Here is a 72,089-nt window from a genome sequence, read left to right as displayed (position 1 = left end):
GTGGGCTAGACTTTCAATTGATATGAAAATTAAACTATTGAACCAGAGAAGCCAAATACACACTAATGGACGAGAGTGATTTGAGTCAAACGACGGTCCACAGGGACTAAAACCGTATCTAACTCTTTAAATTAATGTGTTGAAATTGCCACGTCTACCCATCTAATTTTGTGATGCTATATTCAGGTATTCCATGGATATGGTTTGCAAAAGAAGACTTTGCAACAAGCAGGTCAACCATCAGGTATTTTTGTTGACTTTATGAGGATTGTTATAATTATAAATTATTATATTGCTATTCAATATTCACCCAACAATGCACAGATTTTTAGTATTTTGGATTTACTAGTGTTAAATTATAAGTCAAGTTATTTTGTTTTTTTCATTTTTGTGGTAGACATAGGCGTGCCACATAATCAACCATTCTTAAATAACAAAAGAGGACCCACCGATAGTGGAAATTCAAACCTTTTACAACCGTCTTTATCGATAGGAGTGCTGCAAGAAATTGGACAAAGATGTGGTTTTAAGGTATATGATAATATATTCCAGTATAAATACAAGCTCTTATTTCTGGTTATTCTTATTATGCTTCATTACATATTTGTGTTCATTAATATATAGGTTGAGTATAGATCCATTCTGAGCTCCAACAGGGACTGGCAGTTTTCTTATGAGGTGAGCAGAGTACACCATTACTATTAGTTGGTAGCCTAACTTGGTGGAAAACTGTAAAATGACAAAAAGTACCTTTGAATCTACTTGGATATGTTTTTAACATTTTTTCTAAATTTGTTTCTTTGATTAGATTCAGGTACATTTTTGTCATTTCTACAACTCTAGAAGTGACAAAAGCTTTAAATTTAGATAGGCGTGTAAGCCTACCGAATGTTCAGTGTATTGTTTGACGGGAAGTTCTATTATATAATAAACAAACGAGCATGAACAAGTTTTTCTGTTCATTTAGTTAATTGAACCACATGAACATTGTTTGTTTACGTTTGTTCATTTATGTCCGTTTATATGGTCACTTAATTTTTTAGGCCTCTTATATCTTATAGTTTATGAAATTAAGATGTCACCCATTACAACTTAGTGAAGTTTTTTTTTTATCTTTTAGGCCTGATATCTTGATGTTTAGTTTACTTTAGTTGGTGTTCACTCAGTTATGTTTGTTTGTTTACGTTCATGAACTGTTCGTTTAGACTATTAATGAACGAACACGAACATGCTCATTTTCTTAATGAATGAACACGAACAAGAAAAGTAAAAACCTCGTTCGTATAATTGTTTGTGCCCAACTTTTTGTTTGGTTAAAATTAAACGAACAGACACAAACACCCCTCATTCGTGGTTTTTTGGGTCAATGCTGCAGGTTCTGTTCACGGGTGAGAAAATAGGTTTTGGGATGGGCAAAACCCGAAAAGATGCACAACAGCAGGCAGCTGAAAACGCCCTTCGAAGCCTAGCTGGCAAGAATTTTAAATACTCAAATTTGTTTTATTAAATTGTTTTCTTTGATTATGACATATGATTATATCATTGCAGATAAATATGTTGCAAGCATTGTCTCCCGATCACAAACCATAAACGAAAATCTTGATAGCCAAACTAGTGAAACGGAAAATGGATTCTTATGGGAATCTGACTCAGATGAAGAAGTTGTCAAAGATGCAGAAACGAGGCCTACCTCTGGTTCGACGGGTCAGCCAGTTCAGAACTGAGTCGACTCACTAAGGTAAAGAATGTGATTTAAGGATTGGAAAGTTAACTGTTAGCACCTAATTGCTTTAAGTTGTGTTTGCAAAAAGAGTATCGATGCACAATTATATTATTTATTATGCTAATTTGAATTTTGAAAGAGTTAAGTACACAAATCACATATTGCATGAATGTAGCACCGTTGGTTTCAAATGGATGGAGGTTAATTATTTTCTGTTTTTAAAGTTGACAAAACGTCTCATGGAATAATTAAAAGTTAAAAAACGTGTTGGCCAAGAAAATATTTATTATTTATTATTTATTATCTATCTAATGTAAGGATATTTTTGTCATTTCGCACGCACTTAAAGGAAAAAGGTTAACCTCCGACCATTTCAGTGACCAACGATGTTACATTAGTGCAAACAGTTGGTCTGAAGTTGTAGTTTTTGAAACATGGGGGGCTAAAGTTGCAATATGGGCAAACCACAATAGCCATCCGTGATCCGTGTAATTAATTCTTATATAAATACAATGATTTAGGAGGTTTGACCTTCAAGTGATGATTGACTTGTTAGAGATAAACCCGTTCATTTAGTCTTTAGAACATAATATATTCTTGATTTATAGGTTACAAGAATCAGTTGACAATTCTTCAAATTCATCATCCGCGCGACAGCAATTAACAAAACGGAATAGAGTCATGTGAATTGGCAGAGACAAAAATAATATGTAGAAGGTGTAGGGTTTGTAATTACTGTCAGCTTGGAGAAAGGTACTTTTTGGAGGGTTTAATTTGTAAATTACTTCTTTATACAGTATATGTAAGAACAGGGAAAAGGAATATTATTAGTCTTGAGTAAAATGGCAATTAGAGACTATTTTTTCCGGCTAGTATGTGTGTGTGTGTATATAGTTACAAACACATGTATGCATGCATGGTATATGAATGCTGAAATAGGTGATGGGTTTTTTTAATCCCTACTTTTTTATAAATAGATGGCCTGGTTTTAACTTTAGAAATGTCAAAAACATACCTTTTTCGAAACCTTTATGGACGAACTTGGTACCATACCATTACCGATCCCGATTTTCTTAAAAACTTGGTACTGGTACTGAAAATGTTTGGTTTGGTACCGGTACCATTGGCAAAAATTCGTGAAGTACTGATGCTAGTGTCGAATACTAGTACTGCTGTTGAAATGCTCGTTTCGATTCTGGTTTGATACCTGGTACAATTTGTCCATCCCTATTTTAAAGTATTGCAGTATTTTTCCAAAACATAGCATATTAAGTATATGTCAATCAACATATGAGTAATGGTAAGTAGATTACATGTTATAAAATTTGACCTAAGGACCAAGTCTGTTTGAGCATTTGTTTTAGTCCTACTAGAGAGACGCTTGGCGAGTTGGCTGGAAACGTATACACCGTTATAAGGCATTGTGGGAAACGTCAAACTAAATAGATCAAATGTTTGTTTTTATGCTGTATTTTTGTAAAATAAAATATAGGGTTTGGATTAAATACAAATGAAATGAACATGCTAAACATGAGAATCAAGTAGAGTAATTATATATACAAGTAGAGTAATTATCATAGAGTAATTATGTAATTACTCTATGATAATTACTCTACTTGTATATATAATTAATCTACTTGATTCTCACGTTTAACACGTTAATTTTATTTGTACGTTAACCTTCCCCATAAAATATAAACATATGAAAAAGTGTCGTTTATAAATCGTAAGGGGAGTTGGTTTGAAAGTAAACAATATGTTTAAAATTATTGTACCATATATTTTAAAAACTGTAGTTATTTAAACTCTTTTACTTTTTGCTGTCATACGTCCTATAATTAGTATATATATACGTTGTTTTGGGTTATACGTATATTTATCAAAAACAAATTTGACGGTCTAGATTGGCAAAAAAGACAAATAAGAGAAGGTGAGAATTGGCCAAAAAGAACCGGCAACAAAAACACATTTGATTACAAATTAAAATTCAATTTCAGGAAAATGCAACCCCTATGGGTTTTCGGTTAAATGATTCATCCAAACCTCTTTAGCTAGATAGATCCCACATAAATGGTTTTATTTAAGTGATAATAAAAAACAAACTGTTAACACCACTCGTACAATCTAATTAACAAATCATAATTGCTAAAGAGCTCCCTTAATTACCAAATCGCTCACAATGCAAGAAAACATAATGTGAGTGATAAGAGACGGATAATTGCAACACTTGTTTAAATTAAACCACAAACATTCTTCAGACAATCTAAATAAAGATAATTTAAGTTTCACCTAAATGAATGGCGAAATGCACCGGGGAAAGGTATAAAATATCAAGCGTTGCGTATAACTCATGAAGCATAATCTGAAATGAACAGTGAAGCGTACGTACATACAAACCTATTTAATATACGTGTGTGTGTATGCAGGTATTATCAAATAGGTTTTGTATGTACGTAATAGATTAATAGTTAAACTAATGGTATCAAGTTTGGTATATAATGGTGTTCCTTCTCAAGTGGTAAGAGTTCTAGTCTAATAGTGAACAAATGTGTACATTTAGAAGTATAATTAGAGAGTCCATGACGTTTTGAATATATATATATGTGTGTGTGTGTGTGTATTTATAATATATATAAACGAAGACATAAAAATTCTACGTGTCGCGATGTGGTCGCTCCCCATTTTTTTGGAGTCGCCAGATTTGCTTGATTTTAAAATAGAGGTTTCTCATGCATTTGACCCGAATTCATAGGTATGGGTCTTACCAAACCCAGATATTCCTTAAACGGGTTATAACTGTAACACCCCGACCAAAGGCGGATTATACATCGGGGCGCCACATATTGTTTCATTACTCGTGACACTATTGGGTGTCAATATTTAATAAATACATTCATTCGCGCAGGCGCAGGGTAAACACAAGATATAAATAAACCAACATAAATTAATATATTATAAATCATAATATTCGAACAGCAATAACTTGTCTTGATACATTTTAATCTAGGTCCAAAAGTAAAAACGTCCTACGCGTCCACAAGCTCCAAAAGTAGCTACAGCAAACCTGAACATGTGTTAAAATAAACGTCAAACACTTGCGTGTTGGTGAGAAATCAAGTTTAATACAATACATAGATAACAATAAATCTGCGCGCAACATGTGTATGTCTGGTTTTCAACAAGGGTGTAATCTGATCGGGACCAACTCTAAGATTCATAAGACTGCCAGTGCTCACAATTGAGCTCACAAACAAGACAAACTGTGCATGTGTATACAAAAGAGAAAATCATAAACGATAGTTCTCCCGTGTTCATCTAATGGTACCATGAAAACTGCGGAATAGACCGACAAGACGGTTAATGATCCACACATACAAATAAACAGCCAAGTCTACGTCCTCAACCCATGGGATACTGCGCGACTAAAGTTCATAAACAAGTTTAAGACTCTAAGTTTGTATGAACACATGAACATCCCAAAACATTAAAAGCAAAAAGGGATTAGGTACGAGATTACTCACTTGATAAACGATGCGGTGTAAGATAAAGCAAGAACCAACTTTAAACAAGCACAAGTTAACCTATAAATAAGATTATTGTTTTAATGATTGGTTTAAGTCTTGATTATAAGTTAGCATAATTAATAAGTAAATTATTATATATAACATATATATTACCGAAAATCAGGGCAGAGGAGAGGAGAAAACGGAGGCAAGAGAAGAAGACGGCAGAGAGAGCAAGGGGCAAGAGAACAGGAGAGATTAAGTGTTTTGTGTGTGTAGTGTTATGAAAATATTGTTATTATTTATAGGAAAACCCTAGGAGACATAATCCCTAGAAAAGGGGAAAGGATCTTTAACAGGATCAAGCAAAAGATATCAAAAAGCATAAGAAAACAAAAGCAAAAGATATGGAAAGATATGGCAGCTGCAGAGGCAAGATAAAGCTGTCAGGGAACAGTAAAAAGGCATGGGCAGATCAGATAAAGGTACTGGTCAAGCATGGAAAAAGCAGATCTCAAAAGATTATGTCAGTCACTTTATCTGCCAACCAATGGGGTTGGCGCGCATGCTGCGCCGAAAGTAACTTTTCAGACATAAAGCAGATTAGGTCAACAGCACAAAAGATAAGACAACACAAAAGCAAACGGCTAGATTAAACAGAAGAAAACTCAAAGGGTTCAGCGCGAGAAGGCTAAGGCGCGAAGGCAGACACAGAAGGTCAAGAGAGCGCGAGCGCGAAGGCAGACAGAAACAACCTTAACGCGTCGCGGAAAGAACTACATTTCTAAGCGCGTCGCGGGAAGAATCACATTTCTTAGCGCGCCGCGGGAGGAACTAGAATTCCTAGCGCGCCGCGGGAAGAACTATAATTCTTCGCGCGTCGAGGGATGAATTACAATTCTCAGCGCGCTGCGAGAACTACAATCCTTAGCGCGTCGCGGGAAGAACGGTATCCATAGCGCGCCGCGGGAAGAACTAAAATCCTTAGCGCGCTGCGGGGACAGTTCGTCTCGCGTATCGCAGAAACAGGTGGTCTTCACGCAGGCTTCCTTGCAAGGGGTCTGCGCAGACAACCTTAGGCGGGAAGGAACAAAAGAGTTAGAAGAAAAAGAGGAAAACAAGGCTTAAGGGCGGGACGGCGACAAGAGGGAAAAGAAGGCGGAAAGAGAGGAGAGGGACGGGACGGCGGAAAGAAAGAGAGAGAAAGAGGCGGGAAGGAAAATATATTATTATTATTAAAAATAAAGTATAAGTATAAATAAATATCACATCATAAAAGAAAGAGTTCGGGTCAGAGAAACGGGTACCTGGGTCGGGTCGGATCGGGGCAGATGTCACAGTCTCCCCTACTTTAAGAAATTTCGTCCCGAAATTTATCTCGAAGTAGGTTGCGCAGAGAACAGGTGCGGGTACTTGATCTTCATTTGATCTTCCCTTTCCCATGTAAACTCGGCTCCGCGCTTGGACTCCCAGCGAACTTTCACGATAGGGATGCGACTGCGCTTGGTTTGCTTAACCTCGCGATCCATAATTTCAACAGGCTTCTCAACGAAGTGCATAGTTTCATCAACTTGAACTTCATCAAGTGGAATGTGAAGGTTCTCATCAGCTAAACACTTCTTGAGATTGGATACATGGAACGTTGGATGCACATTACTGAGCGCGGGCGGCAGGTCAAGTCTGTAGGCAACTTTTCCCACACGCGCGATGATCTTGAATGGTCCAACATATCGAGGAGCAAGCTTACCTTTCTTCCCAAAGCGGACAACACCTTTCCAGGGCGACACTTTGAGGAGAACAAGATCACCAACTTGAAATTCGAGAGGCTTCCGCCTACGATCTGCGTAACTCTTCTGTCGGCTTCTGGCAGTTAGCAGATGATCACGGATCTTGGCGATTTTATCGGTTGTCTCTTGAACAAGTTCGGGTCCTGTGATTTGAGTTTCACCCACTTCGCTCCAACAAATCGGGGAGCGGCACTTACGACCGTAAAGTGCTTCAAATGGGGCCATACCGATACTGGAATGATAGCTGTTATTATAAGAGAACTCAATCAAAGGCAGGTGTGAATCCCAATTACCTCCAAAATCAAGAACACAAGATCGGAGCATATCCTCAAGAGTCTGAATAGTTCGCTCAGACTGACCGTCAGTCTGGGGATGATATGCCTTACTCATGTCCAAGCGAGTTCCTAGCGCAGATTGGAGAGATTTCCAAAAGCGAGATATAAAACGGCCATCGCGATCGGATATGATGCTCAAAGGAGTACCATGGCGGCAGACAATTTCCTTGACATAAAGCTGCGCGAGTTGCTCAACACGGTAGTTTTCACGAATGGGCAGAAAGTGAGCAGACTTAGTCAATCGATCCACTATTACCCAAATGCTATCATGTTTGCTTGCTGTCAAAGGTAACTTGGTAATAAAGTCCATCGCTACACATTCCCATTTCCACGTAGGAATTTCTGGTTGTTCGAGCAAACCAGATGGGCGTTGGTGTTCAGCTTTTACTTTAGAACAAGTCAGGCATCTAGCTACGAACACAGCAATATCCTTCTTCATACCGGGCCACCAATAAGTAATGCGCAAATCCTTGTACATCTTATCAGCGCCGGGATGAATAGAATACCGAGATTTGTGCGCTTCACTCAGGATATCAGCGCGAAGATTCACATCAAAGGGAATCCAGATGCGATTGAGATAGCAGAGAATTCCACTCAGATTAGGCACAAAATGCGCTTCCGCGCCACACGCTAACTCGGCGCGAAGGTTACCATTACTGATGGATGCGCGCTGCGCGTCACGAATACGCGATTCAAGGTTGCTTTGAATCGGCGCAAAGTGAAGATGCGTGCGCGGCAAAATACAGTTAAGCTGGCAGGGTTTTCGGCTGAGCGCATCGGCTACCACATTAGCCTTACCAGGATGATACCGGATCTCACAATCGTAATCGCTGATGAGTTCGTTCCATCGGCGTTGTCTCATGTTAAGTTCCTTTTGATCAAAGATATGCTGAAGGCTTTTATGGTCAGTGTAAAGGATACACTTAGTACCATAAAGGTAGTGTCTCCAGATCTTCAAGGCAAAAACAACTGCACCAAGTTCGAGGTCGTGAGTTGTATAATTCTTTTCATGAACCTTGAGTTGCCTTGATGCGTAAGCGATAACCTTGCCTCGTTGCATAAGAACACAACCGAGACCTTGGTTGGAGGCATCGCAGTACACGACAAAATCATCATTACCCTCAGGTAGCGCAAGAACAGGAGCTTCACACAACAAACGCTTGAGCGATAGAAAGGCTTCTTCTTGCTTCGAGCCCCAAATATACGGTTTACCTTTGTGCGTTAGAGCTGTTAAAGGCAAAGCGATCTTCGAGAAGTTCGAAATGAAACGCCGGTAATAACCAGCTAAGCCCAGAAAGGAACGGATCTCAGAAGGAGAGGATGGCGTAATCCAGTTCTTGATTGCTTCAATTTTGGATGGGTCGACATGAATACCCATCTTGTTTACAACATGACCAAGAAACTGTACTTCATCCGACCAAAATTCACACTTGGAGAGCTTGGCAAAGAGCTGCTCGGTTCGAAGCTTTTGCAACACCAACCGAAGATGTTGCTCATGCTCGGCCTTGGTCTTAGAGTAAATCAGAACGTCATCGATAAACACAATCACGAATTTATCCAAGAAAGGCCTACACACCCGATTCATTAGATCCATGAAAACGGCGGGTGCGTTGGTTAAACCGAAGGACATGACCAAGAATTCAAAATGGCCATAACGAGTTCGAAAAGCTGTCTTCGGAACATCTTCATCGCGGATGCGCAACTGGTGATAGCCAGAGCGGAGATCAATCTTCGAGAAACAAGAGGCACCTTGGAGTTGATCAAAGAGGTCGTCAATACGCGGTAAGGGGTACCGGTTTTTAATGGTGAGTTTGTTCAACTCGCGGTAATCAATACACATGCGAAACGATCCATCTTTCTTTTTAACGAACAACACCGGAGCACCCCAGGGCGAAGAGCTAGGGCGAATGAATCCTTTAGCAGTCAACTCTTGAAGTTGGCTTGCCAATTCTTGCATCTCAGCGGGTGCAAGACGATAAGGAGATTTAGCTACGGGGGAAGCACCAGGGACAAGATCAATACGAAACTCGACTTCACGAGCGGGAGGGATACCAGGAAGATCATCAGGAAAAACTTCAGGGAAATCACGCACAACAGGGATATCGCGAAGCTTCTTTTCTTCAGCAGGTTTAACCACATGGGCTAGAAATGCAATACACTTCTTCCGCATGAGTCTTTGGGCTTCGGCGCAAGACATAAGTTTAAGACCACTGGAGGGTTTTTCGCCGTAGATATGAAGATCACCATTTTCTCGAGGAATGCGAATCAACTTCTTGGCGCAAATAACTTCGGCGCAATTCTTCGAAAGCCAGTCCATACCAATGATAACATCAAAGCTTCCAAGAGGCATAGGGATGAGGTCAATCAGAAAATCGTTTTCGTTAAGGTTAAGCGTACAATCTTTAATCACTGAGTTTATTAAAACAGTTTCACCATTAGCCAATTCAACTGAAAAATCTTCTTTTAAATCGTTGCGCGGTCGCGCAAGCTTCTGCTCGAAGGCGCGAGAGATAAAACTTCGATCGGCGCCAGTATCAAAAAGTATAGAAGCATAAAATCCGTTAAGTAAAAATGTACCATTAACTACGTCATTATTCGCTTGCGCTTGGTGCGCGGTTATGTTAAAAGCTCGTCCGCGCGTTACTTGGTTCGAAATCTGGTTCACCGGATTCGCTTGCGTAATCTGAACTTGTAGTCTTGGGCACGCGTTCCGGAAATGACTGGGATCACCGCAGTTAAAGCACGATCTGGGTCGTGGGTTTTGGTAGGTTGGTTGTGGGTTCTGCGGGTAGACTGGTGGTGTTGGCGCAATTGGATTGGCGGGAAGGACTCTACAGTTCTCAGCAGTGTGACCAGTACGGCCACATCGGTTACAAAGTCGACACGGGGTTTGGGTTGGGTGGTGAAATCTACAGGTTGGGCAAAAGGGATGGTTTCCTGTGTAAGGTTTCTTAGGAGGCGGGGCAGGGAGTGCGGGATTGGTTAAGGCATAGTTATGGACTACAGGAGGTGTTGGGTAGGCTGACAGTGGGTTAGGCGTATAAACTAGAGGTTGGTATGCGGGTTGCTGGACAATGGGCGGGTTGGTAAGCGCATAGGCTTTGCGCCTGCGCTTGAGGTTGTTACGGTTTGAGGGTTCTGGTTTGGTTTCTGTTGGTTCGGGGGCAGTTTTGGTGGGTTTGGTTTTCTCAGCTCCCCGCAGGAACAGGTTTCCTGCTCTGACATGGTTGTCGCTGAGCACAGCGGCCAACTCAATGGCGTCAGAGAGGGTAACTGGGTTTCTGGCCCATACAGAATCTTGAATTTCCATGGGGAGACCCCCAAGGAATTTCTCGATTGCTCGGCGGGAAGGGGTAACAAGGTGAGGGACCAGTAAGCTTAGCTCGTGGAAGCGCGTCGCGTACTCGCGCGCTTCACCGCTGTATTGCTTAAGATTCCAAAATTCCTCCTCCAGGCGCTTAACTTCGTTGGGAGGGCAGAATTCTCGCGTAAGAATTTCCTTGAATTCCTCCCATGTCATGCTAGAAGCAGCCTCTGCGCCACGCGCATGAGCTACTCCATTCCACCATGTAAGCGCTCTGGATTCCAGGACACTGGAAGCATATAAGGTTCGTCTGTCTGAGGGGCATTGGGTGTGGAGGAAAGTGTTTTCTATTTTCTCAAGCCACTGGAGCATCACGGTGGCTCCTTCAAGACCTGTGAACTTTGGAGGGTTACCCGCGTTAAAGGACTTAATGTTGTAACCAGAGGTGTTGGTATTGTTTTGGCTCAAAGCTTGGGCTATTGAGGCGGCCATTTCCTGGGAACGTTGCTGTCTACGCATGCGCGAGGCTTCTCTTCTCTGAAATCGGCGAGATAGCGGAGGCATTCTATAAAAATTTTAATTTTAGTTAATATCTTGGCTTTAGCGCAAAGTTTTAATCTTATAAAGCTTGGTTTCACGGAGTCAGTTACTGTCAAAAGTTAAAGTAAAATAAATGATCCTAAATGCAGACTTAATAAAGGTAACAAATTCGAATCAAGAATCGACAATTCATGTATCACCATGACTTTCCGAATTCCCAATTTTAAAATATACGAGCAAACGAGTATTGGAGATTGACGATTCATGTATCACCATGACTTTTCAATCTTCAATATAAAACATACAAGAAAATGAGTATTGGAGGTTGACAATTCATGTATCATCATGACTTTTCAACTCTCCAACCTCAGAACACAATCGTAAAGGGAAATTGAAAATCAACTATTCATGTATCACCATGACTTTTCGGATTTTCAAATCCAACAAACGAACATGTAAGTAAAATCAATAAAAATCGAAATTCGACAAAAATCAAAATATCGCGAAATAAAACATAAAATCATATACTGCGCAAGTGCGAGCATATTCATAAATAACGAGTAATTAACAATAAGCGCGCAATCATGAGATTTCTCTCATGCGCGAGAAGGGACTCTTAGGTATTCTAGGCCGTTACGTCTAACCACCTATCCTAAAGTCAACGAGCTCTGATACCAATCTGTAACACCCCGACCAAAGGCGGATTATACATCGGGGCGCCACATATTGTTTCATTACTCGTGACACTATTGGGTGTCAATATTTAATAAATACATTCATTCGCGCAGGCGCAGGGTAAACACAAGATATAAATAAACCAACATAAATTAATATATTATAAATCATAATATTCGAACAGCAATAACTTGTCTTGATACATTTTAATCTAGGTCCAAAAGTAAAAACGTCCTACGCGTCCACAAGCTCCAAAAGTAGCTACAGCAAACCTGAACATGTGTTAAAATAAACGTCAAACACTTGCGTGTTGGTGAGAAATCAAGTTTAATACAATACATAGATAACAATAAATCTGCGCGCAACATGTGTATGTCTGGTTTTCAACAAGGGTGTAATCTGATCGGGACCAACTCTAAGATTCATAAGACTGCCAGTGCTCACAATTGAGCTCACAAACAAGACAAACTGTGCATGTGTATACAAAAGAGAAAATCATAAACGATAGTTCTCCCGTGTTCATCTAATGGTACCATGAAAACTGCGGAATAGACCGACAAGACGGTTAATGATCCACACATACAAATAAACAGCCAAGTCTACGTCCTCAACCCATGGGATACTGCGCGACTAAAGTTCATAAACAAGTTTAAGACTCTAAGTTTGTATGAACACATGAACATCCCAAAACATTAAAAGCAAAAAGGGATTAGGTACGAGATTACTCACTTGATAAACGATGCGGTGTAAGATAAAGCAAGAACCAACTTTAAACAAGCACAAGTTAACCTATAAATAAGATTATTGTTTTAATGATTGGTTTAAGTCTTGATTATAAGTTAGCATAATTAATAAGTAAATTATTATATATAACATATATATTACCGAAAATCAGGGCAGAGGAGAGGAGAAAACGGAGGCAAGAGAAGAAGACGGCAGAGAGAGCAAGGGGCAAGAGAACAGGAGAGATTAAGTGTTTTGTGTGTGTAGTGTTATGAAAATATTGTTATTATTTATAGGAAAACCCTAGGAGACATAATCCCTAGAAAAGGGGAAAGGATCTTTAACAGGATCAAGCAAAAGATATCAAAAAGCATAAGAAAACAAAAGCAAAAGATATGGAAAGATATGGCAGCTGCAGAGGCAAGATAAAGCTGTCAGGGAACAGTAAAAAGGCATGGGCAGATCAGATAAAGGTACTGGTCAAGCATGGAAAAAGCAGATCTCAAAAGATTATGTCAGTCACTTTATCTGCCAACCAATGGGGTTGGCGCGCATGCTGCGCCGAAAGTAACTTTTCAGACATAAAGCAGATTAGGTCAACAGCACAAAAGATAAGACAACACAAAAGCAAACGGCTAGATTAAACAGAAGAAAACTCAAAGGGTTCAGCGCGAGAAGGCTAAGGCGCGAAGGCAGACACAGAAGGTCAAGAGAGCGCGAGCGCGAAGGCAGACAGAAACAACCTTAACGCGTCGCGGAAAGAACTACATTTCTAAGCGCGTCGCGGGAAGAATCACATTTCTTAGCGCGCCGCGGGAGGAACTAGAATTCCTAGCGCGCCGCGGGAAGAACTATAATTCTTCGCGCGTCGAGGGATGAATTACAATTCTCAGCGCGCTGCGAGAACTACAATCCTTAGCGCGTCGCGGGAAGAACGGTATCCATAGCGCGCCGCGGGAAGAACTAAAATCCTTAGCGCGCTGCGGGGACAGTTCGTCTCGCGTATCGCAGAAACAGGTGGTCTTCACGCAGGCTTCCTTGCAAGGGGTCTGCGCAGACAACCTTAGGCGGGAAGGAACAAAAGAGTTAGAAGAAAAAGAGGAAAACAAGGCTTAAGGGCGGGACGGCGACAAGAGGGAAAAGAAGGCGGAAAGAGAGGAGAGGGACGGGACGGCGGAAAGAAAGAGAGAGAAAGAGGCGGGAAGGAAAATATATTATTATTATTAAAAATAAAGTATAAGTATAAATAAATATCACATCATAAAAGAAAGAGTTCGGGTCAGAGAAACGGGTACCTGGGTCGGGTCGGATCGGGGCAGATGTCACAATAACATCTCATTAAATTAAAAATTATTCTTACCAAATTATTGATCTAAAAATCCTATAAAATAGGATATAACAACAATTAATATCTTATTTATTTAAAAAAAGATATATATATATATTACTTAAATTAAAAAACAAATTTGATAGTAAAAAAAATGAACGAGTTTTGGGTCTTAAGTATATATTATTAACTTTCATAAATATTATTAATTAAAAAATCAATTTTATAGTAAAAAAAATAAACGGATATTTGGTCTCATCAAAACCATATAGCTTTTAAACCGGGTTATAACATCTCATTTATTTGTGAAACAATTTATCATTAAAGCATAAGTATATTATTAACTTTCATACAATAGAAAAATATATATTCAAAAAATAAATAAATATTAGAACAAACAATATAAAACAGCCCCCGCAATACGGGGGATAAAACTAGTATATATATATATAGGGAAAGGATCAAGAGAGAACTCCTCTTTAAAGAGAGAACTAGAGAACTAATAATGAAGTCTTTTTAGTTTAATTTTAAAAAATATTTTTAAATTTTTTTTCATCATTCTTATATATTGTTATTCTTTACCACAAAAATATAAAAATTAAAAAAAAAAACTCGTTGTAATGCATATATGCAATACATCGACTTTTTTTATATATATGTGCACTAGTGTGTATTTTTATATGTGCAATAGTGTTGATTAGCATATATGCAATTGTTTGTATTTTATATGTGCAATAGTGTTATATTATATAAAAAACAAAAAAAATCAATATAGTGCATATGCGCATTATTGTTGTATTACATATATGCGATAGTGTGTATTGAATACAATTATTAGTGTTAGTATTTGCATATATTCAATAATGTGTATTGTATAATGCAATTCTGTTATATTATATGCAATAAAACACTATTGTATATATGCAATAGGCGTTAATGCACATATGCACTACACCGACAAGTTTTAAGGGTTTTTTTTAGTAACAATATCATCTTATTAGAATGAGGAAAGAAAAAAAAATTAAAAAATATTTTTTTTAAATAGTTAAAAATAATTCTTTACTAGTTCTCTAGTTCTCTCTTTAAGAGAAGTTCTCTCTAGATCTCACCTATATATATAGATATACTAGTTTTTATCCCTCGTATTACGGGGGTTATTTTATATTATTTGTTTCTAATATTTATTTATTTTTTGAGTTTTTTTTATTATTTTTAGGAAAATTGGTTTTTATTGGTCCCAACTATCATCTTTTGGTCACTGCCGGTCCCGACTAACGAATTGGCTGCTGACGGTCCCAACTTTTAACGTATTTGTTCCTAACGGTCCGCGACTAACAGAATTCTAACATTGTTAGTTTCAGGTCGCCAGAAAAACGTTTTTGGCCGGAAAACACACATTTTTTCCCGAAAACTCAACAATTTTGTCCCAAACATAATGGTAACTTTGTATCGTACATTTAGGAACCTTTTTCTAGTAAAATCCCCAATTATTGAGTTCGCCGGAACCCTAGAACCATCGTCGGAATCAGCTGATGGTGCTTAAGTAATGGTGGTTGGTTGGCGGTGAGTCAATTGGTGGTAGTTGCGGTGTTCAGGTGGTGTTTTCTGGTAAAAAATTGACTTTACCGGCCAAAAACGTTTTTCCGGCAACTTGGAACTAACGACGTTATGGCTCTGTTAGTCGCGGACCGTTAGAAACAAGTACATTAAAAGTTGGGACCATCAGTGACCAATTCGTTAGTTGGGACCCGGCAACGACCAAAAGACAATAGTTGGGACCGATAAAAACCAATTTTCCTTATTTTTATAGTATGAAAGTTAATAATATACTTATGGTTTGATGATAAATTGTTTCACAAATAAATGAGATGTTATAAGTCGATTTAAAAGTTATACGGCTTTGATGAGACCCAATACCCGTTTATTTTTTTACTATAAAATATGTTTTTTAATTTTAAACAATATATATATATTAAATAAATCGGATATTAATTTTTGGTATATCCCCTACTTTGTATGATTACACATAAAAAGAATATATCGGGTTAAATTTAAAAAGGAAAAAATCAAATCAAACGTATGTTTGTTAATCTTGAGTGTAGGAGTATATGTATGCCATTTGTCTTTGCTAGTTTTTGGTTTTATATATACAAATCAAACGTATATTTTTCTTAAATAAATCATATATTAATTTTAAGTTATTCCCTACTTTATAGGATTTTTACATCAAATATTTTGTGAGATTAATTTTTAATTTAATGAGATGTTATAACCCGTTTAAGAAATATCTGGGTTTGGTAAGACTCATACCCGTAAATTCAGGTCAAATGCATGAAAAGCCTTTATTTTAAAATCAAACAAATTTGGTGACTCCAAAGAAAGGGGGAGCGACTACATCGCGACACGTAAGATTTTTATGTTTTCGTTTATATATATTATATAGATTTGTTGGAATGCACATACATTAGTTGTTGAATTTAAGTATGGGTCTACAATATTATTTAGAAACATTATTTTGTTGATATAAATTTGTTGCGGTGATACTTGAAGTGAATTTAGGGTTATGAAACATGAAACGAGCTTAGACCGCACTCATGAATTTCGGTTTGTTGTACGTGAGGTTTACGCTAAAAAGAGTAAAGAATAAATTTATGCTAATCCAGAATAGATTGATCGAGTGTTCTCTCCGTGCACTTTATATGATCACAAACCGAAAAGTTATTTTACTAGCTATCTTATGTTTCTAGTTATTTAATGGGACTCATTTGAATATATCCCTCGCATGTGTTTGGCAACGAGATTAGAACACATTTGATATTTTAATTTACAATATTATACGTGGGTATGATAATGTTTCTGTAAATGGTATTCTAATTCTTTTCTCATAACGAATATATTGACTTGCACTTGATGCTTCTCATGTTCTCCAATAGGTAATTTATATACCATGTATAATTTGTGCATTATATTATTAAAAAAATTAATACGCATCATCATGTTATAATTTATTTAAACTTATTATAGCCCATTTACTTTAAATAAATTTATGTTTTTTTTTAATTAAAAAAAAACTCTATAATTAATACTTTAAATGTTAAGTTTCACCCACCCATCCTTAGAAAAGGTTCAAGTTTTAACTTGTTCCTCTCAAATTATGTGTTCAAATTCCGCTACTAATTAAACATGTGAACACCTAATCACCTAAACACACATCACAAAATATACGCCTTCCTCTATAATCTCACAACCTCACATTGGCTAACTCTCTTTGTTTAGTGTGTACCATTTCCTTGGTCATCTTTCTTATTATACGAATTCTCGCTACTCTCAAGATATAAAATAAAATCACAAAGGAATTTAAAATTTATGTCAACGTTCTTAGCATTAGAACCGATTTATGCAATGACTAGATTAAGAAATTGTAGTGCTATTGTCTTGGACTGTTGATGTAAAAGTTACGGCAACGTTCTTATAGCTAGAACATAAATCTTAACATCAATTAACGAAAATGATAAAATCTGTCACAAACCCTAAATGTGAAGTATAATTTTTGTAGCTAAGTCCAGGAAGAGTGACCTCAGGGTAGACTCGACCTCGCTAAGAATACCACTCTGTCTACTCTGAGATCGATGAAAGACCGAATATGCTTCCCGATTCTCCCAAACACATTCACACCTTGTTCACCAATGACCACTTTTGTTATACTATTATTATTATTATTATAAAACTAGTGAAAAATAGATTGAATGAAAGATGGATATTTCTATAGTTGTAAAATAGATTGACACGATGTTGCGCTAATATGGAAGAGATGGTGAAATATGAATTGAAGTGGTTAATTACCAAATTTGCAATATTCTATATTTAAAGGACGAAATTTAATTTTGTCATGAGTCATGATATTTTTTTTATGAACGGTATGAATCATGATATTATGTATTTAATTTAGGATTCCAGAATATTTAAATACTTAAGTGAGGGACCCACCAAACCTTAATCACATTTGCACGTCTACTTTGACGACTCACTCTTCCTCATTGGTTTAAACTTAACTCACAAATTTCCACAAGAATATTGACTCTTCAAAAGTCAAGTTTTGTTGTTTGATTAATTAATAATTACAATAATTATTATTATTATTATTTATTATCCTCTTCCTCTTCATTCCCTCCAAAATAAAAGCTTCAACACTCGATCATGAACTAGCTAGTTCCTCATAATCTAATCAATGATGATAAACATTCTCTCCTCTAATCCGACTGACCAAAGGAGGAGCAACCGCAATCGCAACCGTCGTACCGTATTCCATATATTCACCACAATATGTTTCATAGCAATCATTTTAATTTACACCTTCAACACAAACACTTTCATTTCATTCAACTTCAACTCAACTGTTTTCACCAATCACAAATTCGTCATAAATCACTTGAAATCCGCTTCACCGGTTCACAAACCAATATTAATCGTTAAACAACTCATCATTCAAGAACCAAACAAGCTTCTCGAATTCGATATTTTGAAATCAAATTCCGAATTTGAAACTCGCGCAAACGGGTTTTTCAAAGGATGTAAAACTCGATTCTTCATGACATGGATTTCGTCCTCTATTAAACCTTTTGGAGAACGAGAGCTTCTTGCAGTAGAAGCTCTGTTCAAATCAAATCCCGGTAGCTGTTTGCTGATACTATCAAACAGCTACCGGGAATTTGAATATGATCACGCGTTTCAAATACTGAAACCCGTGATCAACCTAGGGTTTCGGGTTCAAGCTATTGAACCCGACCTCAACTTCCTGTTCGAAAACACTCCCGCAAAAACATGGTTTGATAATATCAAGACCGGGATCACAAAACTTATCGAATTTGATCCGGCTCGTCGTGCTTTACAAATACGGAGGCGTGTATCTTGATACTGACTTCATTCTGTTTAACGATTTTAGCGGTTTACATAACTCGATAGGAGCTCAAAGTGCGGACCAATTCGGGAACTGGACGAGATTAAACAACGCAGTTTTGATATTCGACAAAAACCATCCGTTATTGTATGATTTTATTGAAGAATTTGCGTTGACTTTCAATGGGAACCGATGGGGTTATAATGGACCATATCTTGTTTCAAGAGTAGTGGAACGAAGAGGAAGAAAAACCGAGTCAAACTTTAGTGTTTTACCCCACGTGCGTTTTATCCTGTGGGTTGGACCCGGATTGGCGGGTTGTACAGGCAGCCCGTGAATGTAGGTCAGCGGAGATGGGTGGAAGCTAAGATGGCACAGTTAAAGGAGTCAAGTTATGGGGTTCATTTGTGGAATAAACAAAGTAGAAGTTTAATGATTGAAGAAGAAAGTGTTGTTGCAAGATTAATTTCCGAACATTGTGTGGTTTGCAATTATTTTAATAAAAGTCGAACCATCGACACGCCCGTATAGAAGGATTCTTTTTACGTTTTTACTTTTTTTCACATGTCACGTCCTTCTCATTCCTCTTTCTTCCACGTCTGGTACGAATCAAAAGATGGAAGTCGCTTTGGAAATGGTCTTAAAAGAATTCGAAATCGAATTCATGACTGCTTTTCATTTAAAAAGCATGAGAAGTAAATAACACAAGTGGTAAATTAACATGTAAATTTGTATAATGATCTTTCTTTTTTTTTTCTTACCGAGCTAGGGTTGCATGCGTGTTATTTAATAAGAAAAATGTTTTTGAATGAAAAATGAATATTTATTCTTTTTACTACAATTTGTTCATGATGGTGCATGCTTTGGTCGAAAATCGAAATATATGAATTTATCAAAGTCAGTTTGAGACCGTTAACCAGACATGTAGGTAGAGATGTAATGCTAATTAACCACTTAACCAAAGCTGAAACGGACTCGAAACCAAAAACTGCTTTGTGACCGGCATAATAAGAACCTGTTTGTAAACGATATTAGTTGTAGATTAGGGACTGGTTAGAGATTCTCAAGCAAGAACCAGTTAACCAACAACGTTTTTTTTAAAAGGTTGATAACCGGTTATTGACGTTAGCAATGTTTTCTTTTCGACAGTTTTTAAACGGCTATATAGTCGTCATAAACCGATTTTGACCTTTTTCCCCCAACGAATTAGTGCATACAGATATATTTATTTATGTAAGTATGTATGTATGTATGTATATATGCATGTATGTATGTATCGGAAAACAACCCCTTTAACAAAAGAACGCTCAAAGTGGCGAAAACCAATCTAAAACTCTCAAGCCTCGGTTCTCAAGCTCACACGACAAATGAAACAAACATGGTGTTTGATACGATCCTAAATAATTATTATGTTTAATATATACTATTTAAGTTTACCAATTATTTAGTTTCCTTATTATAATATAACTAAGTTTCCCTATTGCTTATCTTTTCCTAGTTTTATGTCTTTGGTTTTCCTGTAAGTTGTAATAATTGTTTAAGAAATATAAAAGGAAAATTGTTCCAAGTTTAGTTTCTCTTCTTCTTCTTCTCTTGTTCTTGGAGCCTAATCCACTCTACGGGCCTATTGAGAGATTGACCATCTCGAATCGATCTCTATCAATGTTAATACTAGAAACAAGGGGAACCCTCAAACTTTTTACCAAGTTCGAATTAAGTCTAATATCAACAGTACTGTAACGACCTGATACAAGACTTGTAAGTCGTTACTCAAAGTCACGTCCAACTCTACTTTGAGAGCTCATTTGGAAAGACATTAATTGCAACACAGCGAAAGCTATAATGACATTGCATAAGGGTGTTGCTAAACGTACCCCTCTTACACCATTTTTACTAAATATACACCCTCCCTTAACTTATTAGATATATTATTATTACCTCTTAAAATTATTTATATACATATTAGTCATTACAACATTTTTTCACTTAATAATCTTCACTACATATATCAAATTAAAATCTATCAAGTATTACTATTAATTTATTTTTTTAGTATTAATATTGTAAATATTTATAATATCTTTTTTTTTTAATTTTAATAGTATATATATTTATAATATTCTTATTTTACCTCTTTATCTTTTACAAAATAAACCCGAAACTCAAAAACCTAAAACCCTAAACCCGAACCCCGAACCCGAAACCATAAACCCTAAACCCGAAACTCGAAAACCTAAAACCCTAAACCCGAAACCATAAACCCTAAACCCGAAACTCGAAAACCTAAAACCCTAAACCCGAACCCTAAACCCTAAACCCGAAAACCTAAACCCTAAACCCTAAACCGGAAACTCGAAATCATAAAAAAACGCAATTTGTAAAAAAAATATGAAATCCTTATTTTTGTGCTAATTTGGTAATTATATTATTTCAAGGGGTATTATGAAAGTTGGTTTTTCCAAGATGGGGGAGGGATATGACAAGCAACCAGGGGGTACGTTTAGCCTGACCCATTGCATAATTGTTAACCGAAGCCCTAGGAGCCACAAATAAAAACTAAATATGAAGACAACGATGATACCTATCATCAAATAAAATGTCTTATTTTTCTTCTTTGTTTTTTAAGGATGCTATGTCTAGTTAATTAAAAGTATATGTTGAGTTTGTTTTATTTATTTAGGATCTAGTTGATTTTATTTATTTATTTTTTGAATCAAAACTTGTTATTATAACTAGTCACCGGTTAACTGGTTGGGTTATTAACCTAACCAACTACCTAGGTTAGAGAGTTATCAAAACCAGTTATGGCGATTGTTGGAATAACAGTATTTGACCGTGTTGACAAATAACCAGTTCAATTATTAACCAAAAGTACAATAACAATTAAACCAATATTTTCATCTCTATCGGTAGATATTAATCAGTATCTAGTTGGCTGGTTATATGATTAATCGATTGATAAGGTTGAATCATGTATAGAAAGGAAGGTGAACATTCGTTGGGTTGTACTTTACAATATGTGTTTCTCTTTCCGGATATGCAAACTAGTCATTTTTCAACTTAGATAGTGTTTGGTATGCAGGAATAGGAGGAAAAATGGAATGAATCAATGTGATAGAATGAAAAAAAAAATGTTTGGTTGGTTACTGAAATAAAATAAACCATTACACAAGGATTTCATTCAATCAAAATCATTCTTCCTCACCCCCTCTTTTTTTTTTGTTTTTGTCATTTCATTCTCACCCTACTCTCTAGATAACACTAGCTCACAACAACCACCGGTCCACCACCACAATCTGACCCGTGACCATTCCTTTAAATCTCAAGACTCAAATGTCAAATGAAGAAAATGTCATGTTGGTACTACAAAGAGAAGCCTGTAATTTTTCGAAGCTTGACTTATTTCAAATGTCGAACAACATTGCAATGGCTTGCTATAAGAATTGTAAGGTGTTCCTCAAAGCCACATCAAAAACTAATTTTGCAAGACATTGCAAGGCGGTAAAAGTTAATTATGAAGCCTAATCATCGACTAACCTTTCGAAAGCCGTAACTAAAACTAATCGAAGACGACGACTACAATGAGTATATATCATCAAACTATATTGTCGTTTTTCTTTTTTATTTTAGCTATGTTGTCGTTTAATTTCTCTTTTAATTTATTAAAATGAGTTTATTTTATATTTTAGTAGTCAATTTTAATTTTTATATTAAAACTGGGTTTTAGCCTGTATAGGTGAACCAGTACGATTATTAAACAAATCGGTTCACTGGTTACTGATATCTCCTTTCAGAAACAGTTTAATCAAAACTGGTTCAGTTAATAATCGATGCTTAAAAGTCGGTTAACTAAAATGTTTGGGTCTTTCCCAAAAATCAAATATAAACCCTCCTCATTTACCTGGACTTGGGACTGATAATAATAAACTAATAAGTTTTTATAGTTGGAGACAAGGGATCAATTAGTGAAAAGGAGGCTTTCTTCTTTTCAATCTAGTGGTCCAACAGCTCTATAAAACCAAATACAAACCCAACTGCCCAATCATAAAAGTCCATATTATATTAACATGTTTTAGTTGGGGGCCTTAACAAGTTGGGGCCTAAAGCCCTACCTTATTTTAAATGGCCCACGGTTCGCCCTTGCCGGCTGTTAAGAAGTTTATATTTTTATGAATAGCAATAAAAAGATTATAATGTTGGGCCTAGTTTCTAAAGTTGGGCTCAGCTCATGACTTAAGTTCATTCTCCTTTACAAGGATCATCAAACCAGCTCAAGTCCATTAACATGGTTTTAAGGCTCTTTGTCCCACGTGGCTACATGTCTTCGGATACAACAATCATCCAAAAATTATATTCAACTGTCTTGATTAAATTATGATGCTACTATTGCTTTGAGTGTTTGTATAATAATAATTTTATTAGATAAAATTTAAAAATAATAATAAACAGATTAACAGTTCTAATAAGTAATCCTAAACACAATATATCTATAAGAAACTCAAAAAGTGTTGTATTAAATCTTGTTCTTTTGGTTCAGGTGAAAGTAATTATAAAGATAATATGTGGTTTATATAATGTTTATAATAAGGAAAATTGGATTTAAATAATTCAAACTATGTCATATTGGTAAATATCAGTATCAATTTTACACTTGCCTGCTAACAGTACTAACTATTTATGTATTTGTTTTTAACGGGCCACGACTAATGAATATTAACTCCGTTGGTGTTTGTCTGACGTGGCAATCCCAGTTGGCAAAAACTTGATTACGTGGAACGTTTTGTGGCGGCTGACTGTGTCCATCCCACCACTAAACCCATCATCTTCAACCTAATACTCTTTACAACCCACAACCCACAATACCACCAGTCCACTACCCATGCAACCATCGTCGGAACCCCGACCGCCACCATGCCCATCCACAACAACCACCATTGGAACCCACCACCCGCAACTGGCCATCTTCCAGCCATCTTCTCCGACCTCCAACTTGCCAGAGTTCTGCCCTAATCTTACCGGAGTTCACAAAACCCAGATCCAATTGCTTGTATTTAGGGTTTGAGACAATGGTCCTTTAGTGAGCAGGGTAGCGGCGGTGGAGGCCCGCGTGAGTAGAGTGGCGGTGGTCGCTGGGTTCAAATCCTTCGGATCTGGTCCAATTATATCACTAATATCCGATTCCGGTGGCGGCGACAGTTGCTTCTCCTCCACCGTAGCCGGCTGAACCGGAACCCTAACCTCCTTCTCCTGATTCTTCTATTTCTTTGGCGTGAGTGAATGATCTCGTCCTCGGTTTTTGACATTTTTGTTGATTCGAATATTATTATTATTTGGACTGCTAAAATTACGAGTGATGTTCGTGTTTCGATAATTAATCGGTGTTATATTCGGTAGAGGAAGAAGCGACGGTTGTTGACGGTGGTGGTGGAGGTTATGAGGTGGGCGGAAACCTGAAACACCCGGTGGCAAAGACATAAAACCGCCACCGACACCGGAAAAGTGGCCGCCGGAGAGATAACTTGCTAAAAGCTATTTATCAGTGGTGGTTGCTGTGGATGGGCATGGTGGTGGTGGGTTCCGACGATGGTTGCAGGGGTGGTGGACTGGTGGTGTTGTGGGTTGTAAAGAGTATTAGGTTGAAGATGATGGGTTTGGCGGTGGGATGGACACAGTCAACCGTCACGTAACGCTCCACGTAATCAAATTTTTGCCAACTGGGATGTCCACGTCAGACAAAGACTAACGGAGTTAACATCCGTTAGTCGCGGCCCGTTAAAAACAAATACACAAATAGTTGGTACTGTCAGCAGACAAGTGTAAATTGGGACTGATATTTACCAATAGGGCATAGTTTGGAATATTTAAAACCAATTTTCCTTATAATAATAATAATAAAAAGATCCCTAGTAACGAGTAGCAATGTTTGATCTTCTCCTTAAGTTATGATTAAATCCCTATTCACTAACCTTAATCAGATATGTGTATCTGTGTTCACTAGAGGATTAGAGAAGAAAATGGCCACTGAGTAGAAGAAACACCGATGGTAAAATTAGGGTTAGAATGATGAAAGGGAATATGGATAAGGGATTTAATTAGATTTAATCAGAACTACGTAGTTTTGATGAGTTTCACATCTAAGTTAAATGTGTAAGAGCATTCCCAATGGGTTCTCCATATCCATCTTCATTTCTAAAATTTAGAAAAAACATCCAAATAATCACTCCAATCCATTCTTTATCTCCAAACTCCATCTCTAAATTTTAGTGAAATGATATAAGAAGCCTCCAAATTTAGAGTGTTCTACAATACTCCATTTGCATCTACCCTTCTATAAATTTATATTAGATTTCATTTTATATTGAAAATAATAATAAGACAAATGAATACAGAAATGGTAATGGAGAATGGGTGGGGGATGGGGTATTAGAAAATGATGTATAAACTAAAGAAATTATGTTTTTTAGTTAGATTTTAAAGATAGAGATAAAGAACATATTGGGAATGCTCTAACATCCTCATATTCACTTTCCCCATATATGTATTTCTTAATATTTAAAAAACAATCATCCAATTCGCTTAAGTACATTTTTATAGAAAGTTTTTTTTTTTTTTACAAAACTCAAATCATAACCCAATAAGCCCATTTAAAATTTTAGTTGTTTAAACTCAATAAAAAAGTCAATTTTTACTTAAGACTCAATTTTTTCTCGCATTTTGCAGCTTTTGCCCAAATTTTTTCTCGTGTTTGGTTGGGCAGGGGGTAAGCATGCGTGTGTTGACCTCACTGAGGTGTCCCCGTTGGTGGGGCTGAGAGACAGTGGCTTCGTACCGGGACATGCGGTTTTGAGAGCGGAGTCTAGGAAGGTTGCTAAGCATGAGACATCGTGTTTGGAGAATCAGCACGTGTTCATTCCATTTGCCTTCGACACTTTTGGATCCCTAGCTCCCGAGGCGGTTCGCTTCTTGGAGCGGGTGCAGAAGGTGGTCCACAGTGACTCGCAGAGCCCGAGGAACTAAAGATTTATATTTAGTAGAATAGGCTTTGCGATTCAGAAGGAGATAGCGGCGCAGCTTGTTGCTCGCTTACCCATTATCCAGATGTAGCCCGGTTTGTGTTATATATAATAATGTTTTTAAACATCAAAAGATTTTTATCATGGCTTGATCGATTTAAACACCAAAATTGTTTATCACGGCGTTGATCGTTTCTTCAACCTTCTTCTTGTTGATCACATCTTTGATCGATAAACACAAAAATATACACAAAAATGCGAAACGGGTGGATAGAGCTTAACCACCCTTATATCGATTCAAGAACGGATTCATAAACTCAAAACAAAAAGGTACACAAACACACTAAAACAAAAATTGGATAACTCCAATGTTATATGCATATAAAATATAGCTAAAAAAACCTCTCTTACACATGACTTATGTCTCTCCTAATAAAATCATAACTCAAGCCAACAATTTTTAGTCATTGCTATTACTACTATTTATTTCATATCTACCTATTAGTATCTACATGTTGACCGAAGGGTATTCTCGTGCTTAGATAATTACAAAAATTGGAAAAATACTGATTTGCATGATTACATCACATGCATAAACGAGTTATTCAACCCGTGTATAGTGGAAAACTTTGTGAAAAACATAAAAGAAGGTTTGCATGTAGTTTGGAAGTTTGTAGAAGTGATATCTTTAATTTTAATAAGCCAGCAATTTTAGTTAACCGGATTCAGTTGGCACGCAGGTCTCCATATTTATGATCCCAAATTGGGACGGCCAACGACTTGATGTTCATTGCCCACCGCAAAAAATATATATAATATACTAAAGAAGACACGTGGCCACCGGTCCACCTATTATTTATAGTTTGCAAATTTAAAAAATATGTCTCTTTGCTAATTATGTAATGTCACTACCTTTTTTCTAAATATGTAGTTTCTCGATATTTATGAATCTCTCTTTTTATGTCAAGATTTAGTACCCATTAGCATCACATGACTTTGTATAAGCAGGATATTCAAGTGACCATCGAGCTAAGAAAGTAGGCTATTTATTGTAGTTTAGTGGGTTCTTAATAAACTATCCCGGCAAATATAGTAACTTACCTTTTATATATTTCAAACCGTAAGCTTCTTTTACCCGCAACTCTTTAGATAACGTTTTGATCATTGTTAAATGTTAAAGAATAAAAAAAGGCCGTAAGCTTCTTTTAGGGTTAGGCTAAATGTACCTCCTGTTTGCTTGTCATACCCCCCCCTTTGGAAAAACCAACTTTCATATTAACCCTTGAAATCATATAATTACCAAATTAGCACAAAATAAGGATTTCATATTAGTTTTTTTACAAGTTGTGTTTTTTTTATGATTTCGAGTTTAGGGTTCGGGTTTAGGATTTAGGTTTTCGGGTTTAGGGTTTCGGTTTAGGGTTTAGGGTTTCGAGTTTATGGTTTAGGGTTCGGGTTTAAGGTTTTAGGTTTTCGAGTTTCGGGTTTATTTTATAAAAGATAACGAGGTAAAATAAGGATATTATAAATATATATACTATTAAAAAAAGATATTATAAATATTTACAATATTAATACTAAAAAATAAATTAATAGTAATACTTGATAGTTTTTAATTTGATATATGTAGTATAAATTATTAAGTGAAAAAATTGTTGTAGGGACTAATATGTATATAAATAATGTTAGGAGGTAATAGTAATTAATCTTATAAGTTAAGAGGGGTGTATATTTAGTAAAAATGGTGTAAGGGGGTATGTTTAGCGGCACCCATTCTTTTAACTGCAACTCTTTAGATAACTTTTATGAATGATATGAATGTTATGAAAGCTATAAATCAATCAGCAAACACTGGCTTTTAGTATGCATATTAGATTAAGCAAGTTAGTTTGAGAAGGTATGGGCATGGCTGGTACTGAAGCAAGGGCTACCTCGCTGAAGACTTGTATCATGCCATTTATGTTTGTTCTATTTACATACGTTATAGTTTGTGCAAGGTTATGTACTTTTTTAAAAGAAGATGCATGACATGTTTTGAACGATTCCGCTGCATGTGAAAGAAATTTGATTTTTAAAACTAATATGTAAATGAGTAAATCCAACTATACAAACCCATGGGATAAGGTGTTAAACCTTAGACAAGTAAACCAAGTACACCAAACACGATATTGCATATAACGTTTATGCGACTCTTTTTATTAATAAGATACAAGAACGGAATACATACTACCAGAACAAAATAAAATTAATGATAGGTTTATATAACACCCAATACCATACTCTTACTAAAACTAGAAAACTTAATTAAACTAAACTTCTACTTTATTTAATAATTAGTAGCAAACCCGTGCGATGCTGCGGCGACGACACATTGCAACGCCGTACACGTTTTTGTTAGTTTAATAATCGTCTCATGATTTTTTGCCAATCTGAAGGCAAGGCTTGTCCGCCGTCTAGGGTTCGTTTAATTTAATGTTTCTGGCATGACTTATTTAAGAGTAAATGAAAGTGACCTACTTCATTAAAAAAACAAAACAATGAAAATCAATTATTAAAATTTAAAGAACTACTAAAACGCGAGAGCAAGTCAATTGCTTAACATGAAAAATATGAATCAACACTCATGTAAAGTATGTCTACATATATAAATATTAATTATAGAATATGGAAAAGTATGTTGAAAGAGATCTAAAAACTCAACCACAATAAATTCTATGTACATGATAAAAAGTAAAAAAACGTATTCTTCTTGTTGGATCATCAAATGTTTACACCATACACGAATCAGGCTAATATTCAGGCCAAGATACAAAGAAAGACATCAAATCCAATAACTTATTTATTTCTTATTGTTTAAATCTCATCAGAACGTGCCACAAAATCACCTTTACTATTACCGAACAATTTGAAATTGAGATTGAACAAAAATTTTTTCTTTTAGATGCAAATGCAATCTCTCTCTTTTTTTTCCTTGTGCAGCATACCAATCACTATGCCTCTTTCTCCACATTCTTGTTATAGAATAACATCTATGGAATTCAATTTTTTATCCACAGACAACAGTATGAGACATTAAGAACATAACCTGCTACTACATTTTCACCAAAATTATATTGCTCACATTTAATCTATTGAAATGTCTAAACATTACCTCAGTGGAGACTTATCATTAAGATTAGTAAACGAGCTGACTTTGATCTTAATCTTTTAGCTCCTTAGGATTTGTAAACGAGCTAAGCCCAAGCTCGATATTTTAGCTCGTTAAGATTTATAAATAAGTCGATGGTTCATTTATAGCCCTACCGTCGGTACATTTTATTTTTTTAGTAACAAAAAATCTCAAAGACAACAATTAAAATTAGGATTTCATCGCTGACATCATGATGTAATGGTATCGTGAATTATAAAATATACTTAATCCCATATCCAAGTTAAGATTTATATATACATATATATAAAAAGGAATTCAACTATTCAAGTACCAACGTAGAGGACATTTCCTTCATTATAGGAGCATTTGAATCTGCATTCCATTTGGTGACAAATGCAAATATGTGATAAAGATAAGCCATTTCATCATACTATGCAGCATCATGAGCAGTCTACAATATATTCAAATTAGTTATAGATGTATTTGTTACCAATTTAATAGGTTCCTACACATAGGTATTTCATATTGACCAGAATGCCCTTTATGATACAGACTTTCCTTTCACTATTCTAGTTCAACCAGAAGTAAATTTTGACCCAGAACTTATCAAGCATCACCGACTTGCTGCTACTTTTTACCAAGTTTCTTATTTTCTTCAATGTTCGGTACTTACTATAATACACTTTTTGTCAAAAAAATCTTCTAAACCTTCTAAGGCTGCTTGGATTCACTTCATTAAATTGACCCATTTACTAAAATTATAATTTTAACCCGTTCGGTTCTTTGACTTATTAACCATTATTAGTTGATATTATTTTTGGGGGAAATCCGGTAAACTTAATTAATAAAAAGAATAACCGTATGCAATACAACTAAGAGGAAGCCAAAGACATACCCAAAGGCACTTCAAAGAAACAAAACCTAACTACGAGCTAACTTAAACAAATAAACTAACCCGAAGTAGATGTGGAGCCCAAATGTGGCAATCACCAAAATAGTCTACATAAAAACAAAGGACCAATTTGTTAATGAGCATACTTACCAACATCCTTGTTCCTAAAAGAGGGGGTCGGTGTTGCCATTATTTGGGCTGTCATCTTTAGTACCCGAGCTAGACAGAGATTAAAGCTGTAGGTTCGTTAACAGCTACGTAAGCATTTTTTGGTTCATTAACAGTTGTTGAAGAACTATTTGATGCAGTGGACTTTGGGACCAGGCCTTGGGCGTCGATGGCTTCATGAACCGCTTTTCCCTTGGCTTTTTTAGAGTGCTCAAATACTTCATCCTGTAAGTCGAAAGTAAAAAATGTAAACAGTATATTTTTTTAGACTTGTATTAAGAGGTAAAAACAGAAAAGGACTAAAATAGCCTCACAAGATTATAGAACTATATGATTTCAGTAAAACAAATTGTGTGTTTATTGACAACACCATACATAATATTGTTTAATTATAAGTTTAGTTTTTTTGCAGTTGACTTTTTTGCATGTTATATAGACAATGAAATTTAAAAACATTAAGTGGATTATATATTTTTACCTTCATGCTTTCCTTACATACATAATCATACTTTTTAAAGAGCCTTTCGCCCTATAACCTCACAGATATTATAAGGGTCTGGTCCCTAGTTTTCGAATATTAGAAGGGTTCGATTCCCTAACATCACAGATATTATAAGGGTCTGGTCCCTATCATCACAGATATTATAAGGGTCTGGTCCCTAGTTTTCGAATATTAGAAGGGTTCGATTCCCTAACATCACAGATATTATAAGGGTCTGGTCCCTATCATCACAGATATTATAAGGGTCTGGTCCCTAGTTTTCGAATATTAGAAGGGTTCGATTCCCTCTTCGTTACCATACAACCATACATCATACCTCGAGTATTAGTAGGGCTCGGTACCCTTTCGTAACCATACATTATCATTTCGTTCTTCTATTATCTCTATCATGTTCATACACATAAACATACATAACATACTTACCTTATACATAGCGTTACAACCTGACAGTACGTGCAATATCCGAAGATCGTTCACGTACTATCAAGCAATCATTCATACATTTCACATTATCCACATAAGGCATACACTTATCTCTTAGGATAAGTGTATTAACAAACATATTGAGTATGCACACAGCCCCGAAAACGTAACACATAAATGGGGCTAGAAACTCACCTGAACACGGTTACGTTCTCCGTTGATCGTAATCCCTTTCTTCAGTTGTGCACGGCTGACTGTATAACAAGTATACATATCAATTTAACTATCACTACTTATAACATCTTTCTAGTCTTAATTACTACCCACAACGAACGGGGGTCCGGGGGCAGCGCCCCTGGCAGCGGGGTCTAGGGGCGGCAGCCCCTAGCAGGGTCCAAGGGGCAGAGCCCCTGGCTGGATCATCAAAATTTTATTTCCATTAACTGTCTTAACACATTTTTCATTAGATTTTTAATTTATTTTCTAATCGAACTTGACTTTAGGCGAAGTTAACCTTAGGCGAACTTAGCTTTAGGCGAAGTTACCAGCTAGGCGAACTTAGCTTTACAGCGAAGTTGCCATCAGGCGAACTTGGCTTCAGGCGAAGTTGTCATCAGGCGAACTTGGCCTCAGGCGAAGTTACCAGTTAGGCGAACTTAACTTTACAGCGAAGTTGCCATCAGGCGAACTTGGCTTCAGGCGAAGTTGTCATCAGGCGAACTTGGCCTCAGGCGAAGTTACCAGTTAGGCGAACTTAACTTTACAGCGAAGTTGCCATCAGGCGAACTTGGCTTCAGGCGAAGTTGTCATCAGGCGAACTTGGCCTCAGGCGAAGTTACCAGTTAGGCGAACTTAACTTTACAGCAAAGTTGCCATCAGGCGAACTTAGCTTGCAGGCGAAGTTCATCAGGCGAACTTAGCTTGCAGGCGAAGTTCGTCACTTTGAAGGCGAAGTTGCCCAGATGAAGGCGAAGTTGCCCAGGCAGCCGCTGTTTTAGTTTCTGATCGGCATTTCGAGCGATTTTAACACCCTTGCTATGGTTCAATATCACCCACTACGCTACCCGACCATTTTTGGTCGTTTATACACTAAAAAGCTTGGATCTTTAAACTTCAAAGATCAAGAATCATACCTTTTTGGGCTTGTTTGGATCTCGTTTACTTGCTTATCACCACTAATTGCTCTCTCTCTCACTCGGGTCTGCCGGATCTGCCCGGATCTGCCTTCGGTCCGGCGGCGAAGTTAGTGTGGTATGTGTGTGTTTTTGGAGTGTTAGGGAGTTTGGTGAAAAATGAAGATATTTTGGGATTTTGGGGGTATTTATATCCCTGAAATCCCATTCTCATTTAACCCCTCTCAATTAATCCAAGTCCAAGACCCGCTCCTTACCCGATATTAATTAATTACGCGAAATCACTAAACATAACTTCCTTTATTCATCATTAAAATTTTAGGATGTTACAATTTCATACTTATCAAACTAAATGCTTTAATTACTTGCATCTTAAACCCACAAACGTGATTGTATACCTTACTTGAATAATTGCTCGATTTGGTGTTCTATGCTTATTTGACAGTGTTTATCGCTTTTGGATGGTGGAACTATAAATCCTAGACCATTTGGCAACCCCTCATGGCAAGGTGTCATTAACGTAATGCAATTAACGATAACTATAAAATCCTAGACTACTTGGCAACCCCTTGTAGCTAGGTGGCGCTAACGTAAAACTATCAGCGATTGTCAATTTATCCAAGTTTATAGCTTTTATTTATTGTTTTGTATACAAGTTTTGTGGCTTTTATAACTATATACTTATATGCTCAAACTTATGAATTGCTCACCAACCTTTATGTTGACAAACTCTATTTTTATGAAATGTTACAGGTTTGACTTTTGTTGACACGAGTGCTTGACGAAAAACGTTACCAAGACTATTAGGGTATTAGTAAAATGAACAATATGAATGCTATTTGTTTATATGAGCGAGATGTGTTGTTATTGATTTGTTGAAATAAAATGAGTTAAATAAATATTGTCACTTTAAATAGTGTCTTGTGTATTTGTCCAATCACGTTGCACCCCGGCATGTTCCGCCGCCTTTGGTCGGGGTGTGACAGATTGGTATCCGAGCCACAAGACTATAAGAAAGGTGGTTAGACGTAACGACCTAGTATAGTCTTTACTTTAGGGTCCTTATACGTGTTGCCTATACGTGTTTACCCTACTTGATTGTTCATTGCACTTGTTTATTTATATACTTATTTATTTTATCAAATCATAAATATACACATACACACACTTTCATAGTACTCCAAGGTATCCTTACCTTAAAACGCAAAAACATTAGTTTTTATTGTGTTTTATGGATCACGGGCTTAACTTGGATCCCGTTGTTTCAAATCTTCTTAAAGATTGTCTCATATGAGATGACCACTTTGAGTAGTCGAATGCGAGCGTTCCGCTCGCCATCCTAGTTTTTGGTGTTGAAACAATAGAACCGCGGTGGTTCGTGGAGTAGTGTTTTGACATGTCGTTGTATCTCGATTTATTGTGTTGTTATTGTTATTTGAGTCAAAAACATGAAAAGTCGCGGTGGTTCGTGCACATGTTTGGACTCCAACGTGCTTTTTTTTTAGAGTTAGAATATCAAGTCATGGTGGTTCATGCATGATTTTCCGCCTTTAAATCTTAAAACATTATTATTACGTTTCAAGAATTTAAACCATTTTTCCTTTAATTTGTTATAAATTCTTATCATAAGTCTTCATTTATAAATGTTATATTTTTTCTTATTGTTAATAACTCTTTTTTATCTCGATTTTATATAGTAAAGTTTTACACCAATTTTCCCATTTTGATTTCACAAGGATTTTTATTGCATTTTCGTTCATTAAAATCTCTTCGTTATAAAAAGGAAAATAAATAAATATATGTATATATAGAGTTGGATCTATTCATAATAATTTTTAATATGCCATTTATTTTCATTAAGACGATTTACAAACAAAAATCTTATTATATAAATTTCATCATATTAAGAAGGTTGTATAATAAATTTCACCTCAATTTTCAAGTAAATTTTCCTTTGTATAAACTTTAAATTGTCTTTAAAGTCCTGGTACAAAAAGTTTATAAAAAAAATTATTTTTATAACTATTCCGTTTATTTTGGACGATCATTTCAAAATTTTAATTGTTTAAATTTCTCACGACATTTTTTTAATTATACTATATTAAATAATACACGTGGTAAAATCTTCACTACCCAAATTTATTTTCATAACAACTTTCATCATGCAATATTTGGTTCGTTATAAATTTTCGCAAAAAAAAAATTACATCATACGATTTTACGCATTTTAAAATTCTTATGATAGTTTTGCCATGATCTTTCAAGAAAGTCAAAAACTTATAGTTTGTAATCTTCTTGAAACTCTCATGCAAAACTTCATAGAAATTTTACTTTAAAGATCAAAATCGTTTACTTATGATTTTTCGATTTACAATACCGGTCATTTAACTTACCATGATATTTTTGTTACACGAGATTAAATAACGAACTTGATAAAAAAATTTCATTTCGCAACTTTGTTTTTCCCAAAGACGACATTCATCATTTAATATTGAAACCTCATAACAAATTTTAACATTCAATTTACGTATTTTAAATTTCCTCATAAGCAATAAGTAAATAAATTTATTTAATCTTTATAAAAAAATTTTTGTATGATTCACACGCTCGGATCTAAAAAAAAATTCTTTTTATATAAAATATATATTCATATATATATTAACATGTAATTTTAATTATCAAAATTTTCATGGACATTTCAAACATTATTTATAAATTATGATATTTTCAATTTAATACCTACTATTAGTCAAAATTTCCCTAAACGCAACCACAAGCTTCCAAACACCCGTATCCCATCTCAAACTACCGCCTTAAATCGAACCATCCTTACACTTCAAAAGTTTTCTCGCACACTCAAATCTTTCCTCAATATGAACAAAACCTAAACATCCAAAAGTATACCCTCATCTACCCAAACCACATGCAAGTCCAAGATATACAAAAAAAAAATCAACCCAACAAAAGGCCCTAACTACCGACACTTCTACGCCACGAAAACCTATCAAACTCACTACCCAAATACTTCAAGGACACCGACAAACACACCCACAAAATACCTTGAACATACGATAACCAAAGCTTACCCAACTATGACTCAAATCTTTCGACCCATGCTATGTCGATTCACCAAACCATATCGCCACACCATTCCCATCTAACCATAGAGTTCGATATCAAAATAGAAAACCCAAACACTCCTTACCAAATACATGTATAAACTAAGTCTCAACCCAAACTAGTCAAATATCAAATAAGCCAAACCTCACCTATTAGCCCAACCACTACTCACACAAATCATCCAAACCTAACCCACTCAAAAGGCCTAAACTCAACAAACCTCATAAATCCAACTCAAGAAAAAAAATCCCAACTACGCAAGCCAACCGAAACATACTCACTCTTCACTAAATTTCCAAACCATTCACCATACGAAGCCTAAAACCCCTCCCTACACATGCAAGCTTCGTTTTTCCCTAATATTTTTATTTATATATATACAACTAGTGTATTTATAACGACCACATGTGTTCAAATAATCATTTATAGATTATAAACTCTTTCAAGGTTAACGGTTTACATGCTATGTCCATATTTTATGAATTATCTTTCTAAAATGTAATATTGTCATGACAACAAAATTTGATTATGAGGATTTGCTTTCAAAGATTATTAAACGATTATATGAGTGATTTCAAGATTTATAAATATTGTCACCTAAGGTAATAAATCTCATAAAGACTTTATAAATACGAGGTTTCATTTTGAATGTTGATTGCGGGATTTATTTAGTAATAAATTACAACTTTCACCATATTGCATAAACTCAATGAACATGGCTTTGCAAATCTTTTGGGACGCGTTTATAAATATCTTATATTGTTACACAAATTTTTGCTCAATAACGATTTACGCGACTATTACCTCTTATTATCGCAAGCATCATCACTTTATATAATCTATTTTCATCACAATAACTCTATGTACACAAACTCCTTTAACAATTTGGGTTACAAGACTTACATTCAATGATGATTTAAATATTTTCCCTAGCAATGCGTTACCGCGATATATTGATATAATTATATACATTTTCTTGGAGACAATAAAACGCCTTTACTTGAGACATCATTTTCGATGTTATTTTTATATTTTCAATGAGCATATAAAACGCGATTTACGTATTTAGTCATTAAACTCGAGTCACACGATTATTGCGATTTTTCTTTTCATTTGATGAGATGTTTCGATTACAATATTATGCACATGAGATTTCATTTTTGTGTTTTGAATTTTCATGGCCGAATTCAAGTTATTCAATAATAATTTGTGTAATACTTTAAAAACCTTAACTTCGCCAAAATCTCGTTTATCTTTTGAACGATATTATCATGACTATGTTATTTATGTTTCAGCATTTATGTGGACACGATTTTATACCTTATTCTATATCAATTTCATCTAATCTATTAACGGCCTATGTGTGGCTGTCTACAAGTTTTGGCGCTATTAGAAACCGTTATTATAATGACGATTATATAAATGGTTTCACAATAGTGGCCGTATTCACGTTTTATCACATTTTATCGATTGTGTTGGTTGTTAATCAATACTATTTTATTTATATTGATGCACGTATGCGTCAACCCAAATAAACTCACCTCATCCTCGTGATTTCACGAAATCCTATTCTCAATTACTTATAACCTCAAGTTTGTTCACGTGTGAAACTCATCGTACGACGTTATTGCAAGTTGTATAATCGTTTATCCCAACTTTATGTGATCACTTATTGGACTTTTCATTTCTATTTATCGGGTTTCAGCTTATCAATTTTATTTAGTACCTCGATTTATAGACTTTGTTAACTATCTTGATGACTTTTGACTTCGAATCTTATTTCATAGTGTTTACCCTAAATTTTTCTTATCTAAATTGATCGTTCTTACTTATTTTAGTCGAATTGTTATTTTCGCATTGGTTTATATTCTAAAACTTTAAACTGTTTCATTTATGTATCTCATTTTCCTACTTGCTAAAAAGTCAATCCCGAAATTTTTCAACCACTAGTACTGTTTTGTCAATATTGATAAAATTTAACAAATTTATTTACACATTTAATAGTTAAAGATTTCAAAATAAATATGTCTCTTAAACCACGCAATGGAACGAATCGTGTGGACCATATGACGATCGAAATAATTATGGGCGCACACTTAATTATCGAAATCCTTCGTATGTAAGTCATGGTAAGTACGGTTGTGTGCGATAACTCAGACCCAAGGATAATGGCAGAAAAACGATAAAAATGTGAAATCATGATTAAGGGCATGGTGGATACGCTGCTGGTACATCCTATATATAAGTGCCTCTATTATGTTTTCTCATTTGTAGCGTTTTTCAAATCATGCAAGGATCTGGCGTTATTCGTTTGCTTAAAATTTTTTCATGCAATTATCTTACTAAGGACAACATTCGTTAATAATTACTTTTCTTTGAGTTTATTTTAATTTCAGGACGAAAATTTCAAAAAGTTGGGGATACTGTGACATTCGTCAAATTCGGATATTGATTTGTATTCGTGTTGCAAACCTTTATTATACAAACCCGACTCAACATATTTTGTTTCTTTATTTATTTATCATATAATATTATTATATACCTCGATCATCAATAAATCGATATTGGTCATATTATAATGTCATTAAGAAAAACATAAGAGGGTTCAAAATAATTTTCGTTAAGTTGTTATAAGCTTTTAGAACATTTAAACTCATATTAAACAATGATTGAAACTTGAGGGGCCAGTTTTGAAAATATGTATTGTATATAAAAAGGAAAAATAACCTAAACCTAAACATATTAACACTAGCCGCCACTTCCTTTCTCTCTCGCAATTCCGGCGACCGGAATCGGCTCCGGCGAGCCCGATTTTCCGGCAAGACCACCTCCCGACGCACCACCACTAAACCACCACCTCCACCGCAGCCCGTAACATCTTCTCCGGCGACACCATCACCTCCGGCCACCCTCTTTTCCCTCAGATCGTTTTTCAGGTGACCGGAAACCGGCCACCGGTGCGCGTACTCTCTCCCCCTCGCTGCACTCCCTCTCTTCTCTCTCTGCGCCTCTCTCTTTCTCCCCTTCGGCTTCTCTGACGACCGGGAAAACGGCCACCGGCGCTCCGGCCACCGTCTCTCTCTCTCTCTCTTTACTCTCTTTGTCGCTCTCTCTCTCTTCTCTCCTTTTGTTTTCTTCGGCCGGAAATGGCTCCGGCGACCCTCCGTTTCTCCATCTCCGGCAGCCTTCATCTCCGACGACTCCAAACATATAATAGGTAAAGTTAATTCGAGTTTTAGTATTGTTGTATTCGTATAGAGATTGTCGGTTTTAAACCGTTAAAAATCGGTTATATTGTTGGTTATATAATTTGAAACGGGTTAATTTGGGTATTGAGTTGTTTTGAATTGGGTAAAGATGAACGATCGGATAATAGATATATTAAGTTTCTTATGGGTTTAATTGACAATTGTTATCTTGGTTTCGTTTTGGGTTGTACGTTAGTCATTAAACTAGAGGTCTCGGGTTCACGTCTCATCCTAGACCGGTTTTGGTATTAATTTTATACTTAACAAATAAGGGTTATTATTAGTACTAATATTACTACATAAGAATTATTATTAGTATTATTATGGTTAACTTACTATTATATGTATCCATTAATAATACTATTATTTTTATCATTAATATTATAAATATTAAAATCGTTATTATTATTAATAAAGAATCATATTATTATTATTTAGTAAAATCATATTTTTATCATTAATTTATTAACAATAATATTATTATAGTTATTTTTTGAACTCGTTTAGAAACCGAGCCAACATCGGGTATGATATCATTATTTACTATCAATATTATTTATTATTATTATTATCATTTTTATCAACATCATTATAATTAATACGAAGATTTCTATTCTATAACTATTATTATTAGTATTATTAATAATAATTATTGTTATAATTATTATACTATATTAGTATTATTAAAAATAATTATTGTTATTATTATTAACATCTTTATCTTATATATATATATATATATATATATATATCATATTTTTTTAAAATTATTATTATCATTAATAATATTATTATAAACTTTATTATCAATTCTTTCTTTTTATAAAACCGAACCCTTGATTTAAACCCGTATTGTCTCTTTTAATATTGGTTTAGCTATTTAAGAGCCCAATAAAATAATATTATTTTATTCTAGTTATTAATTATGTACGAGCCCCTAATCATTAACAAACTAACCGGTAACCCGATTAACAACCGAACCGTCTCGTCCAATGTTCCAATATAGTTTCATTATGGTTTCAAGTTCATTAATATATATTACATTATTTATTTTAGCTACGGTATTTATCGTTTCAAGTTTGATATGTTTGTTTACCATTCGAGCTTCATTTATTTATCTATTTATTTCTCGGTTCATCAATCGAGGTGAGTACTTTCATACCCCTTTTTCCGTCTTTCGTTTTGGGGTGACATTTCATACTTATCAAACTAAATGCTTTAATTACTTGCATCTTAAACCCACAAACGTTATTGTATACCTTACTTGAATAATTGCTCGATTTGGTGTTCTATGCTTATTTGACTATGTGTTTATCGCTTTTGGATGGTGGAATTATAAATCCTAGACCATTTGGCAACCCCTCATGGCAAGGTGTCGTTAACGTAATGCAATTAACGATAACTATAAAATCCTAGACTACTTGACAACCCCTTGTAGCTAGGTGGCGCTGACGTAAAACTATTATCGATTGTCAATTTATCCAAGTTTATAGCTTTTATTTATTGTTTTGTATACAAGTTTTGTGGCTTTTATTACTGTATACTTATATGCTCAAACTTATTAATTGCTCACCAACCTTTGTGTTGACAAACTTTATTTTTATGAAATGTTACAGGTTTGACTTTTGTTGACACGAGTGCTTGACGGAAAACGTTACCAAGACTATTAGGGTATTAGTAAAATGAACAATATGAATGCTATTTGTTTATATGAGTGAGATGTTTTGTTATTGATTTGTTGAAATAAAATGAGTTAAATAAATATTGTCACTTTAAATAGTGTCTTGTGTATTTGTCCAATCACGTTGCACCCCGGCATGTTCCGCCGCCTTTGGTCGGGGTGTGACACATTTAATTCTTCAATGGCCAATAATAAATCAATGTTGTGTGACAAACCTTTGCCATGAAATGAAGCCATACATTTTACCCACATGGGATGGGGTGGTGTTGCCATGTGGTTTGGAAGCTATACACCCTACCCATATGGGTGCCCCTTCCCCTCTTACTCATGAAGTAAAGAAGATGACAATTTCGCTTGTGCCATAACTACACAAAGTTAAAAATTATTTTTTAAACTAACTAGACAATATATAAACCATATATTTATAAAAAATATTTATACACCAAATAACTATATACTCAAAATTGATTACGTATTAAACGTAATATTAATTTGTTTATAAATGATCTAATTTTCTTCTTCTCACATGCACTTTTAACTTTTGCATGATAAAAATAAAACCTCACAAAAAAAAAACTAAACTAAAAACAAAAAAAAAAATGAAAATAGATATAGATATATAAAAGGAATTAAGGTACTCAATGCGTCCATCTTCCAACTTCTTTTTAAACCCTTCTAGTCTACTACATTTCATCTCCATAACTCATACCAAACAACTTTATAGCCATAATCCCACAATGTCTCATCATCTCTATTTCGAACCGATCTCAAAATGCACTACACAATCAAGATCAAACCAAACCGTTGCCTCGAATCTCAACGGTACCCTACTCGTTTCCCCCAACCCGTTCCCATACTATTTCCTCATAGCACTAGAAGCCGGAAGCATTTTCCGCGCCTTCTTTCTATTACTCGCCTTCCCATTCATCTACATCACCTCCCTATTTTCCGAACCAACCGCCACTCGTGTTTATATTTTCATCTCATTTGTTGGGCTAAGAATCCGGGATATTGAGCTTGTTTCAAGCTCGGTTTTACCTAGATTCTATTCGGGCGATGTTCGGCCCGAGTCATGGAAGGTGTTCAACTCGTTTGGGAAAAGGTATGTGGTGACATCTAGCCCAAGGGTTATGGTTGAACCCTTTGTGAAGAATTATTTAGGGGCTGATAAGGTGTTTGGGACCGAACTCGAGGTCTCAAAATCTGGTCGAGCCACCGGGTTGGTTAAGGACCCTGGTGTTCTTTTTGGTCAACTAAAAAAAACCGTTTTGCAAGAATTTAATGGTTCGAATCTGCCTGATTTGGCTCTTGGAGATGGTGAGACTGACAAAGATTTCATGTCCATTTGCAAGGTATATAATTATTTTGTCATGTTCTAATTATTATTATTGTTAGATATATAGATAAAGACTTGTGTTTATTTCAAAATCAATATTATGTTAAAAAAATCAGGACGTATGGATAACGCAAAGGCCATCAACCATAATATTGAACATAGGTAACATTGTAACGACCACCTACCACTATTAACAACGTGAGCCACCGTCTACAAATCACACATGTAACTCGTATAAACAATGGTAACAACCACATTTAAAGACCTAGCAAACACACACAAAGGGATCACCTAACTTTCTTCCTTTAGATGTAACATTAATATAAAAGTTAGCAAAGAAAATTGTAAATTGATGCGAAATTAGAAACTAATTAAACAAAATTGACAACGTAACACGAAAGTAAAAGAAAAAAATTGACAATAATTAATGAGGTAAATGTAATCAAGAGGGTTCAGTGAGCCACAACCATCAAAATTCTATAATTTTTTCTTTATTGGTTTAATATAAGGTGTAGAATTTTGCTTTGAAAAATGAAATGAACATAATTGGTATGAATATAAATGGGATGACTTAGAAAACCCATTTTTTCCCCTTATGGGTTTAATGCATATCTAATTTATTATAAGTCTAGAAATAGGTTTAGAAATATATAACAAGCATCCAACAAGTGAATGCCACGTTGCATAATATTAACTCATAAATCTACAATCTTACAATCTTCGTTAATTGCGGGCTAAGCTACATAACTTGATTGTCACCTATTATTTTAATCGTAATTGATATGTTAGCATTTACTTTAACTAAGCAAAACTTTATATATTACTGTAGATACTTTAATTTTCTTAAATAATTTAAGAGTTAAATATTAATGATATTCGTCTTAATTTAATATGTAAATATTAATATAAATATTAATATTAATATAGATATAATTATATAATATACTATAGTGACATCTCAAACGAAAAGTTATGAATGGTTGTTCATATCTAACTGTTACATTAAATCAATAATCTAACATAGGATAAAAAAGTTTATATCCAGAGTATGCTCATTTTATAAATAATCAACTATGTAACTTCATACAATTTGTCATTAAAAACAAATAAAAAATTCATACGCCTTTTAAAGTTCACGAAAAGAGATTCTTTTAAAGCCCCAATACATAGCATAGCATTAAATAGACATGATATTCACCGAAAACTTTTGTGATAAGTTTTAGGTTGTTAAGGTTTTGTGTCAGTTTTGAACCTATGGACGTCAATGAGTAGAAGCATAAAAGGGGCAGGTTCTTATTGTTTTAATTAGAACCCATATTTATGTTTCTCGTTCTCTATGTTACTAACCTTAATTATTCTCTCTATACAAACAAAGCTATGTAATTTTAATTGTTGGTTATGTGCTAATATTAATATAACCCTAGTTGCTATCTATGGATGCAAATCAGATCTAGACCAAACCACATTCAAATTATTGTATTGTTTATATATTCTGCGTATTTGTTGTCGCTTTTACCTTACAACCTAACATTAGGAAATAACAGTGTTTTTCCTGAAAATATAAAATTTGACCATCGGGTTTAGAAAAAGTATTGCTCGTCACAAAAGTCATTGAATTTAAGCATATAAACTTAATCGTAGAGCCTTCATTTTAGCTTTAAATTATGGCTAATAAGTACTAAGATATCAATCGTAAATTTAATATGTGAATTTCAGTTTTAAATAGTATATACATTATTTGTAAAATAATTTCATGGCAAGCATCTTATTTAAGTTTGTGACCGCCATAAAAACATCACATTTCAGTTTGTTTTCTGACAACTGCAAATCATTTATTGCTTCCCATAGAATTTCATTTTGGTCAGGTATATAATTAATATTTAAAACATTATCTTTTATTCAAAACCATAACTATTTTTTACATAACGTAATGGGAAAATCGTTTGTTTATCCATTCATTGGTATGACTGTATCGCATATATATGTAAAGGCTGTATATTAGGTGCATGGAGCTAGGTACAGAACCATAAACGCATTCTTTAACCGTGGCCCATATTGTTTAAACTCTCAACACTTGAAAATTCGTTTTAATTTACTCTAACGTAAATACCTGGGACGAAAGAGAGCATAAATGACATATTGACTTGCAGGGAAGCTTGACCATCTTTTACCAAGTTAAAATATATGTCTAAGTTATATGTGTGATTATAAATAATATATATAGTTTTTTTTAAACGATCAAATGTTGCACTATATAGAAATTGAACGCTTGAACTGATGGTCTACACCCCTAACAAGCTTACTTTCTTCATCGACTTATATAAGATCCATATGGTTAAATAACCAAAATACAGAATTAGTTAAAAAGGGAAAATATATGACCTAAAGAATTGGTGGCCAGAAACAACCCCTCTATAAGTAGACCTTGGTAATAGGCTCATAAATGCAGTCATGTTTTGTGTTTAATCTACTTTTAAATTTTTGTCAAGTGGTCCAAATAAGGAGTGGGTGATCGTCATCCTCAAGTCACTCATTAATATTTAACAGCAATGGGTCTTAAGATGAAGAAAGTAAACTTATGATATATATATATATATATATATATTTATATTAAATAAAAAGTGTGTTTAGTCTTAATAGGTTAAATAGACTATAGAGATAACATGTTCAAAATTAGGATCAGAGGGCATCTTGGTCAAAAAAACCAAACTCTTATCCTTTTCATTTTCTCAAATACAACATAAAACATTACAGGGAAAAAGTTAACACCAAAAGAAATAGAAAAATGATATACAACACAATTTTTGTTTTTTTATAAATTATCATTTTTATATATCAATAGGGGGATGCAAGACTTTAGTACAGAGGGCCAAGGCACCTTATGAGATTGTTCAACAATGAAAACTGTGATCTCATTTTTATAGTTTATACCTGAAATAAAGATAATTGTGATCATATTTATGTGTTAAGCATCCGCAACGCTAAAATTTACAAATCTTCGTCTCATAATGCCATATTTGATTTTAAACCTCCCTAAAAAACCTCAATTTTTCTCACAACACTAAACTTCAACTTCACCGCCATCCACTCATCCATCCCGGCCTCCATGTAGACTCGGACCTCAGGAGTTGGCGTGTTCCCAATAAGATATATGCACATAAATGCATGTATTTCTATACATACAAGTGATAGAGTTCTAGATAGAGCACCTAAACGTCTAGCATTGTCTGGCTTGACACCAGTGAGGCTTTTATTAGGAAGCAAATTAATTAATTAGTTTTTGACATACACAATGTTTATATCACAAAATTTAGTAGAATATATGAACTTTTTGTGTTTGTATAGCCTATACATGTGTAAGTATGTGTAAGTTAATTTGCCTACATATAAACAAATTAGTTTGATGGTATTTATGTACGTAACATACACATTTGCATATAAAATGTGCAAGAATTTTCAAATATGAATAATCGATGAATAAAATCAATTCATGTGTGTTTTTTATTTCACCTAACAATTTACTGTTTTACAATACTCATATATATAAACCATAAAATTCCTAGCATCTAGGTTTGGTATATCTTCTTGTACTTGAAAGGGTCAAATGAAGTTATGTTAGTTTTTTCTATTAATATAGTTTCACGTTGCACTTAAATTTCCTCCATACACATTTAATTTCATTAGTTCTTGCATGGGTTTGAAGGTCCCTTTGACACTAATGCCAATTAATATAGAAAACATGTGATAACCAAAGTACATGGGAAAGCTAAGAGTTAAAAAGACCCCTTTTAACCATTCTTTGGTTCTTCAAAACATTTATGTTTACTTCAATTCCAAAGACACATGAATAATATGATTGTTGTACTTACGTACTGGGATCGATATATTGCAGGAAGCTTATATCGTACCAAGAACAAGATGTGAGCCCTTACCAAGTAACAAGCTTCTACGACCAATAATCTTCCACGAAGGGCGTCTGGTGCAAAGGCCTACGCCATTGACGGCTCTACTTACCTTCCTATGGATGCCCATAGGCATTTTCTTATCAATACTTAGAGTTTACCTCAATATACCTTTACCAGAAAGGATTGTTTACTACAACTATAAGATCCTAGGAATCAAACTTGTTGTCAAAGGCACACCACCACCCGCTCCTAAACAAGGACAAAGTGGGGTACTCTTTGTATGCAACCATCGTGCTGTTATAGACCCGGTGGTCACTGCTATCGCTCTGGGAAGAAAGATAAGTTGTGTCACATATAGTATTAGTAAATTTTCCGAATTAATTTCCCCTATTAAAGCTGTGGCATTGGCAAGGGAGAGAGATAAAGATGCCGCACATATTAAACAGTTGCTAGAAGAGGGCGATTTGGTCATTTGCCCCGAGGGAACTACATGCAGAGAATCGTTCTTGCTCAGATTTAGCGCTCTTTTCGCTGAACTCAGTGATAGGATAGTGCCGGTTGCTATTAATACCAAACAAAGTGTGTTTTTTGGGACAACAGCTCGTGGGTACAAGTTCTTGGACCCATATTTTGTGTTCATGAACCCTAGGCCAACGTATGAGATAACTTTCTTGAATCAACTACCTCCGGAACTTACTTGCAAAGGTGGGAAATCTGCATTTGAGGTGGCAAATTATATTCAAAGAGTGATAGGGGATACACTTGGATTTGAGTGCACTAATTTGACTAGAAAGGACAAGTATGCGATGATGGCTGGAACCGATGGTCGTGTTGAGAGCAAGAAGGGCAAATCTCAATAGATGAACCATGCGATTTGATTCAAGAATTGTTGAAACAGTATTGTTTGTTGTGGTTATTATTATTTTATATAAATAAGCTTTAAGAGATTTACTGAAACAATATTGTTTGTTTATATTCGTAATTAAATTATTATTAGTATGTCGTTCAAGAATTCAAGATGTACATTGTTTTATTACATATATAAAAAGGTTAATCACTAGTTAGAAACTTATTGCATTTTATGATTAGCGTGATTAATATTAAAGGTTGTTCAGAGATCACCGGTGATTATTTTATCGACGGGCCACCGACAACTATTAATGGTTGTTCCTAAAACAGTAGCAATGAGGGAATTTTCACCGACGAACTTCACCGATAGATTGCCGAAAAAATATTTTACCACATGGTTAACTTCACCGATAGAATGCCCTTCCAAATATGCAACTATTAGTATCTTGTTATTTTTATTAACTTACTCACTGCTTGCAATGTTCCACTCTTAATTCTTAGATGTAGCAACTGTTATATTATCCCAAATCAACGACTTCGATCAATTAATCACGAACTACTTTATTTGGAGAATAAAACCCCTAACTAAAATTACAGAAGATGAAGACGACTAGTAAGATTAAGAACATTCAGGGATAATGTGTATGACAAACTGACAAGTTGACAACAATCAAATCTAGAGCATAAAGAACAACGGCCCAGAGACAAACTATGGGGACAACCCTCGACCTTTCTCTTTATCTTTTTTATATGCAAGTAGTCTACAAAATCTATCCAAACAGCCCACGAATGAGCCCCGGCACTTCCAGCCCACACGTTAGAAATAAAACCATAATACCTAAATACCATATCAGTATGTTTGTTATATTACTAGTTCTAGAGATGAACTGATTCCGTTTTTACAATATTACTAATATTTCTCTACTCAAGTATCTACCATAGATATTTTACTTAGTTGTGACACCTACACTCTAGCTATTTCATTTTATTGTATTTCACAAGTTTCCTTTCTTTGTAACTTAAATGTTTTGGTTTTCATACATTAGCTTATAAGTGCATGAATTGATAACACATCACAAATACGGTTCAAAAAAATATATACATTTATTGAAGACCACATCAATGTATATCATCAAATCTACGACGGTCAGGCAAACGAATGTGCCTAGTTCGAACTACACACGTGACAAAAATTTTGCAAAAGCCTCTTGAATTCCAGATTCAATTCAAACAAGGGAGAACACCACTATAACACAATTCTAGGTTTCGGGCTAGACTAAGACTCGCACACGAGTGTCAAGCCTTTCGAAATATCACATCAACCAATTACTCTAAAACCGTTTTAAAAAGAGCATTGACTCATTCACATCCAAAGAACATTGACTTCATTTCACCAAAAATATTAACCCCCCCCCCCCCCCCCCCCACCACCACCACCACCACCACCACCACCACCCAAAAGTCTTCACTCCAAAATCTAAAATGGAAGACGCAATTTCCAATATTACCCTCAGTGACCGGATCAAGCTGAACGTCGGCGGCAAGCTCTTCGAAACCACCGTGTCCACCCTCCAATCCGGCGGCCCAGACTCTCTCCTGGCCGCCTTATCCAACCGATCTTCTTCATCCAACCCAGTCTTCATCGACCGAGACCCAGAGATATTCTCCGTCTTACTCTCTCTCCTCCGCACCAACCGCCTCCCGTCCACCTCCCGCCGCTTCACCGACCAAGAACTCTCCGATGAAGCCTCCTACTACGGCATCGAAACCCACCTCAAATCCGCCATGCTTCCAAACCCACTTTCCGGCATTGACGCCTCACTCGTATCCACCATCCGACCGGCTTCCGACGGGATAGTGACGGCGTTTACGACAATCGACGATGGGTCGGTGTGGATGGCTCACGGTGGTCAGGTTTCTGTGTACGATTGGAACTTGACTCACGCTGGGACTGTACGGACGCACCTTGACTCGATTACATCGATTAGACGGGTTACGAAATCTGCTATGGCGGCTGTTGCCTCTGATGGCGCTTCTGGTGTTCATTTTTATAACGTTGCTAATGGTGGTCGTGTTGGGTCGGTTGAGTGGATTGATCCGACCGATCCGAGAATTTACAAAGCTCCGGTGACTGCTATTGCGGACTCGCCTGACTCGGTTTTTGCCGCGTTTGATTCTTACCATAAGGAGAACTGCGTGCTTGCTATCGACAAATCAACGCTCCAGGTGTGCACGGTTCGGTTCGGTTAATGGCAATAGCTGTAACTGAACACTTCAGTTAGTAAAAAACAATAACCGTTCGGTTTTGGTTAATTTAGTTATTAGCGGTTAATTCTGTTCGGTTCGGTTATTTAACCGCTAAACCTGAACTTTTAATACGGATTATATTTTGCTGACATTTATGTTACTTAACCGCTAAACATGAACATTATAAACACTTAGGTTATACACATTAAGTTTTAATAGGTGAATAGCTAACGGTCAAAGCCACGGTATGAGTGAATAAAGGCAATTTTAAGTCACTGTAATTCGAAACGAATTAATATATGTTAATAATGTAATGAAATATCCAAGATCAAGAATACAATGGTCAAAGAAAGTTGGACAAATATTGATTTCAAGTAGTGGAACATGATATTATTAGAAGAAGATGATTGTTACACATGAAAGCATTGGTATGGTTCGGTTATTAGAAAATGGTTAACTGAAACCGAACCGAAAAATCGGTTATTTAAAAAATCAAAAAATTAACTGTCGGTTAATGCTTCGGTTTAGCTTTTTCGGTAAATTTGGTTTCGGTTCCGTTAATTCGGTTTTATGCTCATCCCTACCAGGTGACGTCGGAAATCGGTAGACAATCCGGAAACTCTTCGAAATCAATCATTCCTGGAAACCTAACCTACGTGACGGATCTCGGACTTCTCGCGGCCACCGCAGTGACATCCGGAGCCTTTGGTTTCTCCGGTTACATCCGTCTATGGGATCCGAGATCCGCACGTGTAGTTTGGGAGACGAACGAGCCAGGTTCTGGACGAAGCAGTAGGTTCGGAGACTCGTTCGCTGATGTGAGTATTGATGTGAATGAACTGACTATGTGTAAGATATGTTCAAAGTCCGGTGACCTGGCGATGGCGGATTTGCGTAAATTAAGCGATGATCCGTGGGTGTATTTGCGAGAAACAAATCCTAGCTTGAGTAATACTGCTGGTTCAGGTGTTAGCAACAGTGTGATTCATTGTTACAAGAAGCAAGTGTTTGTTGGTAGAGACGGTGGACTGGAAGTATGGTCTCGGGTTTCACAAAATGGCGAAAACAGTACTGAAATTGGTGAAGAATCGTTTAGGAGAAACTTCATGGATAAATTGCAGGATTCGGAAAGAGGAATAATAAGTAAAATTGAAGGCGGTGGTGAACGTCTCTTTGTGAGCAGGGAAGAAGTCGAAGGGCTCGAGGTATGGCAAAGCTCTGTTTTCTCAGGTGCGGTTTTAGTTCTGTGACACTTGAATATGAACAGAGTAGCCTGAATCATTGATGAATGCATTGTTAGAATCCAATATGTTTGAAACTATGAGCTTTTGTGAACATAAATGTAACACTAGTGATTACATTTGGGCTGTTTTGGTTATGGAGCCTGAATCATGATGAATGCATATACAATAATATTGTGTACACATGAAGAAGGTGCAAAGAATTCAACTTTAGGTAGGGATATTAATCTATTATTAGCTTTTATCTATCTGTGTTTATAAATTGTGATGTGCACTTGGTTTCTTCATGTTACTATTCTTGAAGCCATGCAGTTTTAGAATCCAATATGTTACAAAATATGAGCTTTTGTGAACATGAATGTATCACTAGTGGTAATTACATTTGGGCTTGGATTTAGTTTTGCAAATGTTACTAATTTGGAAGTTTTTTAGACAATGTGTAGTGGTTTAACTAAAAAGTGAAAAACGTCTTGTCTTGTCACGCCACTGCCACTGCCACGTTGGTATGGGGGCACTTACTAACTTTTTACTCAAAAACACGTAATAATTTAACTAAAAACACAATTATTATTTTATCTTCTTTTAATTGTGAGTATTATTTTTATGTGATTGGTTGAATTTGGTTGTGGCCCCACAAATTTTGCCCCTGAGCCCGTTAAATCACCGGCACCCAAAGGGGTATTTTCTTCTTTGGCGCCACTTGAAAAATTGCTCTAATGGTTTAACATTCAAAAGTACGGTGAGTTAGCAGGGAATGGCGTTGTGGTGTCCCCACCTTTCCACTAACATGGTCATAGCTTCGAGTAACTAGAGACGTCTTTAGTTTGCAGGTCAAAAATTATGTTGCAGGTGTTGTAAAAAACAAATCCAAATTGTAGACACTTTTGTTTTGTGCAGTTGAGCTGTATACTTTTGCAGCAATACTTTCACAATGTCTAGTTCATGTCTTTTTTTTTTTTTTTGAAATTGTTATATTTGATAAACTTTGTGCTACACCAGCGGTGCTTAACGCTCGGTTTCAAACCAAAATGAACAAAGCTGTTTAAAAAACAAACTGAATTAGACATTCGATTATAGATGATTACAAATCCCGTTGTGGTATTTATATCCGCCGGAACCCTAATTTAGAACAAGCATGGCGTTTAGTAAGTAACATGATGTATCGGTTTGGTTTATAGCACTTATTGCATAATCAACACATCTTCTACCCTAACTTTACTAACTAATATTTAACTAACTTCAACTTTAACTTGATCAGATGATCGGGATTGAGCCCAACAAATTCAGTTAAAATCGAATAATAACGAATGGTTAAGTTGTCATTTTTCCAAATCCAGTTACAGTTTTAGCTTAATCTTATTTAGCTCATTTCAACCCAATAAACATTGAATGGTTATCTGATTTTTTTCGGTAACTGAATTTGTATTCGGTTTTTAGTTCAATTTGTATTCGGTTTTCCGGTCGATTCTCAGTTTCGACTGAAAACTGATAAACACCCCTAGGTTGCTAAACTAAGCAAATATATGGTTTTTTGGTAAAAAAAAAATCCTTTTTTACTGGAATGCAGTTTGTTGTATACAGGATGTGTTGTTTTTAATTTGAAGAAAGAACTTAAAAAGGAAAAATCTCAAATATGGTAATACGAAAAACCAGTAATTTTCATCTAGTAAAGTTCATAAATTTGTAACATATATTTAACAAAAAGAATCCGTTTTAATGTTGACCGGGGAGTTGTATTAGAAATTTTATTTAGGATATAAGTTTCAAAAGGTTGAATTTGGGGTTATATGTGGCTTCAGTTTTGTCCTATGGTTGGGGATTCAAGACTAACTTTTGTTTAAAAAAAATCTATTAATATTGTGTATAATGATCATTCTACTCTTTTAACTAATTTACTGTAGGGACCATAACTACTTGTGTTAATAAAAAATATATAATAAAACAACTTAACAATCCAAACCCCCTCCTCGTCCGAACCACCCCTCACTCTTTTCCAGAAGCTGCAAATCGTCAGCCATCACTTCAATTCGAAGTTACTTTGAGCCGTAAGCGACCCTCATAATTTCTACAGAATTTGCATAAGGTCTGATAGGTGAAATTGAAGTGGAACAAAGGATTAGATTATGTAAATACTAAAGGATTAATCTTGAATTATTAGTAAAGTTAAAGGTTTATTTTGTTAAGTTATAATTTAGTTATTTGAATTGTATTAGGTTTAGGAAAGGTATGTCTTGGAGAGCAAGCTTAATAAGTCTATAAATAGGGTCTAGATTATTAGTTGTTTTTGTGAGAGTTGAGAGAGAGTTAAGAGAGAGTCAAGAAGTCTCATCTCCATGTACGTTTGAGAAGTTCGTGAAGTTCGTTTGAGAAGTTCGTTTGATTATATGAAAAGAGTCGCGGGTTGTTACCCCCAATATATCGTGTTAGTTTGTTTGATAAGTTTGTTGATTTGATTGTTTGATCCGTCTGGGCCAACAATTGGTATCAGATCTACGACTCGTATTCACGAAAAGTTCCGTATTATTTTAGTTTGTTCGGCTAATAGGTTTTGTTATTAAATTTGTTCGGTTGTTCGTGATAGAAGAAAAGAAAAAAGGGTTTTAGTATTTTGAGGTTTGTGGAGCACCATATATATTAAAAAGGTGTAGTATTGTTATTATTATTATTATTATCCGAGCAGCAAATATATATGTATGTTGCATCGGTTTTAGCATTAACCAAATTGTTTGGTTGAGTGGATTTAATTTGTGGCTTTGTGAGCACATAATTGAGGTTAGAAAACAAATATAAAAGGTAATCAGTTTCTTGATTGGTATAGGAAAAATAAAATAGTAATTTTATTTTGAGTTCAAGTGAAATAGCTTTTGTTGGTGAAAAAGAGGGCTGTGAAAGCCGTGATCGAGTTTGGATTTGTGAAGAAGCAAGGGGTAATTATATGTGTGGTTTTGAGTATTAAGAAAAAAAGTTTGTGGTGTTTTTTATTTATTGGAGATTGGTTTCGGGATCAGGAATCAATTCCAATTGAAAAGCAAAACAGAAAGAAAGTAAATATAGGAAACACAAGATGATGATTGGAGGACTTCCAATATTGACGAAATTGAACTACGAAGTATGGTCGACCAAGATGGAGGAATTTCTGAAAGAGTATGGTTTTTGGGACGTTATTGAACCTACAGGCGGCGTGACTGTAGATGAAAGGAAGATGTATACAGCGTTAGGTTTCATATGTCAAACCCTACCGGAAGACATCTTGGTACAAGTTGGCATACTCATGAATGCTGAGGAAGTATGGTGTGCTTTGAAGATTCGATTTCTAGGAATTGATTATGTACGAAAGGAAGAAGGGGTAAAGGTAGCTAAAGAAGCCGCTGAGAAAGAAAGATTTGATAAGATCTTTGAGAAGGAAAGACCGGATGCTATTGTTCAAGAAGAACAAGCATGTAAGAAAGATGCTCTGGAAGCTACAGAGATAGAAGAAGCTTTGCAAGCTGTTTTGAGAGTGAAGGTAAAGAAAGGTTGAATGAAGAAAAAGAAAGAATTTCTTCAGAAGAAGAGAAGATGGAGAATCTTAAGGTATGTTTTCATGACTCAAACAACCTTAAAGATGAGAAAATTGATAAGATAAGTGAGCAGAAAGAAAATAAGAAATCTGCTAGTGATGATAATGAGAGAAAGGTTATGGAATTGAATGAAATGAATGATGTAACTAACTGGTCTGCAGTTTTAGAAGTGTGTGTGAAAGTCAACAATCGAGCATTTATTGATGAAATGTCAGAACCGAATGAAAGGTTGAGAAGAATTGTCAGAATGAAAGGCCTAGTAGGGTCTGCTAAAGAAGGAATGAATAGCCCATCTGCAAGTTTTGATGAGCAAATAAAGAAAAGAAAAGTGAGAAAGAAGAACGTAGAGAATGAAGTGGTATATGAGATCAATAAGGATGGTTTGAATGATGACTGTGAAGAACTTGTTAAACAAGTTTGTTACAAACAACTGAAAAGAAAGGGTAAAGATGAACCAATGATTAAAATTAAAGAGTTGAGAGCGTTATTGGGAATTCAAGACCTTGGTGGTACAATTCAAGATTAAGGGGGTGAATGAAGGAGTAATCTTGAATTATTAGTAAAGTTAAAGGTTTATTTTGTTAAGTTATAATTTAGTTATTTGAATTGTATTAGGTTTAGGAAATGTATGTCTTGCAGAGCAAGCTTAATAAGTCTATAAATAGGGTCTAGATTATTAGTTGTTTTTGTGAGAGTTGAGAGAGAGTTAAGAGAGAGTCAAGGAGTCTCATCTCCATGTACGTTTGAGAAGTTCGTGAAGTTCGTTTGATTATATGAAAAGAGTCGCGGGTTGTTACCCCCAATATATCGTGTTAGTTTGTTTGATAAGTTCGTTTGATTTGATTGTTTGATCCGTCTAGGCCAACAAATACATCAAAAGTTAAAATCAACACTCTTGCATGTTGCATATTGCACCCCCAATTCAGTTTAGAAGTTGCATGGTTACACTGCACTTCACGTCTGTTACAAAATATATTTATGGCCCAATACAAGACTTGATCCAGTTCAGTCTATAATTTTACATTGACGACATATTTAACTCTTGTTGTGGTCCATTTCTTCATATTGCCCATAACCTACCAGGATAAACTAGCTATAAAACATATCAATTAAGAGATGTTATGATATCTCATTGATTGGTGTTTCGAGGACCACGAGATCAAATCTTCTCCTAAACAATGCAATGACCGAACATAAAACGTCTGGAGTCGTGCCACCCACCCCAATTAGCATCCGAGTAGCCAGTCAGCATGAGACGAAGAATCGAAGATGCAACAAGCTAGTTGTAAACCGTAATCGATCATTCCCTACTTTCCTTTAAATACTGTGGGATACATTTCATGAAATCAAAGTTTGTGTCTCGTGGGGCATGCATGAACAAACACACTTGTTGGGCGGCATAGGTAATGTGCCGATGGGTAAAAGTGATGTACTACTAGGGCGGAAACTTCCGACCCGACACGTAAAAAAAGTTTTGGGTTAACTAACACGACCAGTTTAAAAAATGGGCCAGGTGGGGTTCAACTGTTTTCGAAATAGGTTGGGTCGCGGCATAAAAATTGGTTGAACCATTAACCCGTTTAAATTTAAATATTTAAAAAAAGTTAAAGTTTTATCATCCTCTTAACTCTTGAAAGAGGCTCTCATTTTATCTCGAAACAAACATGGCAAATTCTTTTGAAAGAGTTAGGATGTTGGTGTGTAAAAGAGTTGAATCTAATGCTTTAAGGATGATATCATCCACAGAAAGTAACAAGGGCAGCTTCAATGGTGAGTTTTTGTGTGGTTTGAATCCTAGATGAAAGAGAGAGAGTAGAGAAAGAGTGAAAAGAGTTTGGAATTTCAATACGGTTTTTAGATTGTGTGTGAGATGGTGAAGGAGAGAGAATGGGAGGAGAGAGAATGTGAGTGGGTGATTAAGATGTTTGTATTTCAAACCACTTCAAAGCATTGGAGATGTTGTATGTTCGTTGTGGCTCATGATGGTGATTGTAAATGAACGAGGCAACGATTTATCACAAGCACCACTACGAAATCCATGTGATGTGATATATGAGGCAAATCTATTATACTAGGCCATGTTTGTGGCCATACAAAGACTTGCGAAGACAGTATACCAAACTTACGAAATCTAGTATACCAGACTTATGAAATCCATGTGACGTCTGCATGATAGTTATCGCACCAACTTTCTACACAACCACACCCCATTAATAATTGCACGCAAGTCCAATTTTAAATTTCATGAATATATGCTATTCTCTCAAAACGATTTAAATTTTCTAAAGGATTTTTTGAACTAAGTGAATATCATAAGTGGCCATTTAAGATGAATAACATAAAATAGTTCAGTAGTGTTTTAACAGTACATGTAGCTTTTATGCACTATTTATGCACCCTTGAGACACGTTGATTTTAGTTAATTCACATGATAATATTGTTTATCTAACAAATCCAATTATTGAATATTTCTTTACAAATGATAATATTGTTCATGTATAGATCTTTATAACCGTTAAAAGGGTTAATAGCTAAACATAGCCTAATCATTTTTCATATATGATCTACTATAAAACGATTACAATAAAGTGGCAGGCAAACAGGCAACAAGTTGCGCCGCAACCCCCTTTTGAATAGCAAAGCCAATCCTGCTAAAAACGAAGCTTTGGGACCTAAAAGCTGAAGAGGTTCCATGTACGACGCGCTGAACCCTACTAAAAAAATTCACAGCCTCTGGGGCCAGAAAACCAAATGTATCAAAGTCAAATGGTAGAAAGATATGTTGATTATCTAAACAAGCTTTCCCGTGTTTAACAACTTTGTCCAATTCAGCCTTCAACGCAGCCTGGCCCACACCAAACCCACGATCCCTGAGCCCAACAAGAGGAGACACTTTTAAGATCCACACAGGCGTGTTTCCCACAGCCCACCCGAACACAAGAATATCAGCTGGTCGTAAAGTAGACCTCCCTTCAAGAGGATCCGTGAGAAAGTTAACAGGAGCCTCCTTTTTAGCAGAAATCCCTGCCCGTTTAAGAACATCACACAGAACATCCCTAACCAAATCATGTCTGCATTTTAAGCCAAGCAATTCTTTGCAATGCACCGCATGGTCACCAAAAGAATCCAAACAGATATTGCGACAAATTGGGCAAGTTTCATCAGTCGGGAACATAGGGATCGTTAACGCCCGATACTCCAAACCCGACATACGTGTGACATCTGCCCCGATCCGACCCGACCCAGGTACCCGTTTCTCTGACCCGATCTCTTTCTTTTATGATTTAATATTTATTTATACTTATATTTTACTTTTAATAATAATAATATACTTTTCCTTCCCGCCTCTTTCTCTCTCTTTCTTTCCGCCGTCCCGTCCCTCTCCTTTTCTCTCTTTCCGCCTTGTTTCCCTCTTCTAACTCTTTGCCTGTCCTTTGTTCCTTCCCGCCTAAGGTTGTCTGCGCAGCTCCACGCGCCAGACCCCTTACAAGGAATCCTGCGTGAAGACCACCTGTTTCAGCGTTACGCGAGACGAACTCTTCTCGCAGCGCGCTAAGAATTGTAATTCTTCTCGCAGCTCGCGAAGGACGGTAGTTCTTCCCGCGACGCGCTAAGGATTTGTAGTTCTTCTCGCAGCGCGCTAAGAATCGTAGTTCATCCCTCGACGCGCGAAGAATTATAGTTCTTCCCGCGGCGCGCTAGGAATTTTAATTCCTCCCGCGGCGCGCTAAGAAATGTAATTCTTCCCGCGGCGCGCTTAGAAATATAGTTCTTTCCGCGACGCGTTAAGGTTAGTTCTGTCTGCCTTCGCGCTCGCGCTCTCTTGACCTTCTGTGTCTGCCTTCGCGCCTTAGCCTTCTCGCGCTAAACCCTTTGAGTTTTCTTCTGTTGAATCTAGCCGTTGCTTTTGAGTTGTCTTATCTTTTGAGCTGTTGACCTAATCTGCTTTATGTCTGAAAAGTTGCTTTCGGCGCAGCATGCGCGCCAACCCCATTGGTTGGCAGATAAAGTGACTGACATAATCTTTTGAGGATCTGCTTTTTCCATGCTTGACCAGTAACTTTATCTGTCCTCTCCCATGCCTTTTTCTGAATCCTGTCAGCCTTTTTCTCTTTTTCCCTGCTACCATATCTTTTGATATCTTTACTTTTCAGAACTTTTTACTGTTGAAGATCTTTTCTAGGGTTTGTGTCCCCTAGGGTTTGCCTATATATATAGTACTATTTTCTTAACACTTCTCACACTACACTTATTCTCTTCCTCCCTTATTGCTCTCTGCCGTTGTTCTTCAGCCGCCTCCCTCCTCTCTTGCCTCCGTCTTCCTCCCTGTTCTGCTCTGTTTTCCGGTAATATATATATATATAATAATTTACTTATTAATTATGCTAACTTATATTCAAGACTTAAAACCAATCGTTAAAACAATAATCTTTAATTATAGGTTAACTTGTGCTTGTTTAAAGTTGGTTCTTGCTTTACCTTACACCGCACCGATTATCAAGTGAGTAATCTCGTACCTAATCCCTTTTTGCTTTTAATGTTTTGGGATGTTCATGTGTTCATACAAACTTAGAGTCTTAAACTGTTTATGAACTTTAGACGCACAGTATCCCATGTGTTGAGGACGTAGACTTGGCTGTTTATTTGTATGTGTGGATCATTAACCGTCTTGTCGGTCTATTCCGCAGTTTTCATGGTACCATTAGATGAACACGGGAGAACTATCGTTTATGATTTTCTCTTTTGTTACACTTGCACAGTTAGTCTTGTTTGTGAGCTCAATTGTGAGCACTGGCAGTCTTGTCTCTTAGAGTTGGTCCCGATCAGATTACACCCTTGTTGAAAACCAGACATACACATGTTGCGCGCAGATTTATTGTTAACTATGTATTGTATTAAACTTGATTTCTCACCAACACGCAAGTGTTTGACGTTTATTTTAACACATGTTCAGGTTTGCAGTAGCTGTTTTGGAGCTTGTGGACACATAGGAAGTTTTCTTTATTTTGGACCTAGATTAAAATGTATCAAGACAAGTTATTGCTGTTCGAATATTATGATTTATAATATATTGATTTATGATGATTTATGTTCTCTTGTTTACCCTGCGCGTGCGCGAATGAATGTATTTATTAAATATTGACACCCAATAGTGTCACGAGTAATGAAACAATATGTGGCGCCCCGATGTATAATCCGCCTTTGGTCGGGGTGTTACAGATTGGTATCAGAGCTCGTTGACTTTAGGATAGGTGGTTAGACGTAACGGCCTAGAATACCTAAGAGTCCCTTCTCGCGCATGAGAGAAATCTCATGTTTGCGCGCTTATTGTTAATTACTCGTTGTTTATAAATATGCTCGCGCTTGCGCAGTATATGATTTTATGTTTTATTTCGTGATATTTCGATTTTTGTTGAATTTCGATTTTTTATTGATTTTACTTACATATTCGTTTGTTGAATTTGAAAATCCGAAAAGTCATGGTGATACATGAATAGTTGATTTTCAATTTCCATTTACGATTATGTTCTGAGGTTGGAGACTTGAAACGTCATGGTGATACATGAATTGTCAACCTCCAATACTCATTTTCTTGTATGTTTTATATTGAGGATTGAAAAGTCATGGTGATACATGAATCGTCAATCTCCAATACTCGTTTGCTCGTATATTTTAAATTGGGAATTCGGAAAGTCATGGTGATACATGAATTGTCGATTCTTGATTCGAATTTGTTACCTTTATTGAGTCTGCATTTAGGGTCATTTATTTTACTTTAACTTTTGACAGTAACTGACTCCGCGAAACCAAGCTTTATAAGATTAAAACTTTGCGCTAAAACCAAGATATTAACTAAAATTAAAATTTTTATAGAATGCCTCCGCTATCTCGCCGATTTCAGAGAAGAGAAGCCTCGCGCATGCGTAGACAGCAACGTTCCCAGGAAATGGCCGCCGCAATAGCCCAAGCCTTGAGCCAAAACAATACCTCGAGTTATAACATTAAGTCCTTTAACGCGGGTAACCCTCCAAAGTTCACAGGTCTTGAAGGAGCCACCGTGATGCTCCAGTGGCTTGAGAAAATAGAAAACACTTTCCTCCACACCCAATGCCCCTCAGACAGACGAACCCTGTATGCTTCCAGTGTCCTGGAATCCAGAGCGCTTACATGGTGGAATGGAGTAGCTCATGCGCGTGGCGCAGAAGCTGCTTCCAGCATGCTCTGGGAGGAATTTAAGGAAATTCTTACGCGAGAATTCTGCCCTCCCAACGAAGTTAAGCGCCTGGAGGAGGAATTTTGGAATCTTAAGCAGTACAGTGGTGAAGCGCGCGAGTACGCGACGCGCTTCCACGAGCTAAGCTTACTGGTCCCTCACCTTGTTACCCCTTTCCGCCGAGCCATAGAGAAATTCCTTGGGGGTCTCCCCATGGAAATTCAAGATTCTGTATGGGCCAGAAACCCAGTTACCCTCTCTGACGCCATTGAGTTGGCCGCTGTGCTCAGCGACAACCATGTCAGAGCAGGAACCCTGTTCCTACGGGGAACTGAGAAGACCAAACTCACCAAGACTGCCCCTGAACCAACAGAAACCAAACCTGAACCCTCAAACCGTAACAACCTCAAGCGCAGGCGCAAGGCCTATGCGCTTACCAACCCGCCCATTGTCCAGCAACCCATTTATCAACCCCCAGTTTACGCGCCTAACCCACTATCAGCCTACCCAACTCCCCCTATAGTCCACAACTATGCCTTAACCAATCCAGCACTCCCTGCCCCACCAACTAAGAAACCTTACACAGGAAACCATCCCTTCTGCCCAACCTGTAGATTTCACCACCCAACCCAAACCCCGTGTCGACTTTGTAACCGATGTGGCCGTACTGGTCACACTGCTGAGAACTGTAGAGTCCTTCCCACCAATCCAATTGCGCCAACACCACCAGTCTACCCGCAGAACCCACAACCAACCTACCAAAACCCACGACCCAGATCGTGCTTTAACTGCGGTGATCCCAGTCATTTCCGGAACGCGTGCCCGAGACTACAAGTTCAGATCACACAAGCGAATCCGGTGAACCAGATTTCAAACCAAGTGACGCGTGGACGAGCTTTTAATATAACCGCGCACCAAGCGCAAGCGAATAATGACGTAGTTAACGGTACATTTTTGCTTAACGGATTTTATGCTTCTATACTTTTTGATACTGGCGCCGATCGAAGTTTTATCTCTCGCGCCTTCGAGCAGAAGCTTGCGCGACCGCGCAACGATTTAAAAGAAAATTTTTCAGTTGAATTGGCTAATGGTGAAACTGTTTTAATAAACTCAGTGATTAAAGATTGCACGCTTAACCTTAACGAAAACGATTTTCTGATTGACCTCATCCCCATGCCTCTTGGGAGCTTTGATGTTATTATTGGTATGGACTGGCTCTCGAAGAATCGCGCCGAAGTTATTTGCGCCAAGAAATTGATTCGCATACCTCGAGAAAATGGTGATCTTCATATTTACGGCGAAAAACCCTCCAGTGGTCTTAAACTTATGTCTTGCGCCGAAGCCCAAAGACTCATGCGGAAGAAGTATGTTGCATTCTTAGCCCATGTGGTCAAACCTGCTGAAGAGAAGAAGCTTCGCGATATCCCTGTTGTGCGTGATTTCCCTGAAGTTTTTCCTGATGATCTTCCTGGTATCCCTCCCGCTCGTGAAGTCGAGTTCCGTATTGATCTTGTCCCTGGTGCTTCCCCCGTAGCTAAATCTCCTTACCGTCTTGCGCCCGCTGAGATGCAAGAATTGGCAAGCCAACTTCAAGAGTTGACTGCTAAAGGATTCATCCGCCCTAGCTCTTCGCCCTGGGGTGCTCCGGTGTTGTTCGTTAAAAAGAAAGATGGATCGTTTCGCATGTGTATTGATTACCGCGAGTTGAACAAACTCACCATTAAAAACCGGTATCCCTTACCGCGTATTGACGACCTCTTTGATCAACTCCAAGGTGCCTCTTGTTTCTCGAAAATCGATCTCCGCTCTGGCTATCACCAGTTGCGCATCCGCGATGAAGATGTTCCGAAGACTGCTTTTCGAACTCGTTATGGCCATTTTGAATTCTTGGTCATGTCCTTCGGTTTAACCAACGCACCCGCCGTTTTCATGGATCTAATGAATCGGGTGTGTAGGCCTTTCTTGGATAAATTCGTGATTGTGTTTATCGATGATGTTCTGGTGTATTCTAAGACCAAGGCCGAGCACGAGCAACATCTCCGATTGGTATTGCAAAAGCTTAGAGCTGAACAACTCTATGCTAAGCTTTCCAAGTGTGAATTTTGGTCTGATGAAGTACAGTTTCTTGGTCATGTTGTAAACAAGATGGGTATTCATGTCGACCCATCCAAGATTGAAGCAATCAAGAACTGGATTACGCCATCCTCTCCTTCTGAGATCCGTTCCTTTCTGGGCTTAGCTGGTTACTACCGGCGATTTATTTCGAACTTCTCAAAGATCGCTTTGCCTTTAACAGCTCTAACGCACAAAGGTAAACCGTATATTTGGGGCTCGAAGCAAGAAGAAGCCTTTCTAACGCTCAAGCGTTTGTTGTGTGAAGCTCCTGTTCTTGCGCTACCTGAGGGTAATGATGATTTTGTCGTGTACTGCGATGCCTCCAACCAAGGTCTCGGTTGTGTTCTTATGCAACGAGGCAAGGTTATCGCTTACGCATCAAGGCAACTCAAGGTTCATGAAAAGAATTATACAACTCACGATCTCGAACTTGGTGCAGTTGTTTTTGCCTTGAAGATCTGGAGACACTACCTTTATGGTACTAAGTGTATCCTCTACACTGACCATAAAAGCCTTCAGCATATCTTTGATCAAAAGGAACTTAACATGAGGCAACGCCGATGGAACGAACTCATCAGCGATTACGATTGTGAGATCCGGTATCATCCTGGTAAGGCTAATGTGGTAGCCGATGCGCTCAGCCGAAAACCCTGCCAACTTAACTGTATTTTGCCGCGCACGCAGCTTCACTTCGCGCCGATTCAAAGCAACCTTGAATCGCGTATTCGTGACGCGCAGCGCGCATCCATCAGTAATGGTAACCTTCGCGCCGAGTTAGCGTGTGGCGCGGAAGCGCATTTTGTGCCCAATCTGTGTGGAATTCTCTGTTATCTTAATCGCATCTGGATTCCCTTTGATGAGAATATTCGCGCTGATATCCTGAGTGAAGCACACAGATCTCGATATTCTATTCATCCCGGCACTGATAAGATGTACAAGGATTTGCGCATAACTTATTGGTGGCCCGGTATGAAAAAGGATATTGCTGTGTTCGTAGCTAAATGCCTGACTTGTTCTAAAGTAAAAGCTGAACATCAACGCCCAGCTGGTTTGCTCGAACAACCAGAAATTCCTACGTGGAAATGGGAATGTGTAGCGATGGACTTTATTACCAAGTTACCTTTGACAGCAAGCAAACATGATAGCATTTGGGTAATAGTGGATCGATTGACTAAGTCTGCTCACTTCCTGCCCATTCGTGAAAACTACCGTGTTGAGCAACTCGCGCAGCTTTATGTCAAGGAAATTGTCTGCCGCCATGGTACTCCTTTGAGCATCATATCCGATCGCGATGGCCGTTTTATATCTCGCTTTTGGAAATCTCTCCAATCTGCGCTAGGAACTCGCTTGGACATGAGTACGGCATATCATCCTCAGACTGACGGTCAGTCTGAGCGAACTATTCAGACTCTTGAGGATATGCTCCGATCTTGTGTTCTTGATTTTGGAGGTAATTGGGATTCACACCTGCCTTTGATCGAGTTCTCTTATAATAACAGCTATCATTCCAGTATTGGTATGGCCCCATTTGAAGCACTTTACGGTCGTAAGTGCCGCTCCCCGATTTGTTGGAGCGAAGTGGGAGAAACTCAAATCACAGGACCCGAACTTGTTCAATAGACAACCGATAAAATCGCCAAGATCCGTGATCATCTGCTGACTGCCAGGAGCCGACAGAAGAGTTACGCAGATCGTAGGCGAAAGCCTCTCGAATTTCAAGTTGGTGATCTTGTTCTCCTCAAAGTGTCGCCTTGGAAAGGTGTTGTCCGCTTTGGGAAGAAGGGTAAGCTTGCTCCTCGATATGTTGGACCATTTAAGATTCTTGCGCGTGTGGGAAAAGTTGCCTACAGACTTGACCTGCCGCCCGCGCTCAGTAATGTGCATCCAACGTTCCATGTATCCAATCTCAAGAAGTGTTTAGCTGACGAGAACCTTCACATTCCACTTGATGAAGTTCAAGTTGATGAAACTATGCATTTCGTGGAGAAGCCTGTTGAGATTATGGATCGCGAGGTTAAGCAAACCAAGCGCAGTCGTATCCCTATTGTTAAAGTTCGCTGGGAGTCCAAGCGCGGAGCCGAGTTTACATGGGAAAGGGAAGATCAAATGAAGATCAAGTACCCGCACCTGTTCTCTGCGCAACCTACTTCGAGATAAATTTCGGGACGAAATTTCTTAAAGTAGGGGAGACTGTGACATCTGCCCCGATCCGACCCGACCCAGGTACCCGTTTCTCTGACCCGATCTCTTTCTTTTATGATTTAATATTTATTTATACTTATATTTTACTTTTAATAATAATAATATACTTTTCCTTCCCGCCTCTTTCTCTCTCTTTCTTTCCGCCGTCCCGTCCCTCTCCTTTTCTCTCTTTCCGCCTTGTTTCCCTCTTCTAACTCTTTGCCTGTCCTTTGTTCCTTCCCGCCTAAGGTTGTCTGCGCAGCTCCACGCGCCAGACCCCTTACAAGGAATCCTGCGTGAAGACCACCTGTTTCAGCGTTACGCGAGACGAACTCTTCTCGCAGCGCGCTAAGAATTGTAATTCTTCTCGCAGCGCGCGAAGGACGGTAGTTCTTCCCGCGACGCGCTAAGGATTTGTAGTTCTTCTCGCAGCGCGCTAAGAATCGTAGTTCATCCCTCGACGCGCGAAGAATTATAGTTCTTCCCGCGGCGCGCTAGGAATTTTAATTCCTCCCGCGGCGCGCTAAGAAATGTAATTCTTCCCGCGGCGCGCTTAGAAATATAGTTCTTTCCGCGACGCGTTAAGGTTAGTTCTGTCTGCCTTCGCGCTCGCGCTCTCTTGACCTTCTGTGTCTGCCTTCGCGCCTTAGCCTTCTCGCGCTAAACCCTTTGAGTTTTCTTCTGTTGAATCTAGCCGTTGCTTTTGAGTTGTCTTATCTTTTGAGCTGTTGACCTAATCTGCTTTATGTCTGAAAAGTTGCTTTCGGCGCAGCATGCGCGCCAACCCCATTGGTTGGCAGATAAAGTGACTGACATAATCTTTTGAGGATCTGCTTTTTCCATGCTTGACCAGTAACTTTATCTGTCCTCTCCCATGCCTTTTTCTGAATCCTGTCAGCCTTTTTCTCTTTTTCCCTGCTACCATATCTTTTGATATCTTTACTTTTCAGAACTTTTTACTGTTGAAGATCTTTTCTAGGGTTTGTGTCCCCTAGGGTTTGCCTATATATATAGTACTATTTTCTTAACACTTCTCACACTACACTTATTCTCTTCCTCCCTTTTTGCTCTCTGCCGTTGTTCTTCAGCCGCCTCCCTCCTCTCTTGCCTCCGTCTTCCTCCCTGTTCTGCTCTGTTTTCCGGTAATATATATATATATAATAATTTACTTATTAATTATGCTAACTTATATTCAAGACTTAAAACCAATCGTTAAAACAATAATCTTTAATTATAGGTTAACTTGTGCTTGTTTAAAGTTGGTTCTTGCTTTACCTTACACCGCACCGATTATCAAGTGAGTAATCTCGTACCTAATCCCTTTTTGCTTTTAATGTTTTGGGATGTTCATGTGTTCATACAAACTTAGAGTCTTAAACTGTTTATGAACTTTAGACGCGCAGTATCCCATGTGTTGAGGACGTAGACTTGGCTGTTTATTTGTATGTGTGGATCATTAACCGTCTTGTCGGTCTATTCCGCAGTTTTCATGGTACCATTAGATGAACACGGGAGAACTATCGTTTATGATTTTCTCTTTTGTTACACTTGCACAGTTAGTCTTGTTTGTGAGCTCAATTGTGAGCACTGGCAGTCTTGTCTCTTAGAGTTGGTCCCGATCAGATTACACCCTTGTTGAAAACCAGACATACACATGTTGCGCGCAGATTTATTGTTAACTATGTATTGTATTAAACTTGATTTCTCACCAACACGCAAGTGTTTGACGTTTATTTTAACACATGTTCAGGTTTGCAGTAGCTGTTTTGGAGCTTGTGGACACATAGGAAGTTTTCTTTATTTTGGACCTAGATTAAAATGTATCAAGACAAGTTATTGCTGTTCGAATATTATGATTTATAATATATTGATTTATGATGATTTATGTTCTCTTGTTTACCCTGCGCGTGCGCGAATGAATGTATTTATTAAATATTGACACCCAATAGTGTCACGAGTAATGAAACAATATGTGGCGCCCCGATGTATAATCCGCCTTTGGTCGGGGTGTTACAATACGTTGGCCTAATCCTTCAATGGGGATGACCATTAGAAAATCCTGAGCCCGAAGGCATTCAACCACCGCCTTTTGGCGAGGGGATAGATCAAACTTCACTTCTAAACTCTTGACGATTCCACTAAATAAGGCACTCGCCACAACATGTTGGGCTTTAGGGGGGTGTCCTTATTAGAGAACCCGCTAAGATCAAAATCTTGAAGTGAAGTACGTAAACGATCCATCGCACACCCATAATCAGAGTTCAACCCATAAATATCACAACCCCGAAGAATATGGTCTTGCAAACACCTCGACTGTGCTCTCGAAGCCACAAAAGCATATGTAGATGCATCATCGACCAAACAGAGACCCAACCCCCCATAACGGGTTGGAAGTGATGCCAACCTCCGTTGGAGATCCCCGAAGAACGGACCTCCACAAACCACGATGTCCTCAATCGCCCTAGAAGTGGTAGTTCAGGAAGGAGGTGGGAAAAAGTAAATCATTAAACTTTAATTTAATTAAATATGGGCGGGGGAGCATGCTTGTGTGGACCTTACTGGGGTATCCCCCTCTTGTCGGGCTTAGGGACACCGGGTTTGTTGCTAGGCAGGCGATGTTAAAGGCAGAAGCAGGAAAAATTACTAAGCACGAGAAGGCGTGTGTTGAGAATTAACGTGCCTTCATTCCTTTTGCTTTTGATACATTTGGGTCTCGCTCCCGATGCTGCTACGTTTTTAAAAAGAGTTCAGCGGGTCGTGCACAGTAACTCAACGACGCCAAAGAACGATAACTATGTTTTCAGTAGGATCGGTTTTGCCATTCAAAAGGGGGTGGCAGCGCAACTTGTTGCCCGTTTACCTGCCTCTCTGTTGTAACTGAATCATTTTTTTTATTAGTATAATTGAAAATTCTACTATAAAAAAAATATATACAAATTATTAACAATTTATAATACGAATAAAGGTTATTTACAGTTTTCGTTCCTATGACTTAATGAAAATCTCATTTTCATTCAAAAGTTTAGTTTTGGTAAGAGGAGAGGATACTACCATTGCCAAGTTTACTAGACAATATGACACTGACGAGAATGTATTTAACGATAGAAACAAAGGGGCAAGTCAAACTATCAAGAAAATGGAAACCAATTAAAGATATTAAATTGAGAAAGAAAATAAGTTTTTCAACTAAAACCTATATATTCACCATATCAAGTGAAAACCCATAATTAACCATTAGAAGAAGAATAATATAGTGATTTATTACAAGAATTATAATGACTCAATTTTTTAAATCTAGAATTTTAATTGATAAATTTATGATGAGCCAACCTTTCACATAGCCATGCTTGAATTCGAGAATAATAACATATGGGTATTGTTTATACGGAGAGTGGGAAATTGCGGCATTCTCTCTTTGGGTTAAGAGTCGGGTTAAACCAAATCTTGTACTTGAGTTTCATTGTAATATCCTTTGATATCGTGTAAGTTCTTCTTGTTTAGACTTAACTTTGTTATTTTAGCTTCTTGCTAGTTTGTTTTGGTTGCTGATAAAATTCCGTCCTTCAAAAAGAAGTTATTGGAAATTGAAAGCAAAGGAGGCCTACAACTGAGAATAGTTGCTTCGAAGTTGGTGAATTATTACATTAAATCATATCGTACACAACATAAATGAGACATTAATTATTGACTCACCTTTTTTAAGTCCATAGAATGTTTCCATACACAACCTTAAAATAATTGGTCGTATGATTAGACCCAGTCATATTTCCATTCTAATCATTTGTTTTTTGCAATTCACCTATTATTTTAAAACTTTATATATCAATATATGTATATAATATGGGTGCATTCGAGTAATGACCACACCACGACCCTTTTTTAATTAACAAGTGGCAATTATGTTGTGAACCGCTGGAGCTATACAAATTGTACAAGTGCGTCTAGAAAGCGTAAGTTCCCTCTAACATGTAGCGGCAAACTTCTTCCTTCGTGGGATGGTGGTTATGTTGCTAATATGGAAGAGATGTCAAAAGTGTGGTTAGGGAGAGGGCCAACCATATGTTTTGATATCTGGGTCATTCGGAGCTAGGAAGAGGGAAATGTATTAAAAAGAGCAAGAGGAAGGTCTTTCACTACTCTTGGAAAATGTTTTTTTTTATTTTTGCTACAAACCTTTCTGACAACTTGCCCACAACTCATAGTTTGCGACAACTTTCTGCAACAAGTAGAAGTAAGGATAACCTAAAATTTACCTCGACTTTTCGAAAATAGGCACATAATTCGACTTTGTCACAATTTCATCGCAAAGTAAATGCAATCAGTTTCGTATAAACATAGATCAAATTTCGTTGGTCCGTACAGATAGAGTTCGAATTTGTCGGATCATACTCAAATCTGGAAGAGAAGACGGTTTAGAATTTGTTCGTCTTAGAGCATTCGCAACTCATCTCCTATTATCATTTTTATAGTTACACTAAAATCACTAAATTTATATTTTTTTATACGTTTATTATTACAGTATCTATCTTCTCTACTCACAACTTATTTTAATAAATATTAAAATAAATAGAAATAAACAAACTTTCTTTAAATTTGTAAAAAAAAAAAATAACCGTTTTCTTTTTTCTCCACTCACAAGTCACAACCACTAACATACAAAATTTTCTCCACTCACAAGTCACAACCACTAGTATATATTTTATAATTTACAAAATTTTTTCACACAAAAATATAAAAGATGGATTGAGAATACTTGGAAAGTGATAATCCAACATCACCATTTTAAGAATTTTCACTAAAATTTAGCATATTTTATTTCTACCACACAACGCTTGTTTTTTTTTTTTTTTGTTAGTTTATAACTTTGAAAATCAGAAGATATAGAAAAGTAGGAACGTGAACCAATAAGAGTTTGTAATTTTCGGAATAAGACTGGTAAAAAAACAGCAACAAAAAATTCTACTTACTCTTTGTTGACCAAACTCTTGTAAGAATATAAGGACGTATCGTATCACTCAAATTCTTTCTTGATCCTTTTCAAACACATCTCAAATATCACAATAAAAAAGAATTAGAGAAAAATCGAATAATAACCAAAAACTGAATTAATCAAAACCAATAAGACCGATCGGTTATCGTTAATTGAACATGATTAACTAATCATTTGGATATGGTTACGGTTAATATGTCCTTTTTAACAACTTTAATCGAAATCGAACCATACCTTGTATGTTTGTGTGTTTCCTTCCATTTTTTATCCCTCTATTTATAGATTCATACATTTTCACTCGTGCTAAAATTGTCTCAAGTTTGGAAATGACATATTTCATCTTCAAACTTTATAATTGAGCTTGGAACAACATAAAATAACTAATTTCGACCGAAACATAAGAACAAAATTAAAACTCAATACACTTAACACTTATAAAGCAGACTTAACCGAAACTGTCTCGTAACCGACGGTGAACTAACTATTCGGTTATGGTTATGGTTATGGTTTTGATTAAGTGATCTTTATATCCAAACTCAGTTATGGTTGTGGTTAAGCCTCCACAACTGAACCAAACCGACTTTGCACACCCCTAAAAGAATTCATTATAACATACTTATTTGTATAATTTAAATATTAGATACTATCTTATCGTAAGAGAGGGCTATTTTAAATCAAGTCTTTTAGTTTTAGTCATAGAACGAACAAAAATAACGCAGGCGTAATTTATCAAATGATTAACGATATAAAAAGCCTTGCAACCAGAGTTGGCTTGATTATAAAAGTGTAAGGTAAAAAACAAAACTAAGCTAACCACGGGGCCTCCATATTTGCGGCACGGTGGCACCCAACTTTTTTAAGGCTTTGATTCTCATTCGATTCTTCCAATCTGATGACAAAACAATTACCGTCCAATCTCTCAAATTTCTAAAAGAATTTTTATGACTAAACGATCTTCAACCTCAGCTGACTCTCTATTGCAAAATGTACGTACATAAACCATCTGAAGTCTGAAAAGTTGATTCTAACACCGGGCATCGGCTAACCCGACCATGAAACTTCTAATCCATCATTCTGACTTGGTGATTGGGGAAAACTCATTTCAACTCTAATATGTGTGATTGTGTTTTATTTTATAAATCGTAAAAATCCTGCAAACATTCTAAAAAAAACATTTTCTTTATTTTATTTTTGAAAAGGACCCCGGCCATTTTCATGTCCACTTTCGCGAAAAAAGATTGAGCCTACCGGGCTTGTCATATACCACAAAGAACATGATATTAAAATTCAATGAAAACGTCTAAACGGAACCAAGGCTAGCTCACATGTGTATTTACAACCTATGTTAAATTAGGGTATGTTTGGTTGGAGGTAATGGAATAAAGGAGGAATGGAATGAGAGAAGGAATGGAATGAACAAGGTAATGAAATGGATCATTACCATTCCTTTGTCATGTTTGGTTAACTATGAGAATGAAATGACTTATTAGTTAATGTCGTTTGGTATCTAAAAAAATTTGTAGGAATAAAATAGAAATAATAAAAACACTCTTATCTCAAAGTAATTTTTTTACCAAAAAAAATAAAAAATAATTGTAATGGCGACGGTGGTGGTGGTAACTCCGGCGACGAAAATGGTGGTAGCGGCGGTGGTGGTAGTGGTTATCAGGTGGCAAGTGCGGTGGTTGTGGTGGTAGGAGGGGTGACATTGGTCAAGAGATGGTAGCATTGGTAGTGATGGCGATGTTAGGATAGTGGAGGTCACGTGGTGGTGGCAGTGAAGGTCAGGCGGCGACGGAGACAATGGTTATGGTGGTTACGGTGAAAATGGTGGCGGCGACGGTGATAATGGTTGCAGTGGCAATGGTTGTGATGTTACGGTGACAGTGGTTGCAGTGGCAATGGTTGTGATGTTACGGTGACAATGGTGGCGGCGGCGGCGGTGGTGGTAGCGTTAGTGGTGGGTGGCGGCAATGACAGTGGTGGTGGTGGCGACAGCGACGATGGTGGCGGAGGTGGTCGTGGAGACGACGACAGTGGCGGCGGGGTGGTGGTGGTGGTAGTTGTGGTTGATGTTGTTAGGTGGTGGTGTTGTTGAGAAAGTAGAGTGTGAGGAATGGGGATGAAAAAAAAGAAGGGAGTGGGAAGGAATGGTTTTGATGGAATGGGATCCCAAGTGTAATGGATGATTCTATTCCACTGAGCAACCAAACACTACTTTTTTCATTCCCAAGCAATGAATCATTCCATTCCCCCTATAATTACTGCATACCAAACGCTACCTTAGATTGTTACATTCACGTGAATGCGTAATTAATAACTATAAAGTTACATTTAAAACACATCTAGCACATATACTTCTCTTCTATTTTCATTTATTTATTTTTATTTTTTTAACGGCATATACTTCTCTTATTAACTTCAAAATGACAAAACCTAACAAACAACCCCAAAATTTAATAATCTCCCACGGTAACACTAGAAAGTAAATCAAAGATTGCCAAAAATATTTAATTTATATTATTTTCCTAACTGATTTACAATTAATCTACCCTAACTAGAAGAAATTAGAATAATATTATTAATAAGAAAAAGAAGAAGCTGATTTTGACCTCTGAAAAGAGGAGAAGAAGAAGAATTCAAGAACTGAATACAATCTTCAATAGCTTGAGCTCTATGAGAATCCAAAGCTTCAACATATGATCTTGATCTTTTCAAAGTACAATCACACAAAGACGAAGATGACGAAGACGACGATATTTTACGTGAAGATGACACGAAACCGAGTGCTCTTGCAACTTTCGCTTTGATCCTGCCTAGAAATCTCATAGCTGAGAAACCCGAGCTCTTTTGTGACCGAAAAGTAAATATTCTGATCATGGGTTCCGGTGACGGGTGGTGGATTGGTTAGTGAGGTATAGCGGTGGCGGGGTGACGGCATGCCGTCGACGTCCGGGCTGAAACTCACCCTTCTAGTCATGGTTGTAGGGAGAGAGATAGTAGTAATAATAATAATAATGGAGAGATGATGGTATAAGAATAAGAGCAAGTATTTATTGATGAAAAAAACAAAATTTTGAATTTATAAAATTTGTATTATTTTAGAAGGTTTAAATAAAAGTTATGAATATTATATTAAATGTGATGATAGTGAGGGTTTTTTTTTATTGACCCATGGAACACGAATTGTAGTTGAGAAAAGTTGTTGAGTCGTGTCTTGTAAGTTGCGAGGCAAATCATTGTAGAATCACATATATAAAAATCATTGTAGAATCACATATATAAAAATCATTATGTTGAGGACGG

General features: G+C 36.7%; 3 protein-coding genes and 1 pseudogene across 4 annotated transcripts in view; all 4 read left to right on the top strand.

The window, feature by feature from the left end:
* Window positions 1-2,600, top strand: part of LOC143617085 (RNA polymerase II C-terminal domain phosphatase-like 2) — an 8,476-nt gene extending 5,876 nt beyond the window's left edge. The window contains exons 10-15 of one of the 2 annotated variants that reach the window (XM_077089744.1): window positions 187-244; window positions 404-531; window positions 625-678; window positions 1,376-1,472; window positions 1,549-1,738; window positions 2,332-2,600. In XM_077089744.1, the coding sequence (XP_076945859.1) occupies window positions 187-244; window positions 404-531; window positions 625-678; window positions 1,376-1,472; window positions 1,549-1,724 (513 nt within the window). In that variant the 3' untranslated portion in view covers window positions 1,725-1,738; window positions 2,332-2,600. Of the gene's footprint in view, window positions 1-186; window positions 245-397; window positions 532-624; window positions 679-1,375; window positions 1,473-1,548; window positions 1,739-2,331 lie in introns of both variants that reach the window. The other variant, XM_077089742.1, reaches the window with a different exon arrangement.
* Window positions 2,601-18,145: 15,545 nt separating this feature from the next.
* Window positions 18,146-19,526, top strand: LOC143617078 (uncharacterized protein At4g19900-like; annotated as a pseudogene).
* Window positions 19,527-40,776: 21,250 nt separating this feature from the next.
* Window positions 40,777-46,361, top strand: LOC143617080 (glycerol-3-phosphate 2-O-acyltransferase 6-like). The gene is made up of 2 exons (XM_077089738.1): window positions 40,777-41,497; window positions 45,374-46,361. Exons 1-2 carry the CDS (start codon window positions 40,787-40,789, stop codon window positions 46,244-46,246), a joined length of 1,584 nt encoding a protein of 527 aa, XP_076945853.1. The 5' UTR covers window positions 40,777-40,786; the 3' UTR covers window positions 46,247-46,361.
* Window positions 46,362-47,690: 1,329 nt separating this feature from the next.
* Window positions 47,691-49,904, top strand: LOC143617084 (protein ENDOPLASMIC RETICULUM-ARRESTED PEN3-like). Its single transcript, XM_077089741.1, has 2 exons — window positions 47,691-48,461; window positions 49,070-49,904. Exons 1-2 carry the CDS (start codon window positions 47,718-47,720, stop codon window positions 49,730-49,732), a joined length of 1,407 nt encoding a protein of 468 aa, XP_076945856.1. The 5' UTR covers window positions 47,691-47,717; the 3' UTR covers window positions 49,733-49,904.
* Window positions 49,905-72,089: the final 22,185 nt, after the last annotated feature.

The sequence above is a fragment of the Bidens hawaiensis genome, unplaced genomic scaffold (assembly GCF_021521415.1).
Source record: "Bidens hawaiensis isolate Kalapana, Puna unplaced genomic scaffold, B.hawaiensis_p1.1 tig00052131_1, whole genome shotgun sequence".
Classification (NCBI taxonomy): Eukaryota; Viridiplantae; Streptophyta; class Magnoliopsida; order Asterales; family Asteraceae; genus Bidens; species Bidens hawaiensis.
This window is presented reverse-complemented; position numbering and strand designations above follow the sequence as displayed.

Bases quoted from the DNA above. Each gene is read 5' to 3' on its own strand.
- LOC143617080 (XM_077089738.1), top strand. From the start codon at position 40,787: ATGCGTCCATCTTCCAACTTCTTTTTAAACCCTTCTAGTCTACTACAT. The intron at 41,498-45,373 runs GTATATAATTAT...GATATATTGCAG, and splicing joins ATTTCATGTCCATTTGCAAG to GAAGCTTATATCGTACCAAG.
- LOC143617084 (XM_077089741.1), top strand. From the start codon at position 47,718: ATGGAAGACGCAATTTCCAATATTACCCTCAGTGACCGGATCAAGCTG. The intron at 48,462-49,069 runs GTGTGCACGGTT...CATCCCTACCAG, and splicing joins TCGACAAATCAACGCTCCAG to GTGACGTCGGAAATCGGTAG.